This window comes from Triticum aestivum, chromosome 1D, assembly GCF_018294505.1.
Source record: "Triticum aestivum cultivar Chinese Spring chromosome 1D, IWGSC CS RefSeq v2.1, whole genome shotgun sequence".
In the NCBI taxonomy this organism is placed as follows: domain Eukaryota; kingdom Viridiplantae; phylum Streptophyta; class Magnoliopsida; order Poales; family Poaceae; genus Triticum; species Triticum aestivum.
In genome coordinates this window covers 482113188-482185276 of record NC_057796.1, presented here as the reverse complement: position 1 = coordinate 482185276, position 72089 = coordinate 482113188, and the positions used below count along the sequence as shown (strand labels likewise).

At 45.1% G+C, this 72089-nt stretch overlaps 3 protein-coding genes across 3 annotated transcripts; all 3 read right to left on the bottom strand.

Annotated features, from left to right (window-relative positions):
- Window positions 1–36428: 36428 nt before the first annotated feature.
- Window positions 36429–37705, bottom strand: LOC123177626 (zinc-finger homeodomain protein 6). The gene has a single exon (XM_044591264.1). The coding sequence runs from the start codon at window positions 37511–37513 to the stop codon at window positions 36761–36763; it is 753 nt and encodes a 250-aa protein (XP_044447199.1). The 5' UTR covers window positions 37514–37705; the 3' UTR covers window positions 36429–36760.
- A 797-nt stretch (window positions 37706–38502) lies between these two features.
- On the bottom strand, window positions 38503–40440 carry LOC123161220 (long-chain-fatty-acid--AMP ligase FadD26). The gene has a single exon (XM_044579070.1). The coding sequence runs from the start codon at window positions 40438–40440 to the stop codon at window positions 38503–38505; it is 1938 nt and encodes a 645-aa protein (XP_044435005.1).
- Window positions 40441–56404: 15964 nt separating this feature from the next.
- On the bottom strand, window positions 56405–57707 carry LOC123183247 (alkylbase DNA glycosidase-like protein mag2). Its single transcript, XM_044596016.1, has one exon. It carries the CDS (start codon window positions 57658–57660, stop codon window positions 56671–56673), a length of 990 nt encoding a protein of 329 aa, XP_044451951.1. The 5' UTR covers window positions 57661–57707; the 3' UTR covers window positions 56405–56670.
- Window positions 57708–72089: the final 14382 nt, after the last annotated feature.

The window sequence follows — 72089 nt, the reverse complement described above, 5'->3', positions numbered from 1 at the left end:
AGCACTGCTTGTGAAGAAATTTCAGAAACTCTCAAGACGTGGTCGCTTTGGAAGACTCTCAAGGAGCAATGATTCCTCATCCAGTGACTACAAGAAGAGGCTTTGTCACAAATGCAAGAAACCAGGACACTACATTCAAGATTGTCCTCAGTGGGAAAAGGAATCAAAGAAGAAGAAATACAAGGATTACAGTTCTGATGATACGAAGAAAAAGAAGAAATTCTCAAAATCTGCATCATCAAAATCCTCAAAGTCTTCATCTCATAAGAAGAGTAGCTCCAAGAAGGCTCGGGCATTCATTGGCAAGAAAATGGGCTCTGAGGCTGAATCTGAAGAAAATGAGGAAGAGGAGGCATCTGAGGATTCCAAATCCGGTGTGGCGAGCCTAGCCCTCGCTACTGCATTCGTCAGCAAGTCTATCTTCAACTCTGAAGAAAATGACCTCACCAACAAGGCTGATGAAGGCAATGATGACTACGCTCCCACCTATTGCTTCATGGCAAAGGGTGCCAAGGTACTCAAATATGCCTCATCTGAATCAAGTGAAAATGAATCTGATGAAAACCTTAAGCCTAGCTATTCTAAAATTGCTAAGATTGCTGTGAAACAACAAAGGGCTCTTGAAAAGGTTCAAAACATGCTAGACAAGAGTGATGATATGTTGGGTGAAGAAATGGATCGCACTAAAACCTTGACTGAAAATCTTCAGAGACTTCAGACTAGGTATGATAACCTTCAAGGTCACCATAACACTCTCTTATCTGATCATGAGAAGCTTTCTTACGAATTTCTTCAAAGAAAGCAAGATCTTGAGAAGCTAAGAGTGAGTTATGAAGATCTTCAGAAGGAGCGCGATTCATTACTTGCTCAACAAATCAGCGCTACTCAGGAAGAATTTGTTCCTCCATGTTTGAAATGCATTGAACATGAATCTGCTAATTCTTCACCTGAATGTTCAAATGCTTCTAATGCTACAAATTCTTCAACTATCTCTGCTATCACTAATTCCTCATCTGAGGACATTGCTAGTATCACTGACGATGCAGGGCTGAAGGAATTATACATGACAGGCATGTACAAAAGCCTCAAAGGGCATCAGAATCTTTGTGATGTGCTTAAAAAGCAAATCCTCAACAGGAACCCTAGGAAAGAGGGTATTGCCTTTAAGAGGAAACTCAATGCTGATGGTACATATTGGAAGCCTGAGCAGTACCCCAAAACCTCATGGGTTGCTGCAAAGGGACCTCCAGTTGATCCATCTAATTTATCTGGCTTTACATGTGAATCTTCTCATTCTTCTGATGAGTCATTTGACTCCAACTATAAACTGTTCAAAAATCAGAATGGTGAAGTATTTGCTAGATATGTTGGCACTAACTGCAGGAACGGTTCCCCTATGAAGAAAATCTGGGTTCCCAAAAGGTGCCTTGAAAGTCTTCAGGTGAATGTCCTCATGACACCACCTGTGAGGAATAGGAACCCCAGATCAAATTCTTCATATGGACCAAATTCTTCATATGGATCCAAGTCCTCATACGGACCAAATTCCTCACATGGATCAAATTCCTCAAAGGATCAAAGTCCTCATATGAACATCATCGTGCTAACAACTCTGTTTCGCAGGGAGAGCCAAGGGCTATGAATATGAGCATTATTCTTCTAATCATTATGTTCATAAGTCCTCGAAGAATTTCTCTGCTTATTCATATGCTTACCCTAACTCCTCTTATGTGAAACGAAATGGATTGGCTTCTATGCCACCTTTCTCATATGGAGCTCGCAGAGTGATGAACTCTTTGCCACCCCTTCAGATGTGGGTGGTGAAGAAAAAGAACTAATCTCTTATGCAGGGTCAGGTCTCCAGACGTACTTTAACGTCTGAAGAATTTGCTGGAGACCTGACAAATTGCCTGAAAGGACGCAGGCTAATCATGAAGAAATGAACTTTCATTTCTCACGTCCTCATACTGCTTTATCTGTTCTATTGCTTGATGAAATTGATCTGATGAATTGATGTCATATTCTTCACTGATGAAGTATATGAAGTTCGTAAGCTGCACTAATTCATCTGCAGGATGATCAACCCAAAGCCACTGAGTGGGTCCTCGATAGTGGATGTACAAATCACATGACTGGTGACAAGAATCTATTGATTGATGCTCCCTTATCACCATCGCATCTGAAGCATATCATCTTCGCTGACAAAGGCAAAAGTCAGGTATTGGGTCTAGGTAAGGTTGCGATCACAAAGGATCGACACATGGACAAAGTCATGCTTGTCGAGTCCTTAGGATACAACCTCATGTCTGTCTCAATGCTTTGTGATCTTGATATGGTAGTTGTCTTTGGCAAGTATCGTTGTGTTGTGGTTATGGAAGCTGACAATTCCAAAGTCTTCGAAGGCTTTAGGAGAGGAGACTTGTATATTGTTGATTTCTCTACAGGACCGCAACCAGCCGTGTGCCTACTTGCAAAAGCTTCAGAAGGATGGCTATGGCATCGACGACTTGGTCATGCAGGCATGAGGAATTTGCACACGCTTGCGAAGAAGAAGCATGTCATTGGCATTGAGAATGTCAAATTCCTCAAGGATCACCTATGTGGAGCTTGTGAAGCTGGAAAGATGACCAAGGCTAAGCATCCAGCGAAGACTATCATGACCACTACTCGACCATTCGAATTGCTTCACATGGACCTCTTTGGTCCTAACCATTACTCAGCTGTCACAAATGACGCATCTCTCTATGGGCTTGTTATTGTTGATGATTACTCTCGTTACACATGGGTACACATTGTTACTTACAAACATGAAGTGCAGGAAGTCTTCAAACGATTTTCCTCGAGGGCTTCAACCAACTTTGGTGTGAAGATCAAGCACATCAGAAGTGACAATGGAACTGAGTTCAAGAATTCTGGTCTTGATGACTATCTTGATGAACTTGGTATTACTCATGAGTTATCTGCTCCTTACACTCCTCAGCAAAATGGCGTCGTGGAGCGCAAGAACAGAACTCTTGTTGAGATGGCTCGCACTATGCTTGATGAGTACAAGACGCCTCGTCACTTCTGGATTGAGGCAATTTATACTGCGTGCCACATCATCAACAGGGTATATCTTCACAAATTCTTCAAGAAGACTGCCTATGAACTCCTCACTGACAAGAAACCCAATGTGAGTTATTTCAAAGTCTTCGGTGCTAAATGTTGGATTAGAGATCCTCATCACAATGCTAAATTTGCACCGAAAGCACATGAAGGTTTTATGCTTGGTTACGGAAAGGACTCGCACACCTACAGAGTCTTCAACACCGTTCTTCACAAGGTTGTTGAAACTGTAGATGTGCGGTTCGATGAAACTAATGGCTCGCAAAGAGAGCACCTACCCTCTGTGATAGATGAACCAGCACCTGAGGAAACTATCAAGTTCAAGGCTACTGAGGATGTCATTCCTACCGAAGAATCTGCTGAAGAATTCATTCCAGAACGTGAAGAACGTCGAGCTAATGCACCTGAAGAAATTGCTGAAGAAAATGGTGCTGAAGAAAATGCTGATCAAATTCCTCGACGACAACCTACTCATCCTCGCGTTGCAAAAGAAGTGCAAGTTGAGAAGATCATCGATGACATTGAAGCACCAGGTCCTCTCACACGCTCAAAAGCTTCACATTTATCTAACTTTTGTGGGCACTATGCTTTTGTCTCTATCTCAGAGCCCACTAAGGTAGATGAAGCATTTCTGGAGCCTGAGTGGATTCAGGCCATGCAAGAAGAATTACATCAGTTCAAGCTCAACAACGTTTGGGAACTGGTCAATCGTCCAGATCCTCGCAAACACAATATCATTGGCACAAAGTGGATCTACCGCAACAAGCAAGATGAAAATGGCCTTGTGGTGAGGAATAAGGCACGGCTAGTAGCTCAAGGCTACACACAGGTTGAAGGAATTGATTTCGATGAAACTTTTGCACCTGTTGCTAGACTTGAAGCTATTCGCATATTACTTGCTTATGCTAACCATCATGATATCACTTTATATCAAATGGATGTGAAAAGTGCATTCCTCAATGGTAAGCTTGAGGAAGAAGTATATGTTGCTCAACCCCCAGGTTTTGAAGATCCTAAGCATCCTGACAAAGTCTTCAGACTAAATAAGGCCCTCTATGGCCTCAAGCAGGCCCCTCGGGCGTGGTATGATACTTTGAAGGAATTCCTCATGAAGAAAGGCTTCAAACCCGGTTCACTCGACCCTACTCTTTTCACTAAATCATATGATGATGAATTGTTTGTATGCCAAATATATGTTGATGACATCATCTTTGGCTGTACTGACCAACGTTATAGTGATGAATTTGCCTATATGATGAGTGAAGAATATCAAATGTCTATGATGGGAGAGTTGAAATTCTTCTTAGGTCTTCAAATTCGTCAACAGCGCAATGGCATATTCATATCTCAGGAGAAATACCTCAAGGATGTACTGAGGAAATTCGGCATGCAAGATTGCAAAGGCGTCAAAATTCCTATGCCCACAAATGGCCATCTGTGCACTGATGAAAATGGTATTGACTTCGATCAAAAGGTATACCGCTCCATGATTGGTTCTTTATTGTACTTATGTGCATCTAGGCCAGATATTATGCTTAGTGTTTGCATGTGTGCCCGATTTCAAGCTACACCGAAGGAATCACACCATAAGGCTGTGAAGCATATTCTTCGATATCTAGCTCACACACCAACACTAGGATTATGGTACCCCAAGGGCTCGGCTTTTGATCTCGTTGGATATTCTGACTCTGACTATGCTGGTGATCGTGTGGATCGCAAGTCAACATCTGGTACATGTCATTTCCTCGGACGATCTTTGGTCTGTTGGTCCTCGAAGAAACAGAACTGCGTATCACTGTCTACTGCTGAAGCTGAGTACATTGCTGCTGGTTCTTGCTGTGCTCAATTGCTGTGGATGAAGCAAACTCTCAAGGACTACGGCGTCAACGTGAAGAATGTGCCTCTCTTCTGTGACAATGAGAGTGCCATCAAGATTGCTCACAACCCAGTTCAGCACTCGAAGACAAAGCACATTCAGATTCGTCATCATTTTCTTCGCGATCATGTGTTGAAGGGCGACATTTCTATTGAGCATGTGAAGACTGAAGAACAGCTAGCCGATATCTTCACAAAGCCCTTGGATGAGAAGAGATTTAGCAAGTTGCGGTGTGAGCTAAATATCTTAGAATCTTCGAATGTTCTTTGAAAAGGACACTCATCCTAACACTTATGCAAAATTGATGACTTAGATGTGCAACACATGAAGAAACGTTTTTCTTCAATCAATGAAGAATAACACTCTAAGTGTGAAGAAATTAATGAAGAATTTGATTCTCAGAACCCTACGACAATTGTACGCGGTGTCTGAAATCATCATTCTTATACGGTGGGTCACGCCACCACAAAAGTTGAAAATCTTCAATTTGAGTTTTTCCTCAGTTTTGAAATTCCTCAGTTGTTCATATTCTTCAACTTTGCAAAATCTTCACTGTTTCCGTCGTTTCTCTTCATTGGCTATATATATATATATATATATATATATATATATATATATATATATATATATATATATATATATATGAGTTTATGTCCTCTACAGCATTCACTTATGGCTAATTCTTCAAGTTGCTTTTTCTGCTAAGTGAATGTGATCGGACCCTTCCCCCTCTATGCTATACTCAACCCAATCTATTCACAAATTCTTCATGTGCGTTCTATTTGAAACTCGTTCAAAATCTTCACTGTGTCCTTGTCAGCTGAAGAATTTGCGAACGGAACTTTTAACTTATCTTATCCAAATTTTCGGCTTTGCCGCTCAAACCGTTCCGCTTCCCACGATATACTTATCTATTCACCCACGATCTAACACGATCTCCACCTCTCAGTACGTGGGTGACACATGTCATGCGAATGAGAAGGGTCAGGGGCACGTTCGTCCAATTTCTTCGGGCGAACCGTTTTTCACCGTGGCTATAAATACCCCCTCTCCCCTTCCTCACTTCTTTTACTCCGCTCGACCTCTCTCCAGCTCGAGCTTCTCAAACCCTAGCGCCGCCGCTACATCATCGTCGCCGGTGAGGAAGAGCTTCACTGCCTCGACCTCGTCGCCGCCGTACTCACGCCGGCCGCGGAAATCTTCACTCCGCCGCCGCCGTAGCCGTCTTCCTCCGCCAAGTTAGGGCGTGGAAGATCTGCACAGACGAGCTTCACTTCTCCACATCCCAGTTCGTCGTGTTCTTCGTTCAGGGTAATTAAAAGTTACTTTTACTGCCCACTTTGATTCAAATGTTTACTACAAAATCTTCAAAGGTGTTTTTTCTTCAAATCCTCACACACTAAACACCTCACATGTCATCTGCTCTTGATTCGTTTCTCTAAGCATCACTTTTCTTCAAGATTCCTCAATTGTGTGGATCTTCGATCTATACAACTCTGGAACCTAAGACAAAGAACGCTTAGTGAAATTCTTCAAGACTCATCTGGTCAAATTCCTCAAACTTGTTCTTATTGAAAAACCTTCTGAGAACGCATATGACCTCTCCAAATTCCTCGCAACTATACTCTGTTCACAGGTACTCATGTCCGCTGCTGAATCACTAGGTTCTCATCAACTTAACTCATTTGCAGCGTTCCTTGAAGAAAAGTTGCATACTTCTTCAGAGAGTTCAATTGTTCAAATTCCTCAACTGAAGAAAATGGCTAATGAAAAGAGGCCTCAGAAAGGAGGAAAGAAGCCTGAGGTCAATACTGCCTTTGAAATCCCTGAGGACATTTATGCTGGGTACTGCACACCCCCTGAGGAAGATAAAAATCAGCGCAAGGTGCGCATTCAGAGGATAGAAAGGAGATGGGCAAAAGAGTGGAGGGAGTACAGGTATGTGACTCCAAAGTACATGAAGAAATTCGCTGTTACTCCTCCATGCTCAAGACCTCCATTGGCACCTGGCCAAGAGGCAGATCCCACTAGCATCAAGCGCGGTGAGGATTTTCCTGAAGAATGGGCCAAGCGCCAAGCCAAGTTGGCCAAACAGGCAAAAGATGCAGTGAAGAAATTCAACGAAGATTCCACTGCTGCTGCTGCTGAGGCCTCTGTACGGCCGAAGAAATCCATGGCAAAGAAGCCTGCGCACAAGCCAAGTGCCTCTTCGTCAATGCCCTCACGGCCAATTTCCTCAGCTCAGCCCTCACGGCCAATTCCTCAAGCCGCTCCTGCTCCTCCAAAGTCCTCAGCTGCTCCGACAAAATCCTCAGCACCTGTGCATCTTGCCACGTGCCAAAGGACTACAGGCATCTCTATTGCCTCAGGAGCTTCAGCTAGTTCCTCAGCTGCACCAAAGTCTTCAACAGGACCCTCTCTGCTGAAGACAAAGACAACTGCTGGACGAGGCTCTCGCCCAAGTCCTCAGAAGAAGCAGGTCGCCTTCCAAGTACCGTCTGATGAAGACGAAGCTGATGATGAAGAACTTGCTGAAATCATCAGAGACAGGCAAGTCAGGGCCGCTAGAGCCAAGGGCACAGAAGTGCCACTGCTTTTGGATCCAAAGCTGATCCTCGACTATATTGATCTCTGGCACAAGGACCCAAACACTCCTATGCCTGATTTCAAGTTGACACCTGGCCAAAGTCACATGCTGACCCATTTCATCAGTGAAGAAAAATGGAAATATGAGAAGGCCAGGCAACTCAAGAAAGCACAGTACAGGAAGGAGAAGTTCCTGAAGAACAACGTTGTCTCTATGACAACTGATGAACTTGTAAAGCTCCAGTCTGGAATCAAAGTCCTCAGCGATGATTTCAACGCTTACTATGCTGATTGGAAAGGAGCCAAGGTCAGGTTCGTCAATCTGACGAAGACACTCACTTCAAGTTCCGCTCCTCCTGTGCATATTGAAGTCACTCAGGCTGAAGCATCTGCTCAGCAAACTGAAGAACATGCCAGCACCGCTGATGACAATCAGGCAGCTGAAGATAATGTGAGTTCCAGGGCACCCACTAGCGGTGCGCCTGAAGAAAATGAAGAGGTCAGGGCAATTGCATCAGTTGTTCCTGAAGAAACTGAACCAAATTCCTCTGCTCCTCCTGCGCCTACCCCAACTCCGATCCTTCCATCTGCATCAGATGTGAAGAAGACCAAGGCTGCAGAGCATGCAGCAGTGAAGAATAGGAAAGCATCAGCTTCTTCAGATTCTTCTGCTCCAAAGAAAATGAAGCCTATGACCAGCTCTTTTGAAAACCCGATTGATGTTGTTCCAATCTCAACCATGCCATCAAAGGACCTTGTTCCTTTTGGTGAAGAATATGTGATCCCTAGCGGATCTGATGAAGAAACTCCTTCTGCTGCTACGTCAGAGTAGATGGATGAAGAAATTGAAGTGGATGAAATCCCTTCAACCCCAGTGGTTTCCTTGCATGTGCCTCAGTTTACTGCTGAAGAGGCCGGCGTTGATGAAATTGAAGATGAAGATGTGGACATTGGCTGTACCACACCTGTGATGAATGATGACTTTTGGGAAAGTCAGCACCCCAATTCTCCACTCTTCACTCCACTGCAGCAAATTCCTCAGTCCCCAGTCACTACAGTTCAAATGGGATCTGATGAAGCTCATGAAGACATTCCAGCCGCTAGTGCTGAAGAAACTGAAAATGAAGAATTCAAGAACCAGGCTGCCACTGAAGAGGAACCAGAAATTCCTCAGCCTGAAGAACCTGAGATTGCGATTCCTGAGGTTGTGATGCAACTCACTGACACTCCTCTGCCCAAACCAAAGGATCCATTCTCCAGGAAGCAAAAATTCAAGACTGATGCCTTCTTTGGCGAGCATGTATTCTTCACTGATTACAACCCTTATGACTCTGCTCGCATAAGGAAGAGGCGTTTCTGGACTGCCAGCCAGGCAAATTTCTATTCCTCAGTGCTGTTCAACAAAGACAAAGTCTTCGATCATGAGCACATTCCTCACGTGGACATGGAATCTCTGCCGTGCTTCGTGCCAGTCCTCAGTGTTCTTCATGACGCTGGACTGTTAAATTTCTGCACTGACATCTGTGATTGGAATGAAGAACTTATTCTTCAATTCTATGCAACACTGCACATCACCGGCAACTCTGAAGATGTGAATTCATGGGTGCTGGACTGGATGTCTGAAAACACTCACTACAAGGCACCAGCTACTGAATTGCTTCGTGCCTTACCTCTCAGTCCGCCCCTTGAAGGTGCTTGTTGCGTCTACAATGAACCTGAGCTAACCGATCACTACATGCAAGTGCTGATGAAGCCTTTGAAGCCAGGTCAGACCTCAAGAACAAAATTCCTTGTGAAGGAATTGTTGTATGTGCCTCGGACTGTCTATCGCATTCTGACGAAGACATTGAGTCCAATCAAGGGCCACGACTCAAATGAAGAAGAAGTCGTTGGCATCATGAAGAATCTGCTTTTCAATATCATTCATGGCATTCCCATCAACTTCCATGATTTCTTCATGAGGACTCTGGCTAATGTCGCCATGTCACCATTTGAGTTGAAGCCTTATGCACCTTGGATTATGAGATTCATCAGGACAAGGTCTTCACTCAACTATAAAGCTGATACACTGAACCATTGCAGCTACTTGCCCCCAATTGAAGTCCTCAAACGGACATTTTCCTCAGCTGATGAAAAGGGCAAGGCTACTGCTGTAATTGATGAAGGCAGTCGTCCATTGGATGGACAATTTCGCAAGGCTGCATCCTACTCCACCAATGATGACTCTGCCACCCATGACTCTGCCGCCAACGCACCCAAGCAAAATCCTCAAGGCACAGCACCCAGGGTGATGACTGACCGTGAGCTTCTCCTCAGTCTTCACCAGAAGGTTGATCGCAATCATAAATGGGTCAAGCGTCAGTTTGGTTCAATTCTTCACAACATGACTGCTACCCACAATGCAGTGAAGAAAAACCACTACTACCTTCATGAAATCCTCAACCGCACCTGGGCTGTTCTGTCTCAAGTCTATAGTGAAGAAGATCTGAAGACAATGGGTCTCAAGGACGATCTTGACTGGGCTGCACCTCCTCCGAAGAAGTACAAGAAGGTCAAGGTTCCTTCCTTGGTGGCCAGCTCCTATTCTTCATCACGTGACACTGATGAACATGAAGATTTGGACGACACTGCGGCAGGCCCTACTCCAACAACCGACCCCAACAACGCTGACGCTCCTTCATCACCTTGATATTCTTCAGGGGCGTTAGTCCTCATTTTCGACCCTTTTGGTCATTTGATGACAAAGGGGGAGAAATTTGAGTTAGTCTTCAAGCGGGTCTATTATATGGGCGTTTTTTTCTAAGTTGCAACTCTCGTTCTTTTGAAGACTTTGCTGGATCGAGTTGTAAACTTAAACTCTATGGTGACCTGATACTTTTGCTGTTTCTTCTGCATGCTTATTCCTCGTTAATGTTATTGCACGCATGCTGAATTACATCAGTCACCATATTTCATCATGCATTTCAAATTCTTCATATATTATGTCAAATGCGTGTATGAATTACAAGATATAGGGGGAGATCTCCATGATTCAACTCTTCAAGTGTGCATTGCTTCAAAAGCAAATTCCTCACTATGCACATCTTCAGGGGGAGTTCTTCTATATCTTGCAATCAAATTCCTCAATATCAGTATTTACACTTCATATGTTTATCCCCGTTGAAAACTTAACCTATATTGTCATCAATCACCAAAAAGGGGGAGATTGTAAGTGCATCTAGTGCCCCTTAGTGATTTTGGTGTATTGAAGACTTATAGGTTAAGGGACTAATGCGTTTGTGAGTGTACACAGATCTATAAGTCTATGAGGAGTTTGATAATTACAGAGAAAGTCGACCCCTAAAAATGAAGTTCTTCGACTGAAGACTTTGGATTTCTGAAGACTTTCTGAAGACTTTGAAAGTGAAGAAATTGGTGTGACCTTGAAGACTTGGTATTCATTTGAGGAATATGAAGCGTGAAGACTTTTGTTTTCGTAGTTTCATTTTCTCTTTCTTGAGTCATAGGAAACACCGTACTGTTAAAGGGGGTCGAGGAAATACTAAGGAAAAATTTCCATGTGATGCTCAACTCAAAATCCTACACCTACCAATCCCTTCGAGTGAAGCCATTGGAAATCTCATACAGTTCAGTCATATTCTTCAGTGACAGAGACGAAGTTCTTCTGGTCTCTGAGGAATTTGTTCTGACTGAGGAGTTAGGAATTCGCCAGTGCGGATTGCCTACACAGTGAGGAACATGATAGCCCTGAGGAATTTGAACCTCAAATTTCCGACCGTTGCTGTGCTATGCGCCAGCTGTCCCAAAATATCTACCCACCTAACGGTCATATCATTGAAGGGCATTTATGTCTTATCATGCGGGCTGCTCCCTAGGCTATAAATAGCCGCCCCCTACAACCACTAGCTGGTTGGCTACTCCGAGAGAAACTGACACTTGTCATTTGAGAGCGTCCCATCCTCCGAGGACTTTGAGCGAAAATCATCAAGTGAGGAAAAACCCCAAACCCAAACACCTACAAACCCAAAGTGATTGAGCATCACTGAAGAGATTGATCCTGCGTGGATCCGACGCTTGTTACCTTTGAAGACTGTGCTTCTTCCAGACGGTTAGGCGTCATGGTCTAGAGCATCCAAGAGGAAATCGTGGATTGCTGAGTGACCGAGTTTGTGAAGGTTCGGAAGTAACCCGAAGACTTACCACGAGTGATTGGGCGAGGTCTGTGTGACCATAGCTCAAGGAGAATACGGTGAGGACTAGGTGTCCTGGACTGTGTGTTCAGGACTGGGTGTCCGGGACTGTGTGTCCTCAGGTTTAAATACCTAGCCGCTCCAACCAGATGTACAACTGAGACAGCAGTTGGAACTTGTCTACCAAATCATTGTCTTCACCGAGCTTACTGGTTCTATTTCCTCAACTCTTTCATTTCCTCATAACTGTGTTGTGCACTTGTTCATATCTGTGTTTGAAGACTTTGACTGAAGACTTTCTCAATTTCCTCAGTTCAATTTCCTCAGTCTGTTTGTCTTCATCCTGTGTTATCATGTGTTTACGCTTTCTGTACTCTGTGCTTGTTTTCATTTCATCATGATGACTATGCTTGTGCTCTGCTATGCATACTTGTGAGTACTTATTCCGCTGCAAGTAGTTCTTCGCTAAGGAATTTCCTCACCCACAAATTCCTCAGTGAAGAATTTATAAAAATCGCCTATTCACCCCCCCCCTCTAGTCGATATAACGCACTTTCAGGTAGTAAGAGCGATGGGACTCCATCTACTCCTAGCCCGGCATCAGTCCCCGAGTCTGGATAGGCGTCTCCATCGTAGGAGGCACCTAGACCTGCGTCCCCAGCCAATACCTGGTGGACTAGGGGGGACATGACTCTCAAACTGTTGGCTGTTGTCGGCAAGCCAGCCCCAAGCCCTTGGCCAGGCGAGCCCACACGACGCCATGTCCATGGTCACCGGCGTCGATCCGCACACTGACACCGCAGTAACACGACCACCACCCGGACCAAGCCCCGCCTCACCTACCCGAAGCACCAGCTCTGATCTGCCTCGGGCCCAAATCTAGTCCACCCGAGCACAAACCCTAGGACAAAGCCATCTCGACGAGTGAAACCTCGTGTCGCCGTCCCACGCCCAGGAGAAGGGAGGTTGCTACCGCCACTGGACGTCTACCGCCATGCTGCGCCCGCGCCAACCACCTGTGCACCCACCACAAACACCCACCATCACGCCAAACCAAGGCAACAGAGAGCCCATCTAGAGCCAACTGCAACCGGAGGGGAGCTCCAGCTCGAATCCGGCCGTGGAGGAGGGCCCGCGCCACCCGAGGCATCAGCAGCCAGATCTGGCACGGCCAGATTGAGACCCCAAGGTAGCCACGGGTACCCCACATGGCCCACTACGCCACCTCTAGGAACAATGCGGTCGCGAGGTACACGCGAGCCCGCGCCACTGCGCCCCGCCACCAAGACACCGCCACCAGCCGAAGACCGTCTGCCCTCACCAGACACCACCAACCGAGGGGAGATGAGGCCCTGCCGCCGCCGAAGCCAGTCGGGCTTTTTCGGGCGTCGGCGAGGGGAGGAATTGGGAGGAGGGGTGGAGCCCGGTGACGCTAGGGTTGCCCTCCCAGTCGGTGTCGTGCGAACGATTCCGATAGTAGAAGAGTGGTAGGAAAAGGAGCATTGTCGGTCGAGATGTAAACGGGTGACATGGGTCTTTTTTACGAGTTCGGGCCTCTCGCGGTGAAGATAATAACCCTACGTCTCGTGCTCGATCCGGAAAGGCTTTTGTTTCTCTGTGTATGAACATGGTATTACAGGGAGTATGTCGATGAGAGTGTTCGAGAGAAAGAGAGATGGAAGAAAGAGATAATCCCTCCAAGCCTAGTGGTGAGGGGTGGCTTATATAGAGTGCACCACCCCCTCACCTCATATGTTACAAGTGGAGGAATTAATGCAATCCACTACGTAGATAATGCCGCACTCAGCACTATTGACGGTTCAGATGTCATGTGTGACTGTTGACCTTTGCATACCCAAGTAGGTCATATAGCAGAATGGTTGATGGTCATCCGAGTAGACGAGTAATGTTGAACAGGATGTTGTCCGAGTAGCGTTGGCGTCTAGACCCATTGATATGTGGACCCCATGCCTTCTCATACTTTGACCCTTCATGGACCTATATATTATGGGTATCCCATTAGTCGCCTGCGGGAGCGACGTCGGAGGGAAGGGGCCATACATCATAACTCATGCTCGCAGAAAATGAATCTTGAACACTCAAAACACACTAACCAGCTAAACTATGCAGCTTATCGGGTGCTCTATTGGGTATGTCATCGCACTGTGGTGCCACTTAAACAAAACTTGGCGTTTTTGGCTAGGGTTCAACCACATGGTTTGGCACTGTGGCACGACGGCCTTCTCCATTTCTAACATGCTTAGCTTAGGTAAGCAAATGGCCACAGTGACCGAAGGTCGGATAAATGATTAACCAAGTTGTTGCTATCCATGTTCTAGAATCCTAGAGTCCTAGTACCTAGTGGCAAATACTTTGTATTATGATACTGTATTTGATAAGCAGTTGAACACTTTTGTTTAGTGGTTCATGCTTACGTAGCTCAACCCTGCATGATCTGCGTGTGTGTTCTTTAATCCCACTATCCTTCCATAAACTGCCAAAATCAAATTACATGTAGAATAGTTTACTCATATTGATGGAGATTTGTTGAGCAAAAATGTGCGGTCTAGTTTGCAAGGTTTGCAAAGATTAGTTCACGATGGCGAGGATTGGAGCTGCTATAAATATTCCACGGTATATTTCAGCCAGTACTCCGCGGTATAAATCATGTACTCTAGCTAGGATTGTAGGTATGATCTTCAAAACGATTTCCTCAAAATGAAGTAGCAAAAAATAACATCGACAGTGCACTGCTTTCTCACGGGGATGTTTAACCGGCCTGTTATTAAACGTGTACTTCCTTAATCTGTACACCACACTGTTGCTGTTGATGAGAAGCATTAGCAGGCTTGTCTGTCAGTTGACAATTTTGGCCCTGCAGACAAACTTCAACCCCCTAAAAAAAGGTCAGCAACACACAGACACATGGCTACGGCATCCGTCGGTCCTGGTCCTAGAATGGTTCGGTCTCCCGAATCATCATTCACTAAAACTAATAGCAGGTGTCAGAAAGGCATATGGTTGAAACGGGGCTAACTAAATCTCTGATAAGATGAGATAAGATTGATCATTCAGTAGCACCATACCATGATGGGGCTAACTAAATCTCTGCAACTGTTGCACCAGGTGCACTGCACTGCACACTCATCCTCACTTGAAACGGGCTTGGAGCATCTACAGCCGGACTTAGACAAATCCGATCCATCAAACGGGTGACTGGTCACGTCTCAAATAATCCATTCTACAACCGGATATCTCAAATTAGAAACCTCAAATCCATACTATTACATGCAACATAAACCGATCTTTAAGCAGAGCTCGTCCGGCTCCGCCCTGCCCATGTTCGGCGGCCGGCTGCGCTCTTCAGAGTGTTGGTCCGGTCGCCGGCGAGGTAGAGTAGGATATCAGACACGAGCCGGCTCACGGGACTCAAGGCGCCGCGGTCTCCCATGCCCTACTTTGGAGGTGTAGAACTCAGATCTATTGCCCACCATGTCGGAGATCGCCGGACGGGAGTTTGGGTGGCAGAAGGGAGTGGAGTAAAATGGTTAGGGTTTGATCGGGGAGCGGATAGGGACGAATATATGTGGGATCAGGTGGGCCAGCATGGCCCGTGTCCGACGTGATGGACGCGCCCGGTCACACCCGAGTCTCCTCATATCCGCTACATATTTGGGCTGGATATAAGAGGTGCAGGTCAGCCCGGGCGTTTGAGGGGGGTTTGAGGTGCCCGGCATGAGTTGATTTTTTCAGACCAGTCACATACTGGGTCGTCCGTCCGGACATTTGAGACGGGTTTGAGGCACCCGGCTGAAGATGCTCTTATGTAACCAAGGGAAAGAACTGACTAGCCTCTAATTTTTCCGAGGATTACTTTTTTTAGACTCTTTCTTTACACATTTTTTAGTAGGGAAATACAGTTGTAACCAAGAGCCCAAGACACGATGAAAAATACCGAGGATTTTGTTGTACAACAATTTGTAAGTTGAGATACATGTTGCAGTCAAGTTAACATCATGTCATAACCTGACGCTCAATGGCACAATGAAAATCATCGACCAATTTTCTTGTATGAACAATTTGGAAGTTGAGGATGCACGTTGGATTCAAAGTAAGTATCATGTCAAAACCTGACGCCTAATCATAAAGCTGTACCCATATATCGTCGCATGCTTTTCTTTTCCTTGACCACGTCTTTCAGGCAGCGAGGGTGGTGGCTTGACAGGAAGCCGAAGCATCAATGGGCATGGGCAGGGAGGCTCTAAAACTTGTTACCTCTGTAAGACATTTTTGCAGTTCAAGTTCAACTCAAACTAAAAAGCGTCTTACATTAGTTTATAGAGGAAGCACGTATAAACAGCAGCGTCCGGAGAAATGGTTTAGTTTTTCCATTTGCTGCAAAATCTCGCTCCGGAAGAGGATTTAACAGAAGATCTCGCCCCTTTAAATTACTTTTCCACTTTTACCCAGTACCTCTTTTGATTTTTTTTTACTTTTTATTAGACTACTGTTTCTAATTACTATGTAAAATAATAATGACCTTCTGTATTTTCACGTACATGTAACTAACAAAAATGCTACACCTACAGGGACTATTTTATGAATCGCCCGCTACGGACGGACGTGGCCTAATCACATTAACCTCCCCCCCTAATTTCATATGGTGGGGACCACTCCTAATTCAATCAGATAAGCCCACCTTGGATCCGTAGCTGCATTCGGTAAGTTGCTCCCGTAAGTGTAGCAAAACTGTGTAACTAAACATGTCTGTAGAGCATGCGTACATCTGTTAGTTACTGGTTACTTACTGATTGGCCGTTGTCGGTTGCTACCGAGCTCTGGCAATTCTACACAGGATGATTCTTGAATAGAAATGTACACAAATTAAAGCCAAGTAATGGTGGTGTAGTGTTGTATCGGTACTGTTCTCCATATAACTTCCAAATTCCTTTGACGGAAAATAGTACAACTCGCCAAGTACCACGGTAGAAACTAAAGCAGGCACAGAGTGTATTTCTCCCGTTGCTTTATCTCCAAACCAGCCAAATTCAACGTCATACAAAAACCATCCAAAATATTATTATTATTGCAAAAAGGACCAGAGTCTATTGTAAAAGTAAATTGAATGTGCAAAGCATCCCAAACATAATATAAATTGCACCAAATTTCTTGAAACACCGGACGACAACCACCACCATCAAAACGAGCCATTGACATGCCGCTCTCGCTGCTACCTTAGTTATCAGATCAAGCCGGCCTAACCTTGTCTATAAAAGCCGGGAAGTCTTCTGCACGTGCCCCTAAGGACCGGGCCCGTCGACAAGGGGGGCCAAAGTGGCCGACCGCACAGGGGCCCCAAAATCGAGGGGCCCCCGATCGAAGAGAAAATCAGAGTTACAGCGCTTCAGTTTGTCCCGCACGTATCCGAGTATCGATGGTTCCACGCTGTTCTGCACAATATGCGCACCGAGCCCTAGGGTTGCGACCCTCCCCAGCCCAGCCCCCGTCCCCAGTCCTGCCCACGAACGCGCACGCCGCCTCTCTCGCATCTTCTCCCATGCTCCGGTGCAACGAATCGATGACTGCTGGTCTGCTGCAGACCGCCGCCAGCGGCCGCTCTCCTTTACACCAGCCCCACCCGCTAGCTGCTGCAAGCTGGCGCCACTGCACCGTTCCCGGCAGTGCTCCCCGGCCGCCCCAGCCTTCGTGCTGCTGCCTTCGGGCGTCCAGGACTTGGCAGCACCTACAAAGCCGAGAAACAACCACAGTGTGCTCGCTGCCTTGGCCACTAATCTTGGGTAGTTTATTAGACCGAGACAAGATTTGAACTTGCATGCTGTATAAGTTGATTTCTACATTGATACCTGTGAAATTGAATTTATATTGAATTGAAAAATTACCGTGTATATGTATGTATTAAACTCAAATTGATGAATTTATCTTACAGAAAAATAAGATGAAGATGGTGTCTACACATGCGGGGAGGCACAGATGAAGCAAGCTATTAATTTGGTATTCTTTTGTATCCATTAATATTATTTGTATCTTTTGTCATGTTTTATCTAGTTTGTTAGATAGTTCCAGTTCTACATATATTGTGCAACCAGTAAATTTTTTTATGCTTTCTTGTGAGGTATTTCTTATAAAGCTGTGATGTATTTTTGGGGATAGTTCTTAAGTTCTATAATTTTTTAAAAATTTAGGGCCTCATTTGTGATTCGTCCCGGGGCCTCAAATTCGTGGAGACGGCCCTGCTAAGGACCAGCGCCACAGGGCAGCAATCGTCGCCAACTCTTGATTGAACCCTTGAATTAATTCGAGGTGTTTGACACCAGCTCTCGCGGTCTTGCATGTACGGTGAGAAACTCTAACCTCGCCACATCAAGGATACGGCAGGATCTATGCCAGATCTCCATCGACTCTGCCCAACGGACAAACTAATTAGGGAGGGTCGGAGCCCACAAGACTAGCTCAAAAATGAAGGGCTGCCATCCTCCACAACGTTGACCGTGTGGGCAATGAATAAAAACCGAACCTAAACTACTAGCAAGTAGCGAGGGACCAAGACTCGCCACTCCGCTGACGGCCACTGAAGTGGTAAAGAGAGGGGAGCGGAGTCCACGGGCTCGACAGCAAAGCCTGGAGGGGCGAGGCGTCGTCCTAGGCGCCACCGCGGGAAGGGGCAGGAATAGATCGATGACGTTGTTATTCTGGTCAACCGTCCAATTAATACTCCCTCCGTTTTTTTTGTCTACGTATAATATTTTGGTCGAAGTCAAACTTTGTAAAGTTTGACTAACTTTATCAAAAAATATCAACATCTACAATACTAAAGCTACATGGTATGAAAATTAATTTCATGGTGCATCTAACAATATTGATTTCATATTGTGAATCTTGATTTTTTTTCTATAGACTTAGTCAAAGTTAACAAAGTTTGACTTTGACCAAAGCTTATATGCAGACTAAAAAAAACGGAGGGAGTACCTAGAACAAACACAAAAATCTAGTATGGGTTCACCTAGTCGAGCGAGAAGTGATGGCTAACAAGAACACAAAATCTTAGTGACGCTAACGAAGGCATCCTCATCTCTAACCCCTCTCTCGGATGGACACTCATTACTGCACCCTTATCTGCTGTCTCCCCCCATCCTTTGCAGTTCGTTGCAGTCAGCATGGGGCCTCGGAGTTGTGTTCCATGAAGCGAAATCCTTGTAGGATCCTCTTCAGTTCTGCAAGATATGTACACAAAGATAATACATCGGCCATGTGATTGACTGACCGGCCGGCATCCATGCCCAATTAAGGGATCAGGTTTGGATAAGCACTCACTCTTACAACTAAATCTCAGGCACCGCAAGTCCGCACCAAAATGCACCTGCAACTGAATGGAGGAAAAACACGCAAGGACGAACAGTACTCCTGCATGTGTTCTTGATGCAGCTAAGTTTGGTTGGTGCTGGTAATTGATTCGCATTTAAGCATATGTCCTGCTTCCCAGTACGACTACATTCTGGCCCGTACCCCGTTGTTCTCTTGTTGTCAGCAAGAAAGCTCCATAATTGTCATATCATTGTCTGCATTGTGTGGTAGTTAATGTTTGGGAAAGATTGGATCAAAGAGTAACTTAGACTACTAGTCTATGTTACTACTATCTTCATAAGGCACTATGACCAGCCTACTTTAGCCTCTATATTGCATTGGAGACTTGGAGCCATGGTGGTCAGCGCTTTAACAATCATGTCCAGTGCCAACTAACATGACATGAGTTGATCATAGCCGATCTTTGGTGTTTGCTCTTTATTTACTTATGGGTAATTTTTCTTACATCCCCTATCTTGTTTTGGTCAATAAACTCTTCATCTCCCACCTAAGCTATGGCCTAGTAGAGTGTAAATTTTGTGCATATGATCCTCAAGGTTAGCTCTTTTCCTGACAAGACGAGCAACAAATAGCATCTCTGCACAAGTTTCTTACATGTCGAACTTTAACCTCTTATTGGGATTACTATTATTAGTGCAATAAAACTTTGTTGTTCATAAGATGCATTAGTCTAATCTAGACTGAAAATACACAAATTACCGTTGTCATTTCCTTGGCTCTCGCTGTTGAGCAGAAAGCCTAATCAGTTGTAGGGGTAGTATATCTTAGTACTCTATTTAGTCTGTATGTCACTGCACTGTGCTGCCAATTAAACAAAACCTGCCATTTTTGGCTAGGGTTCAACCACATGGTCTGGCACTGTGGCACGATGGCCTTTCCACTCCTGACATGCTTAGCTTAAGGAAGCAAATGGCCCACGGTGACCCAAGGTCAGCAAAATGATTAACCAAGTTGTTGTTATCTGGATTCTCGAATCCTAGAGTCCTAGTACCTAGAGGCAACCACTTTGCATTAGGATATTTGATTAGAACATGGAAACCTTTGTTTAGTGGTTCATGCTTACGTTGCTCAAGCCTACATGATCTAGGTGGTTGTTCTTTAATCTCATTCGTCCTTCCATAAACGGCTAAAACTTGGAATAGCTTACTCATAATGATGGTGATCTGTTAAGAAAAAATGTGGTGTCTGGTTTGCAAAATTTTCTAAGATTAGTCTATGATCGCGACGATTGGAGCTGATATAAATACTTGAAGCCAATTAATAGTTGGAGCAGGACTGCATTTGGTTAGCCTTCATGGGGACTTGGAGCCACGGGGTTGGCGGTTAGGGTTTAATGGGTCTTGTGATAAATTCCAGCTATAGCTAGTTTTAGAATAATCCGACGCGAATAGTCGATCCATCGAGGAACAAGTCATCACACCAGACATGAAACCGAGATTTGCTAACGAGGTTCATTAAACATGGCTACATCCCGAGGCAAGACTACGGCCGCTCCTCCTCGTGACACTATCACAATACCGCACACCAGCAACCCAGACACCGGCACAAGTTGTCGGCACCGCATGCATGCCTGTGCTATCATGTTGGCATGGGTTAATCATGTATCTACCCTCACATTATATAGTAGGCCTAGGACGATGCGAGTGTCCTATTGAAACACGACTCCTAACATGTTAATACAAGAGGCCAATGATACAAATATAAAAGATATGGTTTTTATAATTAAATAAAGTCGCTAACGTTCAAAAAAAAGTGTCCTATTAGTAGACACATAGCTACCACTCCTGATCTTTGAATGGTTCGATAACCCGAATCAGCACTCATAAATATTTTGTTAGAAAAGTATATGGAGACTAGATCAATTGAACGACCAGATGAGCTGCTGATAAGATTGATCATTGAGTGACACCGTGATGGGGCTGACTAAATCTCAGCAACTGTTGCTCCAAGTGCACTGCACTGCACACTCACACTACTCATCCTATCCTCCGTGAAAGTCGTTCAAAAGGTGCACGTCAGCTTCTTTGCGATGACATCTTTTTTTAGAACACAGTACGGACGCGGGCGTTTATATATACGCGTATACATTCATCCCTAGAATACACATACTCAGATCCTACCCTTAGAGCAACTCCAACGGGCCGACCCAAACGGACGGTGATTTCGTCCGCTTTTTGTCCGTTTGGGTCGGCCGCCCGCCCGGCGTCCGCCCTGTTTTTGATATGGGTCAGCATCACGCCCAATGCGCCGGCCCATATGTGCCGACGTGACCGGCTGGCCGCCCAATTTTACATTGATTTGCATTCAACATATTGTCAAGTGAAAATGTTTCAAATAGTCTGGCCGCCCAAATAAATAGTATAGTTTACAAGCCAAATACAAATAAAAATGTTTCACATAGTTTTGCAAACAAATAAAAGAAGATACATCTATTGGTTGCCAACATGAGCCCACATATGCTCAACCAAATCATTTTGCAGTTGCACGTGAGTTTCCCAATCACGCATGTCTTCATGAAATTGAGTGAACTGCTCAAATGTTGCCGCTACTCCATGCTCAGGCACAACATTCTCACCCTGAAACTGAAAGCCTTGATCGTACAGACGTTCCGGGCGCTCGTCTTCTACGATCATATTGTGCATGATCACACAAGCAGTCATCACCTCTCACAGTTTCTGCGTGCTCCAAGTATTAGCAGGATACCGAAGGATGCCCCATCGAGATTGCAAAACACCAAAGGCACGCTCGACATCCTTTCTAGCACTCTCTTGCTCTTGGGCAAATCTTTTCCTTTTCTCTCCGACAGGGTTGGGTATTGACAATAGTGGTCCATTGAGGATAGATACCGTCACCCAGATAGTACCCTTTGTCGTAGTTGTGGCCGTTGACAGTAAAGTTCACCGGTGGGATGTTGCCTTCTGCAAGCCTAGCAAATACCGGCGAGCGCTGAAGCACGTTGATATCATTGTGTGATCCAGCCATGCCAAAGAAAGAGTGCCAGATCCAGAGATCTTGAGACGCCACAGCCTCTAGTATGACAGTGCAAGCCCTGACATGTCCCTTATACTGCCCTTGCCAAGCAGAAGGGCAGTTCTTCCACTCCCAGTGCATGCAGTCTATGCTGCCAAGCATCCCCGGGAAGCCCCTGCTGGCATTCATCGCCAACAAACGGGTTGTATCTTCAGTTGTCGGCTCTCTCAAGTACTCAGGGTCAAACACAGCAATAACAGCCTTGCAGAACTTATACAGGGACTCTAGGCATGTAGACTCGCTCATACGGACGTACTCGTCAATGAGATCACCGGGCACTCCGTATGCAAGCATTCAGATGGCGGCGGTGCATTTCTGATAAGAGGAGAAACCAATCTTGCCGGCGGCATCCTCTTTGCACTCGAAGTAGTCATCATAGCCGACCACTCCCTCTCTAATACGGTTGAAAACATGCCTACTCATACGGAACCGGCGGCGGAATTTGTGATGTTTGAACAACAGGTTTGTTGTATCAAAGTAGTCCTTCCAGAGAAGGAAATGCCCGCTCTCTCGGTTGCGATTCAACGCCGGAAGGTGGCCCGGAATGGAGCCACGGAACAACGGCCACTGGCTGTTGAGGTGGTGATGGACCAACACAGCAGCCAATATCTCCTCCTCGTCGTCGGACGACGAATCGTCGGAGTCGCAAAGGAAATTATGGAAAAAGAACTCGTCGGCGGAGTCCATTTCGTACCTTGGCAAACTGTCGAACAGCTTGCGGGCGTCGACGTTGGAGACGGCCGGCGAGGGGAGTCGCGGCGCCCACAGACAAGCTAGCTGAAGGAAATGTGCCCTAGAGGCAATAATAAAGTTATTATTTATTTCCTTATATCATGATAAATGTTTATTATTCATGCTAGAATTGTATTAACCGGAAACATAATACATGTGTGAATACATAGACAAACAGAGTGTCACTAGTATGCCTCTACTTGACTAGCTCGTTGATCAAAGATGGTTAAGTTTCCTAGCCATTGACATGGGTTGTCATTTGATTAACGGGATCACATCATTAGGACAATGATGTGATTGACTTGACCCATTCCGTTAGCTTAGCACTCGGTCGTTTAGTATGTTGCTATTGCTTTCTTCATGACTTATACATGTTCCTATGACTATGAGATTATGCAACTCCCGTTTACCGGAGGAACACTTTGTGTGCTACCAAACGTCACAACGTAACTGGGTGATTATAAAGGTGCTCTACAGGTGTCTCCAAAGGTACTTGTTGGGTTGGCGTATTTCGAGATTAGGATTTGTCACTCCGATTGTCGGAGAGGTATCTCTGGGCCCTCTCGGTAATGCACATCACTTAAGCCTTGCAAGCATTGCAACTAATGAGTTTGTTGTGGGATGATGTATTACAGAACGAATAAAGAGACTTGCCGGTAACGAGATTGAACTAGGTATTGAGATACCGACGATCGAATCTCGGGCAAGTAACATACCGATGACAAAGGGAACAACGTATGTTGTTATGCGGTCTGACCGATAAAGATCTTCGTAGAATATGTAGGAGCCAATATGGGCATCCAGGTCCCGCTATTGGTTATTGACCAGAGAGGTGTCTCGGTCATGTCTACATAGTTCTCGAACCCGTAGGGTCCGCACGCTTAACGTTCGTTGACGATATAGTACTATGAGTTATGTATGTTGGTGACCGAATGTTGTTCGGAGTTTTGGATGAGATCACGGATATGACGAGGAACTCCGGAATGGTCCGGAAGTAAAGATTGATATGTGGATAGTAGTGTTTGATCTCCGGAAAGGTTCCGGAATCCATCGGAAGGGGTTCCGGATGTTTCCCGAAATGTTTGGGCACGAGAAAACTTTATCTGGGCCAAAGGGAAAGCCCACGAGGTTTTTGGAAAGCGCAGAAGGAAGTTTTGCGGAGTCCAGGGGCCAGACGCCAGGGTCCCTGGCGTCTGGGTTGAGACGCCGGGAACCCTGGCGTCTGGCCCTGGAGTCCGAGAAGGACTCTTGCCTTTCGGGTGAAACCGACTTTGTGGAGGCTTTTACTCCAAGTTTCGACCCCAAGGCTCAACATATAAATAGAGGGGTAGGGCTAGCATCCAAGACACATCAAGAAACACCAAGCCGTGTGCCGGCAACCCCGTCCCCTCTAGTTTATCCTCCGTCATAGTTTTCGTAGTGCTTAGGCGAAGCCCTGCGGATATTGTTCTTCACCAACACCGTCACCACGCCGTCGTGCTGCCGGAACTCGTCTACTACTTCGCCCTCTTGCTGGATCGAGAAGGCGAGGACATCATCGAGCTGAACGTGTGCAGAACTCGGAGGTGCCGTGCGTTCGGTACTTGGATCGGTCGGATCGTGAAGACGTACGACTACATCAACCGCGTTGATAAAACGCTTCCGCTTACGGTCTACGAAGGTACGTAGACAACACTCTCCCCTCTCGTTGCTATGCATCACCATGATCTTGCATGTGCGTAGGAAATTTTTTGAAATTACTACGTTCCCCAACAGTGGCATCAGAGCCAGGTTTTATGCGTTGATGTTATATGCACGAGTAGAACACAAGTGAGTTGTGGGCGATATAAGTCATACTGCTTACCAGCATGTCACACTTTGGTTCGGCGGTATTGTTGGATGAAGCGGCCCGGACCGACATTACGCGTACGCTTACGCGAGACTGGTTTTACCGACGTGCTTTGCACACAGGTGGCTGGCGGGTGTCAGTTTCTCCAACTTTAGTTGAACCGAGTGTGGCTACGCCCGGTCCTTGCGAAGGTTAAAACAGCACCAACTTGACAAACTATCGTTGTGGTTTTGATGCGTAGGTAAGAACGGTTCTTGCTAAGCCCGTAGCAGCCACGTAAAACTTGCAACAACAAAGTAGAGGACGTCTAACTTGTTTTTGCAGGGCATGTTGTGATGTGATATGGTCAAGACATGATGCTAAATTTTATTGTATGAGATGATCATGTTTTGTAACCGAGTTATCGGCAACTGGCAGGAGCCATATGGTTGTGGCTTTATTGTATGCAATGCAATTGCCCTGTAATGCTTTACTTTATCACTAAGCGGTAGCGATAGTCGTAGAAGCATAAGATTGGCGAGACGACAACGATGCTACGATGGAGATCAAGGTGTCGCGCCGGTGACGATGGTGATCATGACGGTGCTTCGGAGATGGAGATCACAAGCACAAGATGATGATGGCCATATCATATCACTTATATTGATTGCATGTGATGTTTATCTTTTATGCATCTTATCTTGCTTTGATTGACGGTAGCATTATAAGATGATCCCTCACTAAATTATCAAAGTATAAGTGTTCTCCCTGAGTATGCACCGTTGCGAAAGTTCTTCGTGCTGAGACACCACGTGATGATCGGGTGTGATAGGCTCTACGTTCAAATACAACGGGTGCAAAACAGTTGCACACGCGGAATACTCAGGTTAAGCTTGACGAGCCTAGCATATAACAGATATGGCCTCGGAACACGGAGACCGAAAGGTCGAGCGTGAATCATATAGTAGATATGATCAACATAGTGATGTTCACCGTTGAAACTACTCCATCTCACGTGATGATTGGACATGGTTTAGTTGATATGGATCACGTGATCACTTAGAGGATTAGAGGGATGTCTATCTAAGTGGGAGTTCTTAAGTAATATGATTAATTGAACTTAAATTTATCATGAACTTAGTCCTGATAGTATTTTGCAAATTATGTTGTAGATCAATAGCTCGCGATGTTGCTTCCCTATGTTTATTTTGATATGTTCCTAGAGAAAAATTATGTTGAAAGATGTTAGTAGCAATGATGCGGATTGGATCCGTGATCTGAGGATTATCCTCATTGCTGCACGAAAGAATTATGTCCTTGATGCACCGCTAGGTGACAGACCTATTGCAGGAGCAGATGCAGACGTTATGAACGTTTTGCTAGCTCAATATGATGACTACTTGATAGTTTAGTGCACCATGCTTAATGGCTTAGAATCGGGACTTCAAAAATGTTTTGAACGTCATGGACCATATGAGATGTTCCAGGAGTTGAAGTTAATATTTCAAGCAAATACCCGAGTTGAGAGATATGAAGTCTCCAACAAGTTCTATAGCTAAAAGATGGAGGAGAATAGCTCAAGCAGTGAGCATGTCCTCAGATTGTCTGGGTACTACAATCACTTGAATCAAGTGGGAGTTAATCTTCCAGATAAAATAGTGATTGACAGAATTCTCTAGTCACCATCACCAAGTTAGTAGAACTTCGTGATGAACTATAGTATGCAAGGGATGACGAAAGTAATTCCCGAGCTCTTCGTGATGCTGAAATCGACGAAGGTAGAAATCAAGAAAAACATCAAGTGTTGATGGTTGACGAGACCACTAGTTTCAAGAAAGGGGCAAAGGGAAGAAGGGGAACTTCAAGAAGAACGGCAAGCAAGTTGCTGCTCAAGTGAAGAAGCCCAAGTCTGGTCCTAAGCCTGAGACTAAGTGCTTCTACTACAAAGGGACTGGTCACTGGAAGCGGAACTACCCCAAGTATTTGGTGGATAAGAAGGATGGCAAAGTGAACAAAGGTATATTGGATATACATGTTATTGATGTGTACTTTACTAGTGTTTATAGCAACCCCTCGGCATTTGATACTGGTTCAGTTGCTAAGAGTAGTAACTCGAAACGGGAGTTGCAGAATAAACAAAGACTAGTTAAGGGTGAAGTGACGATGTGTGTTGGAAGTGGTTCCAAGATTGACATGATCATCATCGCAGACTCCCTATACTTTCGGGATTAGTGTTGAACCTAAATAAGTGTTATTTGGTGTTTGCGTTGAGCATGAATATGATTTGATCATGTTTATTGCAATACGGTTATTCATTTAAGTTAGAGAACAATTGTTGTTCTGTTTACATGAATAAAACCTTCTATGGTCATACACACCAACGAAAATGATTTGTTGGATCTCGATCGTAGTGATACACATATTCATAATATTGAAACCAAAAAGATGCAGAGTTAATAATGATAGTGCAACTTATTTGTGGCACTGCCGTTTAGGTCATATTGGTGTAAAACGCATGAAGAAACTCCATGCTGATGGGATTTTGGAATCACTTGATTATGAATCACTTGATGCTTGCGAACCATGCCTCTTGGGCAAGATGACTAAAACGCCGTTCTCCGGAACAATGAAGCAAGCAACAGATTTGTTGGAAATCATACATACTGATGTATGTGGTCCGATGAGTGTTGAGGCTCGCGGCGGGTATCGTTATTTTCTGACCTTCACAGATGATTTGAGAAGATATGGGTATATCTACTTTATGAAACATAAGTCTGAAACATTTGAAAAGTTCAAAGAATTTCAGAGTGAAGTGGAAAATCATCGTGACAAGAAAATAAGGTTTCTACGATCTGATCGCGGAGACGAATATTTTAGTTACGAGTTTGGTCTTCAATTAAAAAATGTGGAATAGTTTCACAAATTCATGTCACCTGAAACACCACAGCATAATGGTGTGTCCGAACATCATAACCGTACTTTATTGGATACAGTGCAATCTATGATGTCTCTTACCGATTTACCACTATCGTTTTGGGGTGATGCATTAGAGACAGCTGCATTCACGTTAAATAGGGAATCATCTAAATACGGTTAGACGACACCATATGAACTGTGGTTTGGCAAGAAACCAAAGTTGTCGTTTCTTAAAGTTTGGGATTGCAATACTTATAAGAAAAAGTTTCATCCTGATAAGCTCAAACCCAAATCGGAGAAATGTGTCTTCATAGGATACCCAAAGGAGACTGTTGGGTACACCTTCTATCACGGATCCGAAGGCAAAACATTCGTTGCCAAGAATGGATCCTTTCTAGAGAAGGAGTTTCTCGTGAAAGAAGTGGGTGGGAGGAAAGTAGAACTTGATGAGGTAACTGTACCTGCTCCCTTATTGGAAAGTAGTTCATCACAGAAATCTGTTCCTGTGACTCCTACACCAATTAGTGAGGAAGCTAATGATGATGATCATGTAACTTCAGATCAAGTTACTACCGAACCTCGTAGGTCAACCAGAGTGAGATCCGCACCAGAGTGGTACGTAATCCTGTTCTGGAGGTTATGTTACTAGACCATGACGAACCTACGAACTATGAAGAAGCGATGGTGAGCCCAGATTCCGCAAAATGGCTTGAGGCCATGAAATCTGAGATGGGATCCATGTATGAGAACAAAGTGTGGACTTTGGTTGACTTGCCCGATGATCGGCAAGCCATTGAGAATAAATGGATCTTCAAGAGGAAGACGGACGCTGATAGTAGTGTTACTATCTACAAAGCTAGAATTGTTGCAAAAGGTTTTCGACAAGTTCAAGGTGTTGACTACGATGAGAGTTTCTCACTCGTATCTATGCTTAAGTCTGTCCGAATCATGTTAGCAATTGCCGCATTTTATGAAATCTGGCAAATGGATAAACAAAACTGCATTCCTTAATGGATTTATTAAAGAAGAGTTGTATATGATGCAACCAGAAGGTTTTGTCGATCCTAAAGGTGCTAACAAAATGTGCAAGCTCCAGCGATCCATCTATGGACTGGTGCAAGCATCTCGGAGTTGGAATATACGCTTTGATGAGTTGATCAAAGCATATAGTTTTATACAGACTTGCGGTGAAGCCTGTATTTACAAGAAAGTGAGTGGGAGCACTACAACATTTCTGATAAGTATATGTGAATGACATATTGTTGATCGGAAATAATGTAGAATTATTCTGCAAAGCATAAAGGAGTGTTTGAAAGGAGTTTTTCAAAGAAAGACCTCGGTGAAGCTGCTTACATATTGAGCATCAAGATCTATAGAGATAGATCAAGACGCTTGATAAGTTTTTTCAATGAGTACATACCTTGACAAAATTTTGAAGTAGTTCAAAATGGAACAGACAAAGAAAGAGTTCTTGCCTGTGTTACAAGGTGTGAAATTGAGTAAGACTCAAAGCACGACCACGGCAGAAGATAGAAAGAGAATGAAAGTCATTCCCTATGCCTCGGCCATAGGTTCTATAAAGTATGCCATGCTGTGTACCAGATCTATTGTATACCCTACACTGATTTTGGCAAGGGAGTACAATAGTGATCTAGGAGTAGATCACTGGACAGCGGTCAAAATTATCCTTAGTGGAATAAGGATATGTTTCTCGATTATGGAGGTGACAAAAAGGTTCGTCGTAAAGGGTTACGTCGATGCAAGTTTTTGACACTGATCCAGATAACTCTAAGTCTCAATCTGGATACATATTAAAAGTGGGAGCTATTAGCTAGAGTAGCTCCGTGCAGAGCATTGTAGACATGGAATTTGCAAGATACTTACGGATCTGAATGTGACAGACCCGTTGACTAAAATTATCTCACAAGCAAAACATGATCACACCTTAGTACTCTTTGGGTGTTAATCACATAGCGATGTGAACTAGATTACTGACTCTAGTCAACCCTTTGGATGTTGGTCACATATCGATGTGAACTATGGGTGTTAACCACATAAAGATGTGAACTATTGATGTTAAATCACATGGCGATGTGAACTAGATTATTGACTCTAGTGCAAGTGGGAGACTGAAGGAAATATGCCCTAGAGGCAATAATAAAGTTATTATTTATTTCCTTATATCATGATAAATGTTTATTATTCATGCTAGAATTGTATTAACCGGAAACATAATACATGTGTGAATACATAGACAAACAGAGTGTCACTAGTATGCCTCTACTTGACTAGCTCGTTGATCAAAGATGGTTAAGTTTCCTAGCCATTGACATGGGTTGTCATTTGATTAACGGGATCACATCATTAGGAGAATGATGTGATTGACTTGACCCATTCCGTTAGCTTAGCACTCGATCGTTTAGTATGTTGCTATTGCTTTCTTCATGACTTATACATGTTCCTATGACTATGAGATTATGCAACTCCCGTTTACCGGAGGAACACTTTGTGTGCTACCAAACGTCACAACATAACTGGGTGATTATAAAGGTGCTCTACAGGTGTCTCCAAAGGTACTTGTTGGGTTGGCGTATTTCGAGATTAGGATTTGTCACTCCGATTGTCGAGAGGTATCTCTGGGCCCTCTCGGTAATGCACATCACTTAAGCCTTGCAAGCATTGCAACTAATGAGTTTGTTGCGGGATGATGTATTACGGAACGAGTAAAGAGACTTGCTGGTAACGAGATTGAACTAGGTATTGAGATACCGACGATCGAATCTCGGGCATGTAACATACCAATGACAAAGGGAACAACGTATGTTGTTATGCGGTCTGACCGATAAAGATCTTCGTAGAATATGTAGGAGCCAATATGGGCATCCAGGTCCCGCTATTGGTTATTGACAAGAGAGGTGTCTCGGTCATGTCTACATAGTTCTCGAACCCGTAGGGTCCGCACGCTTAACGTTCGTTGACGATATACTACTATGAGTTATGTATGTTGGTGACCGAATGTTGTTCGGAGTTTTGGATGAGATCACGGATATGACGAGGAACTCCGGAATGGTCCGGAAGTAAAGATTGATATGTGGATAGTAGTGTTTGATCTCCGGAAAGGTTCCGAAATCCATCGGAAGGGGTTCCGGATGTTTCCCGAAATGTTTGGGCACGAGAACACTTTATCTGGGCCAAAGGGGAAAGCCCACGAGGTTTTTGGAAAGCGCAAAAGGAAGTTTTGCGGAGTCCAGGGGCCAGACGCCAGGGTCCAGACGCCGGGAACCCTGGCGTCTGGCCCTGGAGTCCGAGGACTCTTGCCTTTCGGATGAAACCGACTTTGTGGAGACTTTTACTCCAAGTTTCGACCCCAAGGCTCAACATATAAATAGAGGGGTAGGGCTAGCACCCAAGACACATCAAGAAACACCAAGCCGTGTGCCGGCAACCCCGTCCCCTCTAGTTTATCCTCCGTCATAGTTTTCGTAGTGCTTAGGCGAAGCCCTGCGGAGATTGCTCTTCACCAACACCGTCACCACGCCGTCGTGCTGCCGGAACTCATCTACTACTTCGCCCCTCTTGCTGGATCGAGAAGGCGAGGACGTCATCGAGCTGAACGTGTGCAAAACTCGGAGGTGCCGTGCGTTCGGTACTTGGATCGGTCGGATCGTGAAGACGTACGACTACATCAACCGCGTTGATAAAACGCTTCCGCTTACGGTTTACGAGGGTACGTAGACAACACTCTCCCCTCTCGTTGCTATGCATCACCATGATCTTGCGTGTGCGTAGGAAATTTTTTGAAATTACTACGTTCCCCAACACTAGCTGCCCTGCCGGCATCCGACGTGTGTGACGGCGTCCGACGAGCGTGCCGGTCGGATGTGGCAGGGGCGGCGATGCGGCTTCTTGGTCGCGGGCGGCTGTGCGGTGGGGGAAGCGGCGGTGGGAAGCAGTTTGCTCCCCGACGGCAAAACGGCGGCGGAAGGCGACGGGGGGGAGGGGCGGCGTTGCTGGGCGGATGTGGAGGCGGCGGCAGCCGGAAGAGTCGCCGGAAAAAAATGGGCGGCGACGGAGGAGGCGGGAGGGTTGCTTGTTGGCCGCAGGGTGAGACGGGAGGCCAATGTGCCACAGACCAGCGGGCCCGGGGAGAGGAGTAGGCGAGCGCGCGCGTCCGTTGCGTGTCCGCGTCGACGCAAATCCGGCTCAAAAATGGGCCGGGAATGGGTCGCCCGCAGACGAAAAACGGACGCGCATCCGTTTGGGTCGGCGCGTTGGGCCGCCTTTTGTGTCTGCGCCGACCCAAACGGACGGCCACGGACGAAATGGGTCGCCCCATTGAAGTCGCTTTTATGAGCACCTTCGAGAGACCGAGCCGGCATATCATCTTAAGATTGATGAAGTCAGGCGCCTCGTAGTCAACGAGAAGGTCTACTTTCACTTAACATGCATCGCCGAAAATCCTGACATAAAACCTGGAATAATACAAGCACCTGGACTTGAACCTTGGTGGGCTGAGGATACCGCTGTCCTCCTAAAAATCCTATCACAGGTTGGTTCGCTACGACATCCTTTCTTAAAGGCATTGTTGTGAAAGAAGTTAATCTAATGGTTGGTGATGTTTTTCACATCTTATAATGTTTTGACCCTAGTTGTATTTGTTCTTCACTCTGTTAAATACTTCCTCCGTAATAAAATATAAAATCATGTGGATCACTAAAGTAGTGATCTAAACGCTCTTATATCTTTTAACGGAGGGAGTAATTATAAAAATATCTGTGTGCATCACAATGATGCAGAGCCCAGAGTTTTAACCTCCTTCCAAGAAAAGGAAAAATCATCTCAGCTGAAATGACCTTTCGTAACGAAGAGAAAAAAAACCTGACTAGCCTCTAAACTTAAGGAGCATTACATAAACTCTGTCTTTATACATTTTTTGGCAGAGAAATATTCCAGCCTATAAAACGTGGCCAAACCTGTTGAAATCAAAGTACGCGTACATATAAACAGCACGTATGGATAAAAGAGTTGTACTTTGTTTTTTTAAGCTAAAAGAGGTTTAGTTCTACCACGTGCCATAGAATCGTATTCCTGAAGAGGATTTGAGAGTACGTTAAATTCCTTTTTCTTTGCTGCCACTACCTATTTTAATCTTTTTAGCTTTTCATCAGAAATCTTTTTCTCTTTTTACGTTACTATGTTTAATTATTATGTAGAATAAATAATATGATGAGGTAGGTATTTTGGTGTACAAGTAAGGGCAAATCCAAAGCGGACCCTCAAATCGACAGACCGACCTGTCCAGACACAATTTGATATCCAATGTAGTACCCGTCGGTCCGCTGATGCGTCCGGACATCCTTTTTTCACAAACCGGAACCAAAACAGGGGGACTTTGCGAGAGTCCGAACACCCACATACGAATCAAAAGCCATCACGTGCCCCTCTCCTCTCTGTCAGTGCAGGATTTGGCGGAAGACTAGAATGATAGCACATGCATTTGGCGGATAGCTTTGAGTGGCTAGCTCTCGTATCAATGTATGGACACCGATCCAGACCGGTATGCGGACATATGCAGTATCCGTTTTAGGGGTATGTGTTGAAGATGCCCTAACCTATCTGTTGTTGTACATCTAGGTAGTTAATGGTAACTCGTTAATGCAGTGTTGTATTGGTGATGTTCTCCTTATAATCTCCTTCGACGAGAGAATAGTACTTGTCGCCAGGTACCACGGTGCAAACTACAAAGCAGGCGCAAGGTGTAGGACGACGCTACAGTATTATAGGTTGTCAATTAATCGCAACATGGATGATGTTGCCAACATCCATCGCAACATGGATCATATTGCGGTCACCTTCGACTTGCGTAACAATTGTAAGTGCGGGCATTTGGTCACCCATTGCAACATGGACCATGTTGCGATCACCCATAACAACATGGATCAAGTTGCAGTCACGTCGTGTTGCAATACAAGGACGATCTCGGCAAGGATATTGCAACATGGTGGTTTTCTTTTTCTTTTCTTTTTGCAGAAAAACTTCCAATCTACTCCTTCCGTCTAGGTGTGTAAGCCATCTTACGAAAACCAAATAATCCCAAAACACTTAAGCGCGGTACATTAACTCTCATCTCGTTTCTTGTTTCGTGGCATATCAACCAATAAGAGATGTGAGCCATGCATGCTTTAAATGACTTGAGACTACCAAACAAGACATGCAGTGGTTAGTCCATTGCATGCAATGTTATTAATTAGCAAAAATACATTAAGTTCTCTCGTTTTCCCATTCACCTTGGTCGCGGTGCGCAACCTAAGATGACTTACACACCTAGACGGAGGGAGTATTCATCTTCAATCATGGCAGTACAACGAACACCAGAAATAAAAATTACATCCAGATCCGTAGACCACCTAGCGATGACTACAAGCACTGAAGCGAGCCGAAGGCACGCCACAGTCATCGACAATGCAGTTCTTGAAACACGGCGGCTGTGCATGGCAGCGGCGACAAAGGGTATTGCAATGTGGTGGTCTCCACGGTTGCCTTGCAACACGGTGGTTGTTCCAGCAACAATGTGCGGCGACAAGGTAACCTTGCAATTGGATGGTTTCTGCGGTTGCTTTGTAACACGGCGACTATTGCAACAATGGGCGGCGGCGTGCACAGTTCTTCTCATCTGCATCAGTGCATGAGCGTGCGGCTCAATGGCGACGGAGGCATCAGCCATGGCGGTTGCTCGGTGGTGAAGAAAATAAGAACGAGAGGTTGAGGAAAAGTCGTGTGGAGGAGGAAGGGGATAATTAAGGTAGAGGAGGAGAAAGGTCATGTGGGCCTAGGGCAACGTGACGTGTGATGGAGGTGGTTGATTTCTTTCCATAAATCGGCCAATTGAGGCTGAGTATTTCCCTGTGTTCCCCGTTCCTTTATCTACAAACCGGCCAAGTTCGGTGTCATACGAAAATAGCCTCTCATTTTTGCGAACATGACCCACGTCTATTGAGAAAATTTACTAGAAGTACAAAGCAAAAATTACATCAAAATCACTGGACCACTAGAGTTGTCAGAATGAGACATCGGCGTGCCACTGTCTCTGCTCCCTTACCGGAGTCAGGCCAACCTTGTCGATGACATCCGAAAAGTCTTCGTGCATGTACCCTAAGAACCAACGCCACAGAGTTGTAGTCGTGGTGAGAGACTCTAACCTCATCGACTCAAGGCGACGACGGGAATCTAAGTCAAAGTTGTGTCGACTCCGCCCCGACGGGCAAACTCGAGGAGGATCGGAGCCAATAAGACCAGTAGAAAGATGAAGCGTCCCCCCTACGAAGACTGAATAAAATCTAACCTAAACTACTAACCGAGGCATCGGAACTCTCCTCCCCATTGTTGGCGCCGGAGCGGTAGATAGAGGGAAGTCCATAGGCTCGAAAGCAGGGCCTCGAGGGCCCATGGTAGGGGGAGGAATAGGTCCATGACGATAGAAGAACTCCAACGCGCCGACCCATTTCGTCTGCGCGTGTCCGTTTGGGTCAAAATGGACACAAAAGTCCGTCCATAGCGCGGGCCCAAAAGGACGTGCGTCCGATTTTCGTCCGCATGGCGACCCATTCGAGGCCCAAATTTGGGCCCCATTTGCGTCGGCGCGGACACAAGGCGGATGCGCGCACCGCCCGCCTACTCCTCCCCTGGCCCGACAGTCGGTGGCACAGAGAGATAGTGGCTTGCACCTTTCCAATGCATTTTTTACTCCACTCCATAATTTCTCCTAAAATTTATATATGTACATTTTTCACTAGACGGAGGGAGTATATTTGTTTGATTGTGAAACTACGTAAGATGTTTGTATTTTGTTTGAGAAAAACACGGTTGGCCGGCCGCGAGGGTGAAAATGGGTCCGTGTTGGTGGCACAGCCGACCCAAACGCTAAAGGGAGCGGACGACGAGCGAGCGGGCGATCAAACGGACAAAAAAACAAACAAAGCGCGCGTCCATTTGGGTCGGCGCGTTCGAGTTGCTCTTATTGCTCTGCCCAACCATCCAAATGACTACCTAGAACACTCAAAATCTAGTTGGAGGTTCATGTAGTCCAGCCAGAAGCCCAGAAGTGTGACGGCTAACAAGAACACAAAATCTGAGTGACGCTGACAGGTTCATCATCCTTCCTTGGATGGGTACTCATTACTGCGTCCTTATCCGCTGTATCCCCCCATCCCTTGCAGTTAGTTGCAGGCAGCATGGGCCGGCCTCGCAGTTGTGTTCCATGAAGCGAAATCCTTGTATCCTCTTCTTCGGCAAATATAGGCCATGTGAGTGACTGACCGGCATGCATGCCCAATTAAGGGATCTGGTTTGGATAAGGGCTCACTCTCAACTTTCCTGGTAATAATCTGTATTTTTTTTTTCTCTTCTTCGGCAAAGTCTTGCAACAATGCACAGCAACCGAATGGAGGATAGATAGACGCACACGGATGAACAGTACTCCTGCATGTGTTCTTGATGCAGCTAAGTTTAATTGGTGCTGATAATTAAGTCACGTTCAAGCATATGTTCCCAGTAAGTACATTATGGCTGATGTTAAATCAATTCATGCTCGTACCAGTTGTTCACTTGTCAGCAAGAAAGGTCCATGATTTGTCTTATCACTGTCTCGTTGAATCTCTGATAAATAATTCGGTGCTGGTTTTTTAAGCTCCAACCACATGATCGATGATTCTGCATTTGAAAGAACAGCGAGAAATAACAGCACCACCGATCGATCAAGTGAAGATGAAAGATCTAGTCTTGAGCAAGATGGCATGAAGGAAATTGCCGTGGTCAATTGATCTTCTTGTTCAGAGGCCAAATCAAATACGTACAGTAGAAAATAAGGACAAATGTACGTATGCGCGTTGAGTGCCCTCATCATCCCAATTAACTGACGCATCAACTAGAAACAAAAGGATTAAACCAAGCAAGGATCATGAACCATGATCAAGAACAAGAAGTAAAACTAGGAGACAATGATGAAGATTAGAGAGAGCCCCTCGCTTCACTTCACTTCAGTCCCCCTGTTTAATTAATCCCTCTTCCCCTGTCGGAAGTACAAAAATAATGATGTGGGGATTCGTGAGCTTGTCCCCTCCCATGGCTACGGGCACCCTACCGTTGTTGTTGCTGCTGTTGGGACTGTGGCGGCTGCGGCTGCCTCCTGTGGTGCTTGTTGTTGTGCATCCAGACCTTGAAGACCTGCCGCCGGACGCCAGCCTGCGCGCAGAGCTGCTCCACCAGGGCCTCGTCTTGTTTCAGCATCCGCCACCCCACCCGCTCCGCCAGCGCCAGCATCTGCCCCCTCTGCTCTGCCGTGAACCTCGTCCGGAACCGCTTCGGCCGCCGCGCCTGCCCGTGCCCCTGCCCTGGAGCCGACGTCGAGGGCGGGCCCGGGCCGGGCTCCTCGCTGGACGACTCGGTCGTCGTGCCACCGCCGCTGGGTGTGCGTTGGTATTGGTGGTGGTGGGGGTTGTACGCGAACGGCGGCGCGAGCGGGTGGCCGGCCGCGTAGGGGTGGTGGTGCTGCGGAGGCGGCATGAGCAGCGGCACGCGCGGAGCCGTCGTCGGCGTGGCGGCGGGCGCGGGGAGGAAGAGGCGGGGGTGCTGCTGCCCGTCGTCCCTGCGGTGGAAGCTGCGGTGGCACCCGCAGGCGGCGCACCTGAGGAGGTCGTGGGCGCCGGAGGGCATGAACTCCCCGCACCCATCCACGGCGTGCCCGCCCTGCGCGGCCGCGTGGTTGCGCAGGCACTCGCGGTACCTCGCCTCCCAGCTCCCGGCCGCCCCGCTGTTCCCCGAGGAGGCGTCGGAGGGCGCGCGCGTGCCGGGCGGCGTCCCGGCGGCGTGCTCCGGCCCCGTGAACTCCATCACCGCATGCCTCTGGCTCTGGGCTCTGGATGGATGCAGCTAGCGCGCAGGCGCTTGGCCTCTTGTGGTTTTGTAGCCACCAAGGAGCGAGAGCGAGAGATGGGCTTCAGCAGGGGAGACACTGGTTCTGAAATGGCACTTTTGTCTCCTACAGGGCCGGCGATGCGTGGTGGTGGTGGAGCGACGAGCGACCGACAGCGGCACGGCAGGGGAAGGCGTCACCCCCTCCCTGCAGCCCTTTAATTGTCCCACGTGCAGAGATGGGGGTTACTACGAGCATGTGCAACATCTGGTAAAAAAAAAAGTCTAACAATTCCTCCGGTCTGTGTGTTTTTTCATTTATTAACCGGCTATATTGTCCCGCCTTTTATTGAACTAAAATTATACTTTTCTTTGGAAAAAAAGGCCAAAGGTGTTTATCAAATCAAATTAAGTTTTCGATAAATCATAAATTAACATAGTAGAATATTTATGTCCCGCTGCAACGCACAGATGATTATCTAGTGCTAATAAAAAATATTTTTATAATGACTTCTAGTTCAAGCACTAGATCTCTCTTTAGTTTGTTCCCGGATACCAGGATTAGTAATGACATTACCTATATTAAACACTTCGGGTTCATGAACACAAACTTGATATAATTAAAATTGGAATGAGAACCGTTCAAACCTGAATTAAAATTAGCCACATAGGAAGAGCGCTAACTTGATTCGCAAAAAAAAAATGCTAACTCATGTTAACATTTTATTTTATTTTTGCGAGGGAAACTCGTGTTAACATTGTGGCATGCGTAAAGGTTTTTAAGGCATATCACTAACACAACACTAAAAACACTAGATCTTCAACTTCCCTAAATGGACATCAAGAAATAATACTACATGGCAAAAAGGGAGAGAGGTGCTTCATCATCAAACGTGATCACCAAGACAAACCAAACCAAACAATTCCATCCATCCTACTACACACTTTAATCTTCGAAAACTTCTTTCTCAAAGAAACGATTGGACGCGAACACGGCGGCTTGCACCACCTAAGGCCGTGGCCATGGCGGGCACCCCACCCTCTCCTGCCATCCAGCTTGCCGCGCACCTCTCCTCCATTTCTCCATCTTCGTTACGCACCGCACGCGTCGAGCCCTCGCCGTCACAGTTGTCGTACAGGGCCTCAAAAACCACCGGATACCGCCTGGCGACCAACTTCTCCCTCGCCGCCCCACGGCGCACCTTCCCCGACGTCGTCTTCGGCACCGCACCGCTCTGGACAAGCATCACCCGACCAACCCTCACCCTTTCCGCCTCCCACACTGACCGCCTTATGCCGTCGCAGAGACTCGTGTGATCATCGCTGCGGCTTCCCTTCTGCAGCTCCGCGACGACGCACATTTGCTCCTTCGAAGACGTTGTCGCCGGCGCGGTGAAAGCGGCGATGCAGCCACCCCTCAGGCGGTCCGGCGCGCTGCCGAAAGCGGCCGTCTCGACGTAGTGTGCGTGCACGTGGCCGTCAAGCGCGGAGACGACCACGTCGACGCTACGGCCGACGACATACAGGTACCGCTCCGGTCCGGTGACCACGCCGCGGTCGCCCGTGCGCACGAAGCGCGACCCCGCCCTCCCCGGCATCCTCCCGCAGAATGCCTCGTGGCTCGCCGACGGGTGGCCTAGGTACCCCGACGCGTTGCTCGGCGAGGACACCCAGACCTCCCCCTCCGTGCCGTCCCTCACCGGCTCGCCGGTCTTCTCATCCACCACGACGATCTCGATCTCCGACGCCTCGTGCGCCCTGGACGATGGCAGCCTCGCCGACGGCAGAAGCTTCTTGTACGACGGGAGGCCGTCCACGCGGCCGCTGGTGCTCCGCCACGCCGTGGACACGAACGTGCAGTTCTCGGCGAGGCCGTACGACGGAGAGACCGACTCGGAGCGCAGCCCGTGGCGGCCGAACTCTGCGACGAACTCGTCGACGCACGCCTTGTAGATCGGCTCGTTTATCAGGATCAGGTTGCGGAGGCTGCCGAGCTGCAGTCCGTGCGCCGACGCCGAGCGCCCGCCGCCGCGGCGGAGGACGAGCGGCAACGTGAATGACGGTACGGGCGTGCACGTCGCCTTGAACTCGGAGATGAGCTCTAGCCAAAGGCGCGGGCGCCGGAGGAAGGCGTCGGGCGAGGCCAGCACGCAGGTGGCGCCGGAGACTACCGTGAGGAGCAGGAACATGAGGCCGCAGTCGTGGTACTGCGGCAGCCACGAGACGATCGTGCTGCCGGGGCCCAGGTCGTAGGCCCGCCTCGCCGCCCGCACGTTGTGCGCCGCCGAGCCGGCGGTAACAACCACGGGCTTCGGGACGCCCGTCGCGCCGGACGTGTACTGGACCAGGTACGCGTCTCCCGCGCCGCAGCCCGCGTGGCCCGCCATGGCGCCCGGCAAACCAGCTTCACCTTCGTCCAGCCCGTCCACGGACAGCCAGCGCAGGCCGCTCAGCGCGGCGGCTAGCCGGCTCGACGAAGCGACGGCGGTGACGTAGCGCGCGTCGGCGACGGCAGCGCTGGGCCTCGTCTGAGACACGGCGCGCAGGAGTTGCGCGTGCGCGGGGCCGGGCCTGGACGGGTCGGGCGGGATGACGGGCACCGCGGTGAGACCGGCGCGCTGGCACGCGAAGAGGAGCTTGACGAGGCGGAGGCCCGGGGAGGCGAGCACGAGCACGGTGTCGCCGCGCCGTAGCGTGCCGAGGAGCCCGGACGCCAGGCGCTCCACCGCAGCATTGAGCTCGGAGTAGGTGATCGCGGTGGATGACATGGCGCCGGTGGCCGCGTCGTCGTCGGCCCAGACGAAGGCCGGCTTGGCGGCGAACGCCGGCATCCTGGCCCACAGGGGCAGGTACCGGTGCACCACCGGCTGGTCCGGGTAGCAGGGGTCGTAGTTCTCGGTCGCCATGGCCGTGCGTACTACTGCCAGCTATGTCTCCAGTGTCAGTAACTTGTCTGTAACAACGCATGCAACGCAGCGGTATTTATAGTGGCACCCGATCCGCCATGGCGATGGCGACGGTCGCCAGCGAGCGAGATCGCGACGATCGATGTAGCGCAGGCGATGTGTCAGCCGACGGCGACGTGGACGAAAACAAAGAGGGCGGTGGGTTGGTGTCGCCTCCTTGGGTGCATCCCGGCGGCGGCGGATATGTGAGGGCATATGCCGTGCAAGCTGTTTATTTTTGCCGCGCTCAACAGTCTCGTGATCGGGACCTGCACCGCAGCATGCACCAGTATATCCTCCCACTCATCAGTGATCCCAATCTCTGTCGCCCGCAACAATGTCCGAATCCGTTGATGCCGAGGAGTGTGTGAGAACGACCCCCGGAATGTGGGATCTGCACGGGCATATTCACGCTATCGCACTCACGGAAATGTATTTTTGGGAGGATGTAGCGATTGGGCGATATCGCTCGTGTTGATGCGATGACGCCGACGAGTCTATCCACCTCTCTTTTTTTATGGTAATACGTGCCTCATTTATATCTAAAAAACATTGTACAAGTCACGTACATACCGACCTGACAAAACTGAACAAATAGCAGAATGCTAGCCTTTACACAAAGGCACGCCAGGCAAGAGTAAAACTACAAACAAGACTTAAGAAACCTCTGAGCTTGACACCAACGTCCGTCACCTGCCTCTGGCACCACAGCAGTCATCAAAGGAAAAAAATGACGGATCACCTCCACACCCGAGCTCGACGCGGCTCCATCGCTGATATGCAGCTTTACGGAACTCCAAGGTGGCTCGCCAAAGACGAAATCATTACCATTGAACGAATCAGACCGCGGCAACACCCCGGACACGCCATCGAACTCCAGATCTGGCACCCCCACACGACTAAGACGTCGGAGGAGGAAACCATACCTGCCATCCACGTACTACGAACCCAGCACACGACCCACCATCTTCCAGATGCCGCCGATGTAGACCACAATCTGCATCCGCTCCTGGACTACCTCCCAAGCTCCGTGCGGCGCTTGAGCAAATCCCGTCGCAACGACGAGGCCCAAGGACACAGGTCCACCACGAGGATAACGCCGTCACTGCACCATCCTTGCTTGAACAGGCTGGATTCCAAATCCATCCCTAACTATAGGACCGATCGCCTTGTCAGAGTAGGATCTAAAGAAACTTTATTGAGCGCCGCCATCGCCATCGCCGAAGCCAAGACGATGAACAGCCTAAAAACTAAACAAATTTGACGTAAAACTATCCACACGCGTGTATCCGATGACCCCCCCCCCCCCCCACCCACCACCGACAACCGAGGTCGTCGGCGGAGGAGAGCCGCCGGAGGACGGCGACGGAAGAAGCACTCCGCGAGGACAGGCGAGATCGCCTTTCTTTCCTCTCCTCGAAGAAAGAAAGGAAATGAGTCTATCCACCTCTACCCGGCGCAACCAGGCTGTTTCCTATTCAATTCTACGCTCGCTTGTCCGTATAATAACACGCACCTCAAGGTTCCCGACCCATTATTCTCAACAACAACAAAAGTTCCCGACCCATTTAGCTTCTTCTTTTTTGCGGGAGATTTAGCTTGTTATTTTTCTCTATATCTACTCCTTTTCTTGTCATTTTCCCTCCATTTTCTTCTCCAGTGTTTTTTCATTTTCTGTTTGACCAACTTTTCCCCTTTTGTGCTTGTTCTTCTTTTTATTATTTGTCCTTTTCACTTTGTTTTGTTGGGAGGGGGTGGGGTTAAATACGCGATTTAAGAAAAATGAACATAAATCCTAGTCGTGCATGAGTTTATTATAGTTACCCCTTTTAAACATTAATACTTTTTTTCTGAACACCAATTTTTTAACATAATATGAACATTTTCGTCTGTTCTAGAATCATTTATAATTTTCGCTATTCTTATTTTTACTGATTTGGAATAGAAAAATAAGAATAGCGAAAATAAATGATTACTAAGATATTGGCCTTTCCCGTGGCGGGACCATGTAGGAGCTTTGTAGGCATTAAAATGGTAATTTGACGCACAAAACGTTACAAGAACTCCACAACCACTAGGTTCCCACAAAATGAGTTATATCTCGCTTACTACGCTTGCCTTAGTGGGCCAGCACAATAAAGTGGTTTTGGGAAGCTTGTGTGGACCCGTACGAATCAGTTTTAGAACCTTCCACGTGGTTTTATATTTTTCTTAATTTTGCATCGATTTTTTTTTTATTTTCTACGCGTTTTCTGCATTGGTTTCATGGTTTCTTTTGGTTTCTATTTTCCCTTTTTATTTTTAGTTTTAAAATTGTCAAGAAAAATACAGATTGAACATTTTCATATACAGGTTAAAGATTTTGAGATTCGCGTTAAACTTTTTCCAAACACATATTGAACATTTTGTAAAATGGACATTGCACATTTTTTAATACACAATGAAAAATTTTAAACACACTTTTGAATAATTTTTAAAAAAATGCAAACATGTTATTATGTGTTGCAACATTTTTTAAAAATTCCATTAACAGTTTTTTGTATGTTATGACATTTTTTTATATAACTGTAACGAACTTTTACATTTGTGATCATTTTTAAAAATGCCATGAAACATATTTTAAAATGGGTGAATCTTTTTGAAACTTTCATGAGAATGGTATGGAATATTATTTACAAATTATGCGAACACATTCCTAAATTCTCATGAGGATTTAAAGAATGTAATTATCATAGTTTTTAAATGCGTGAACACTTTTTAAAATGTGTATATCTTCTCAATTAATTCAGTTTTGTTTCTGTCACTATTGGACCCAAGCACATGTATCAAAATGTGTGTATCTTCTACAATTTGAAAATAAACAATATCTCTAGTTTTCATCAAGAAAATCATTAGTAAAAAATCTTCTACAATTTGAAAATAAAAAGTATCTCCCTTAGACTCTTACACATGTATCAAACTAATTATGCATCCACCATCAGTATAACATACAAGGTCACATATTTGCCTTCTTGGTGGACCAAAGATACACTTGCACATACGCATGGTCTTAACATTGACAAAAACAATTCGTTCAAGTCTGCAGTTTCTTGAAAATGCAAAAGTTGGCCTCCATCCAAGCCAAATTGCCTATGTCATGTGAACTCAAAAGACCCAGGTCACTCACTCACAAAAAAATGACCCAGGTCACCAAGTCAGCAATACGCATGGTTGACCCCAAGCTAGGATAATAAGAATGATAACTTAGGGATTCTCTTTTGTGATGCCCAATTTGCACACACTGAAGGCATTCAAATTTATCATAGTATAGGCAATGCGAAGGTAATTTTGAAAACTAGTTGCCCAAGCATCCATATTCCTCTCTTCTTTTCCCATACATGTGTTTGCAAAAAAAATATGAATAATTCATGGATGCAAGTCAGTTGTATATTTTTCATCTATAAAAAATATTAAGAAAACAATGACTTGTTGTCATATGTATAAAAAGACAAATTTCGGTAAGGTGGTGCCTATTTGGCTCAAGCACTATTACTTTATATCTTTCCTTTTTGTCTAGGTGCCATATGGTCATACTTTTTTTATTAAATTTGTAAGTCCACATGATGTAGCATGACTTTCATCCATGAATCATATTCTTTCACAATTTTTTAAGGCTCGAAAAAGGGGGAAAGGAAGGAAGGAAAAGATGTGCATGGGAAACTAGTTGCACATCTATATATTATTTCCCAAATAATTAGTTAATGCTTAAATATTGATGAGTTAAGTTGATTTTGAGTGAGTTGAGGGGATGAGCGAATGATAATGTTACTTTTGGGGTGGAATTGCACACTCGTATGCACATTGCATACCAAAGTAAGAAAAAATATAGTGCGGAAATTTCTCCTGTGGATATATTTAAAACTTTAATATTCCACTAAGTACAAGAAAATCATTTTATTAGAAAACACATCAGACTTATAAAAAATCGAGGCGCAGTTCCAGAATGCATGGGATGTTGAATGATTGTTGAACCAAAAACATGAAAGAAATATTTGGCCACAAAGAAACCAATAAACAAGCAATGCCAACAATTCGACAACATATCTCTCGTAGATATTCTTTACTCCATCATTATCCCTTCAACTTAATTACACCAAATCATGCACTCTATAAATATTTATCAACTTTAGCACTCTTTGTCATGGTATTGAAGGTTCTATAACATAGAAACAAACAAATACATATGCATTGAATTCATCTAAGTTCCATAATTTACATTCTAAAGACATGTAATTTGTTCTTTTCCAATTGTTCACCGATATAGAATAATTTGGTTTGAAAAAAATTAAGTACAATGTCTCAAAATAAAAAAAATAAAGCTAACACCACTTTCTTTGCAATATATGTTTAAATTTATTGAAACGGTGTCTTCCAAAATTGATAACATAATAAAATATGGCTAATTGTATTTGAATATTTAGCTATATTGTTATGTGGTTAATTTTGTTAGTATAATAGAAAAAGATGTAGTTAAGATTGTATGTCGAGAGAGTAAATTATAAAATGTATAATAGTCTAGTTTAAATAAGTGATAAAAGTCTTCTTCAAGTCTAGGATCGCCAGTGGCTAATGTCAATCACCGCAGCATCGTCGAGGAGAAGTCTATGATCGGCATTTACACTAGAACAATATTGATGGATTTGGTGTACAACACTCAATGAAAATGAAATCTTTGACAAAGTGATGATTTTCTCTCCAATAGTGAATATATTAATGAGGAATTTGCACTACTAGGGAAAAGCCTATACACAGAATCTTACCAGTAGCGCGCTTTAAAATAAGGCGCTGCTGCTAAGTAGCAGTAGCGCGCGCACGCAAAACTCGCTGCTGAAACAAGTTTATCAGTAGCGCGCCCACTCTAAGATGTGCTACTGCTATAATTCCCACGACGCCGCCGCGAGGCCAGTTATAGCAGCAGTGCGTTAACACAAAGAGCGCTACTGCTACGGATCATAGCAGTAGCGCATTTACACAATAACCGCTACTGCTAAGTTTACTACAAAAATTTAGTCCCACCTCGCTCCGTGAAGAGAGTTTGTACCACCTTAAATATGTTACTTTCTACAACTTTCACAAGCACTTAGTCTTCATTGAACTCTATGTGTAGGATATGTGGCTGCAATAGGAATCCTCACCGGTTCTTAAAGCAACCGGTGAGGATTCCTATTGACAAATCAAATTGTACACAAAAAGACCATTGGTGATCAATGTATTTTTATGTCCATGTCTATTTTTACATGCTGACACATAGCAGTAGCGCGTTCTCGGCGAAAGGCGCGTTCTCGGCGAAAGCCATTCCATCTCCCACCCCCCACTCACCTATCCGATCCAGATCACACTCACACACTCACTCGATCTTCCCCTCAACCCCCCGCGCCGCCGGTCCTCCCTCGTCGCCCCTCCTCTGATCTGCGCCGCCGTCACCTCCTCCTCCTCGCTGGACTCGGTACCGGCCTCCTCCTCCGTCCTCCCTCCACTCGCCGCTGGCCGGCCCCTCCTCGCTCCGCCTTCCTCCTCCGTCCTCCCTCCACGAGGAGGGGCCGGCCGACGGCGAGTGGAGGGAGGACGGAGGAGGAAGGCGGAGCGAGGAGGGTCCTCTTCCTCCTCGAGTCGCCCCTCCTTCTCCCTCCTCCCTGCTACATTTTGATTTAGTAGGCTAGTTCATATGCAACATTTTGATTTAGTTGATATGATTCAGTTGATTTAGTAGGCTAGTTGATTCAGAACATTTTGATTTAGTTGATTTAGTAGGCTAGTTGATTTAGTTAATTTAGAACATTTTGATTTAGTTGATTTAGTAGGCTAGTTGATTTAGTTCATTTAGTAGCCTAGTTGATTTAGTTGATAGGTAGATGCTTTTGTTTTTTTGTAATAAGTTATTTTTTGGCAAAATGTAGGTGCCAATTTAGTTAAATTTGCCACTTGTTTTTTAATCAATTATCTTAGGCAATAGGGGCCAAATTATTTGGTAGATATTTGTGAAAAGTTTTTTCGGCAATAGGTGCCACCGAAATGCTTTGGTAGGTGGTACCTTGTCATCTAATATGTTACTAGATCTTAGGATTATAATTGTCCATAAAATTGCTTCTCGCGGAAGAACCAAAAATATCACATGCTACTATTTTCCTTTCCTATGAAGTGAATCGTTAATCCTTTGCTCATATTGCTTTAGGAAAATGGCGCCACCACCACCACCACTATGTCGACTGTGCAAGTCAAGGTGCGCCAGCAGCCTTGTAACTGGCAAGCTGTTCGGCATCTACTCCAGCCGAGTTTTCGTCATGCGGCGGTAAGAAATTAGATGAAATGTAACAACTATTTTATTTTTAGTGTTGGCATTACTGCATTGTGTCATTTTGCTTTTCTTACACAGATCGTCCCATGCAATGTGAGGTTGAAATTCAACAAGCTGACAGGAGACATTGTGACATTTGAGGCTCCTGGGGGGCCGTACACTATGGAGGTCGAGAAAGGACGCAATATGTCGCAGATTGGAGGAGATGGATGGGCCCGTTTCCTCGCCCGCATGCGTCTTACTGGTGGTGAGTTGATCAGCTTCTCCTTCAGAGCAGAAAGACCCAAGCTGGCTGTCATTTATCTCAACCTGGTGGAAGATGATGAAGATGACGAAGATGATGAAGATGACGAAGATGATGCAGATGGCGAAGATGATGCAGATGGCGAAGATGATGAAGATAATGAGGACCCACTCGATGAAGATGATGAGAACCCACTTCATGAAGCCATCGTAGCTCAAAGAATGAGGCTGGGCGAGGAGGAGGTGTGCAACCTATGGGACATAATTCCGCCACGTGATGACTTTGTCGGGGTGCCATTCGTGACCCGCCTGACAAGTACCATGGTCGATCGGCATGAAATGGTATGTTATATGTACTGACTGTAGTAATTTGATGATATATATATGCTTTATTGTTATACTTACAAATGCAAATTATCCAATGATATGCTTAGTGAATCCGATGATATGCTTAGTGTAGAGTCCAATGTGTTGGAAATATGCCCTAGAGGCAATAATAAAATGGTTATTATTATATTTCCTTGTTCATGATGATTGTCTATTGTTCATGCTATAATTGTGTTATCCGGAAATCGTAATACATGTGTGAACACATAGACCATAACATGTCCCTAGTGAGCCTCTAGTTGACTAGCTCGTTGATCAATAGATGGTTACGGTTTCCTGACCATGGACATTGGATGTCATTGATAACGGGATCACATCATTAGGAGAATGATGTGATGGACAAGACCCAATCCTAAGCATAGCACTAGATCGTGTAGTTCGTTTGCTAAAGCTTTTCTAATGTCAAGTATCATTTCCTTAGACCATGAGATCGTGCAACTCCCGGACACCGTAGGAATGCTTTGGGTGTACCAAACGTCACAACGTAACTGGGTGGCTATAAAGGTGCACTACAGGTATCTCCGAAAGTGTCTTTTGGGTTGGCACGGATCGAGACTGGGATTTGTCACTTCATATGACGGAGAGGTATCTCTGGGCCCACTCGGTAATGCATCATCATAATGAGCTCAATGTGACTAAGTAGTTAGTCACGGGATCATGTGTTACGGGAACGAGTAAAGAGACTTGCCGTAACGAGATTGAACAAGGTATCGGTATACCGACGATCGAATCTCGGGCAAGTATCGTACCGATAGACAAAGGGAATTGTATACGGGATTGATTCAATCCTCGACATCGTGGTTCATCCGATGAGATTATCGTGGAGCATGTGGGAGCCAACATGGGTATCCAGATCCCGATGTTGGTTATTGATCGGAGAGTTGTCTCGGTCATGTCTACGTGTCTCCCGAACCCGTAGGGTCTGCACACTTAAGGTTCGGTGACGCTAGAGTTGTAGAGATATTACTATGCGGTTAACCGAAAGTTGTTCGGAGTCCCGGATGAGATCTCGGACGTCACGAGGAGTTCCGGAATGGTCCGGAGGTAAAGATTTATATATAGGAAGTCCAGTTTCGGCCACCAGGAGAGTTTCGAGGGTCACCGGTATTGTACCGGGACCACCGGAAGGGTCCCGGGGGTCCACCGGGTGGGGCCACCTATCCTGGAGGGCCCCATGGGCTGAAGTGGCGTGGGAACCAGCCCCTGGTGGGCTGGTGCGCCCCACCCAAGGGCCCAAGGCGCCTAGGGTTGGAAACCCTAGGGGGGGCGTTGCCCCCCGAGGGGGCATGCGCCCCCCTGGTTGGAAACCCTAAGGGGGCCGTTACCCCCCGAGGGGCCGCCCCCCCCCCCCTCTAGATGGGATCTCCAAGGGGGGCATGCGCCCCCCTAGCCCCTATATATAGTGGAGGGGAGGGAGGGCAGACGCACCCTAAGCCCTGGCGCCTCCCTCTCCCTCCCGTGACACCTCTTCCTCCTCCAGTAGCGCTTGGCGAAGCCCTGCTGGAATCCCGCTGCTTCCACCACCACGCCGTCGTGCTGCTGGATCTCCATCAACTTCTCCTTCCCCCTTGCTGGATCAAGAAGGAGGAGACGTCTCCGCTCCGTACGTGTGTTGAACGCAGAGGTGCCGTCCGTTCGGCGCTAGGATCATCGGTGATTTGGATCACGACGAGTACGACTCCATCAACCCCGTTCTCTTGAACGCTTCCGCTCGCGATCTACAAGGGTATGTAGATGCACTCCTCCACTCTCGTTGCTAGTAAACTCCATAGATTGATCTTGGTGATGCGTAGAAATTTTTTAATTTCTGCAACGAACCCCAACACAATGATATGATTTGTGGAATCTAGTCGATGATATGCTTTAGTGTAGAGTCTGATCACATGCTTATTAGTGTAGAATCCAAGAAACTATTAATAGTGTAGATAATCCATATATACTTATTAGTAGAATTCATGATTAATTAGTACAAATGCGTAGTCCTGTGTCTTTTGATAGTGTAGAAATCTAGACTTAATAGAAATATATTTGCAAGAGTATGTGTGAGGCTATTTATTAATTGATATATTTTTCTTATTCAGAAATTGCCAAAGAACCTATCTGTGAGTTGTGGTATCGAGCCTGATGAAGAAGGCTCAGCTGGACTACGCCTTACCGCAAGGGGCTCCGTCACCACCTGTACTTACCGCATGGACACAGATGGTCGCACACACTTAAAGTCGGTTGGGTGGAAGAGATTCCTCGTTGGCAAGAATCTTTGTGTTGGACAGGCCATCCTAATTACTATCAGGAACACCCACCGCCCAGGCCTGAGGATGATGATCGTCGTCGATATCATCTAGAACTACATATGTGTGTGTGGCTATATCATCTAGAACTACATATGATGATCGTCTTCGATGTCATGTAGAACTACATATGATGATCGTCGTCGATATCATCTAGAACTACATATGATGATCGTCGTCGATGTCACCTTGTACTGCTTGAGGATGCATGTTGAGTATATATGAAATTTTTATCTAGTACTCCCTCGGTTCCAAATTACTCGTCGTGGTTTTAGTTCAAATTTGAACTAAAACCACGACGAGTAATAATTTGAACTAAAACCACGACGAGCAATTTGGAATCGAGGGAGTACTACCTAGTACCTATAATGCTTTATGAAATTGATATCTAGTAGTACCTAGTATCTAGAAATTGCAGTTTATTGAAGCTGAAATGGGAAATGGTGAAAGATATAACAGTAGCACGGGACCAGGAAATCGCTACAGCTAATTAATAGTAGCGCGTTCCGAAAACGCGCTGCTGATATAGTCAATAGTAGTAGCGCGGGTACACACCGCGCTACTACTAACAGTTAGCTATAGCGCCTTATTGGTAGCGCGGGTGCCCGCGCTGCTGATAGCTCGAAACCCGCGCTACTACTAGGGTTTTCCCTAGTAGTGTTGACTCATAAAACTCTACGACTTCTTGTACAAAGTTTTGGGTCTCATAATTCATACACGATGGGTAACTCCATAAGCTCATTCGTATTTTTATTCGTTCATTTTAATTGTCCTTCCATAGATCTGGCATTAATGAGGAATTCAATGTTTTTCTCTCTGAGTGAAAATGTTTAAGACCCTACCTTTCTATTATTTCTCATCCATTATATGTTGTTCTCTCCTGAGTACGTAATTGGAAACTTTATGCATCACTCTAGCATCCTTGGCTACGATGAAAATGTGTACCGAAGAAACATCTAATTTGGTGAAAGACCCCAAAAATTTGAGCCCCCCCCCCCTCAAATAGAGAGACCTAGCTATTTCTTGGATAACACATGTCGACGTTTATCTGCCAATAGATCTCGTCCATTGAATCTAAAAAGTTTTTGGTTTTGGTTTCGAACCATTAATTTTCTCTCATGATGATTGAGTTATTCCCTCCACTATATAAAGAGCTCATTGTCCTCCTCGAGACGGTTCCGACTCTTCGCGAAATCCCTTGCCTCCTAAACCCTCGAGCGCCACCGCTCTGCATCCAACTTCGATGAACGTCATTGCCAACCAACTGCCGGTGCAACCTCGTCGTCGTAGTGCGAAATCATCACCACGTTAGGTTATGATCTCGGCGAAACTCGTTCTTCCGTTCCGTCATATTTCGAGTTCATCCCGGTTAATTTCTCTTGATTCTAAATGTTCTGGTAGATCCGTAGGAATTAGTTGTGCACGGTTTGTAGCATGCTCCATGTGCACAGGGAGTAGATCTGTTTTTATGATTTCTCTTGTATGAAGAAAAATGCGTAGATTCTATATTAGTGCAAATCCTTTGATCCACACTAGTATAGAACCACTTGACATTTTTTAGCCTTTGAGCATTCTATATTTTAGTGCAAATCCTTTGATCTATAGGTGTCTGTGGTGACTTTCTCAATCTCAAGACGTTGTGTGATGCATTTTGAGCTTTCTTTTTGATAAAAATGTGAGAAATAAATTCCCGAAAAGAATGTCCATGTACTGTCAAAGCTATCTATGGCAAACAGCGTGGTGCTTCGTCAGATTCCTTGTGACAAGTAATTTCCATGTGTATAGTTACACGTGTGAAGTTATAGCATGCTCCCAAGCAGTATCTTTGCCTCACCTAGTGCGGATCACAAAATAACCCTTTCTATTACTCCGACAAGCCTACACTTGAAAGTAGTAGAAAAAACTGCCCTTTTGTGTGTTTGGTCTAGCAAGGCCTATCAGCAAGCATTCTGCATGACAGAGTCCACAACAAAACCTGAAAAGAAACATTTTGATTCCCACAGTTCTTTCCCTTTTGGAACAGATACATTATATATTCTGGGTGATCATTTCAGCAAACTTCTTTTCTTTTCAAAATGGCAGGATTCCTACATTCATTAAGAAGAAAACAGGTATTTGGTTAATTAGGAAAAGCTGAGCGAAAACCAGACAGCCCAGTAAATTATAAAAAATGGGCAAAAAAGAAACCATCACAACCGCTGAGCAGCACCCATAAGATATCTCACACACACCACTCCAAAGAGGGCCTCACCGAGACAACACGCAGGCGTCATCGTCGTCAATCCTCCCCTTGAGGCGTCATCGCCCTCCCTAAACCCTGAGCAAACGACCCCAGCTTTGCCGTAGGCGATTGTCGATGACTGTAGAGGTCGTGTGGTGTTGAATGAAGATCTGCGGCAGAACTCAGCCACCTGCGACCAGACAGCGTAGCTCCGACTCTGATGGAGAACTGCGAAGGGGGACTAGTGTTAGGACCGAGAGTATATCGACCAGAGGGGGGTGAATGGGAGATTCAAATTTTCTTTCAAAAGTTTTGAAACACAACCCAATCACAGCAGCGGAATATAAATACGAAGGAAATTGACAGAGTCAATCTTCTTCATCAGAAGCATGTTCATCAATGAAAGCATTGACAACACTACGAGCTTGATAGATCATAGGTTTAACCACAAAGAGAGTAATACAACATGCAAACAAATGTAGCAGAATGAGGCACAACATGGATGGAACTGAGTGAAATGCTACAGAACTATTTCACAAGTAAATCTAAAGTACAGGAAAGAGATGAAGAATACAGACGAAGATCAACACCGATACACAGTAAGAAGACACAGAACAAAGTGATCAAGAATACTATCGGTACAGAGCACAAATGATAACTGCTGAAGGAAATGCAGTAGAGTAGAATTAACCAGAGGTGCTCGATGGCGACAGAGAGATTTGGTAGACCAGTTCACCCTTCTACCAAAGGGCTACGCCTGGTTGGAGGGGATGTGACTTGACACGGAAGATAAACTCTCTTCACCCTATTCTCCTTCAACGCAGAGCTGATCAGACTCAGGTTGATTTCACTCGTGGCAGATTCTTATCGGCGATCTCCAAACCTTTGGTCGACCTTCGCGAACCACAATCACTCTTGGTTGCTGAAGATCAGGCTCGGTGATGCTAAACCACTGTCTAAGTTTGGGCTCTTGATTTTTCTCTCGATGGATCTTAACTCAAATCACTCGGAGAGGGGTTGCTCAAATCAATCTTCTCAGAAATCTCAAGCGGAGCAGCCAACGGACAACGTTGAAGCAAGGTGACTATTTATAGTCGCAGCCTTCCCTGATGGGAAATGACCAAATTGGACATCTGGCTCAGCCAATGGCCGAATGACATGATTCCAATGATCAGATTTGAGCACAACGGTGACATTTCTTGCGGAGCAAGCAATGCTAACTGCTTGGTCTGAGACAAATCTCTAGCAGCGAAGAAGAACTCAGTCTCTTGCTCACGAGTATTTGCTCGGAGCACAAAGAGATTTCTCTCGCAACTTTCATAGGTTTTGGCTAAGCATCACAGCGGATCTAAGCATCGAGAACCTATACCCCTCTTAATAGTACGGAGGTCCTATGACTCAAATGAAATGAAAGAAGAACAACTAAAAGAATGCTGCGTCTTCACTTAGTCTTCGACTTCCATCACTGCAGTCAATTTCTTCGGACAACAATACCGAGTGAAAAGCTTCGCTTCAGCAGTAAACTTTCGAGAGGTCGATTTCTTCTCATCAATCTTCTCGACTCTATTGCTTCAACAAATATATCTCGTTCTTCTTTGCAACGTAGATATACTTCGGTGAAGTTCCTCAAACTCATCATGTGATTCAACAGTTCCAGTGCAACATATATTGTAAGCTCGGCAGAACTTCTAAAATGCATCAATGATGTACCACATCGATCATTTGCATTGAGTGTCTTGTAAAATGCATCGATGTTCAGTATTAAATATCTAGTGGAGGAAAAAAACTCTTTTACAGACTATTGTGCCACTGCCATTTGCGTCATTTAAGTATTTACAACCTCAAGATGTGATTAAGGTTTTATTCAGTTAACCAGGGTTTGTTAACACCAGTTGTAGCTAACAAAAATTCAGATGATAGCACCTACTTTCCCAACAAGAATACCAACTTCTAAACAAATCCCCATGTATGCTTGGAACTTGATTACATCCAAACTACTCCCTCTGCCCCATAGTAGTTGTCGCTCAAAGGGATAGATCTAGCACTGAAATACGTCTAGATACATTCATTTCAGCGACAACTAATATGGGACGGAGGGAGTACAAGATTACCAGCTTCTATCTATTTATTTATGATAAGCAGGGTGCAAGGAAGCTTGGGATATATCAGATTTCCACAGGAGATTGTAATGAGAAAGAATAGTTACCAGGAACAATAAAATTGCTACGTAGTGACAAACAACAGCATGAAGAAGGGATAACTGCAGACTATGAAATTGCAACAAAGATTTATTCAAATTGATACCAACCTGTGCTGGAGGGCAGAGGCAACAGTTGAGCACAATGTGCACCGAACCAAATATTACTAGAGATAAATTGTTAGCTCAATTTAACTTAAAAATTCATCGATCAGCGATATTAAAATCATGCAAACAAATGATAACATCTTTATGACCAAGTAATCAACACGGCATGCATGTAAAATGCCCCAAGAAAGGTGCTTCTTATGTTATCACGACTCCAAAGGGGAGGGAGACTCTTACATACTAGGAACTTATTTTTACACGATCTAGACAGGTGAATCCCAATCTCTTGCCAAGAACTCACAACACAAATGAACGACACAACACCAACAAACTGAATAACAAATTGCCTTGAAATACTCCTTTCCAATGCTACACTTCTCGGCCCATACAGATAAATGATACACAAATGAAGCAACGGATTCAGATTTCAGCCATCCATCCAAAATCAATAATCAACGAGCAGGAGTGAGTGATACCGAATTCACCCCAATCCTGAAAGCATATTAACCAAATCGATCATTTGGATGGTACTTTACTTGGTTGATACTGTCGTTGGCTGCCTGACAATCAGATACCTGGAAAAAATTCCAAACATGCTGGGCAAAGGAGCAACGGATGAGCAAATGAGCAACAGTCTCATGATTGAGGTCGCACACGTTGCAGACAGCAGAGTGAGGCTAACCAAACGCAGATAAGCGATCAACAGTTCACTTCTTTTTCAACAGTTCAGTTCTGATTTTGGAACGGTAGACACATATAAAAGCTCACTATGGGCTCAGCCTTGACCTTCCAGATAGCATTCAGCATAGGATCAGGGGTCCAAGTCAGAAACTGGAAGTCACACGCAGAAGCGGCGGAATACTGACCGTCCGCCATGAGCTTCCAAGAAATCCAGCGGCCCTCAAACAAGGCATCTTTCACAATTAGGTTCTTCCGACGACTGAGAGCAAACAAACCAGGAGCAATTCATTTGGGCGCCTGACAATAAGCCATCGGTCAGCCAGAATTTCAGTGCATGCTGAGAAGAGAGCCTTGTCAAAGTGATCACCAGGGAGGCCAGGACCTGATCAGGGTCTCTGCTCGTCGGTCCATGCATACCCAGGCCAGCGATGTAACAGGTGATGTCCTTTGGTGCTGCTGGCCTTCCCAACATGAGGATCCTCGTCAACATTCCATAAGAAGTTCCTACTGAGCTTCTCAATCTTTTGACCCCATTTATCAGGGGCGAAGCTTGTTAAAAAGTATGTTGCGGCAGAAGTCGACGCAAAATTAATCAAGACCAATCTTACAAATCTATAAAGAAGCTTCCCTTTCCATGCTTTGAATTTACTTATACTAGCCATCTTGTCAATGGTGGGTTGCACTTCAGCACGTCTTGGTTTCCTGAAGTTGAGCGGGAGCCCAAGGTAGCAGCAAGGGGGAGAGCCAGCACCACCACCAAAATCATGGATGATCTCCTCAGAATTATGGATGAGCAACACACTTGTTTAGATTGGCTATGAAACCCAAGGCATCACCGAAGCATTGCAGAATTGCCTCGACTCCGAGGATGTCTTGCGTGCAGGGGTTGACGAAGAGGGCGGCATCGTCAGCATATTGGTGCGGAATTGCCTCGACTCTCAGGCAACATACCAGCCCTGGACGCCAGAGTGGACGAAATACCACTTTCAGTAGCCATGTCCAGGAGTTTCTGAAGCGGCTCCATTGCCAATTTGACTACATTTCAGGTGTAGCCTTGTGGGGTGAAGAACATATTGTGCAGTTTTACATGAGTATCTGTGAGCTATGTGATGATCTTTGTGAGAATACTCTAACAGACTTAACTGCTTCAGATACCATCACGGCCTATGATGCAGACTGTATGATGCAGCACCCTGACAGATAACATGGATGAATGCATGATACCTCTGAAAAGGATCATATATATCACGCGCATGTCTACACGAGGACAGGCAAAGAATCTGCTAATAGCTTCCCACCCGTATTACTGAACACATGTAAATTACTTGTCACTTGAGGTAGATGTATTAACGAAAATATGTAATGTATCTTCGATCAAAAGCAATTTGGCAGATATCTTTGACAATGCATGGACAATCTTTTGGGGAATATGTTTCTCACATTTAATCCAAAACAGAAGCTCAAAATGCATCCAGAACATAACAGCTTGGTCTAAATTTATTTGTCGGATACAAATATGTCTAGGGCAACAATGTCTAAAATAGCAGAAATTTACAAATGAACAACACAACACCAACTATAACTGATAATGAAGTTGCATCGAGATCCTCCTGTCCAATGCTACACTTCTCGACCGATACAGAACAATGATACACAAATGAAGTGACAAATTCAGGTTTAAGACATCCATTTCACATCAAGAACAAATGAGCAGAGCGAGTATATACCGAATTCACCCCAATCCTGGAAGCATCTGAACCGGATCGAGCATTTGGATGGCAGCTTGTTGCTGCTGCTGCTGATGCTGATGGTGGTGGTGCTGCTGCTGGTGTTGCTGGAGCATGAACTCCTCACTGGGCGCAGGCATTGCAGGTGGCACGACAGGCATGGCCGCTGCCGTCTGCGCCGCCTTGGACTCGATGAGCCGCCACATGTACCAGGCGGCGACGGAGCGGTAAGGGCGCCAGCGCTCGCAGAGCTTCTCCATCTGCGACGGCCGGGGCACATCCTCCAGCCCATACAGCATCTGCACGCCCTTGCGGATCCCGAGATCCGCGGAGGGGAGCACATCCGGGCGCGCGAGGGAGAAGATCATGAACATGTGGACGCTCCAGGCGCCGATGCCGTTGACCATGGTGAGCATGGCGGCGAGGGAGCGGTCGTCCATGGCGACGATGTTGTCGTCGGAGAGGATCCCCGACGCGTACTTGCGGGCGAGGTCATGGAGGTAGGAGGCCTTGCGCGCGGACACCCCGATTTGGCGGAGCTGCTCGGCGGAGAGCGCGAGGACGGCGTCGGGGAGCACGCCGGCCTCGCCGCCGACGAGCGCGATGAACCGGGAGTAGACGGAGGCGGCGGCCTTGAAGGCGAGCTGCTGGTAGAGGACGGATCGGACGAGGGAGTGGAAGGGGGGATGCGGGCAGTGGAACGACGGGGGATCGTGCGCGTCGATGACTGGGGCCAGGGCCGGGTCGGCCGCGCGCAGGTGGCGGATGGCCGCGTCCACCTCGCCGTCCGCCGAGAGGGGCCGGCCCCGGACGGACGGCACCAGGCGGGGCTTCTTGGGCGCCGGGTTGGAGCCGGACGACCGGGGCTTCTTCTTGGGGCGGGAAGCGGAGGCGGAGACGGCGAGGGCGGTGGCTGGCGGCGTCGCGGCGGCGGATGCGGGGGGCGACGGGGAGAGGGGATGGGGAAAGGGCTGGGAGAGGGATTGCTCGCCCATGGATGAGGAGGAAAAACGTGGGTTCTTGACCTTGGGTGGATCTGGGGCTGGGGGCGTTTGTGGTATTTCCGAGCTGCGACTTATTAAGGTGGGTTGGCCTGGATCTGAAGCCGATCGACGACCATTATCACTTTCCAAAATCAATTTCCAAAAGGAGATAAATCTATTTTTCTAATAGTTTTGAATTAAAAAATGAATTTGGACAAAAAATTGTACTACGACGTATGTTTTGGTTATGGGGCAAGCTACGCGTCGGCCGGCGGTCTTTCTAAAAGATCCGCCGTCTCGCGAGCCATCTGATCTAGGTTGCTCAGCATGCCATACCTCTTTGCAACAAGAATATTGTTTCAGAAATAATTATGATTATTGTAACAAAAGATTTGTTTCAGAAACACATCGACGATCATTCAACAATTATGACTGTTAAGGTGGGGTTGGCCCTCGCCGGCCTGGCGATCGATGACCATTATCACTTTCCAAAATCAATTTCAAAAAAGAAAGAAATCTTTTTTTAATGGTTTTGAATTTTTTTCCAACAAAAATTGGACATAAAATTGTACTAGTAGGTATGTTTTGATTATGGAATTTTGGAGACGGTGAGGTCTGAAACTGTTGGGGCGAGCTGCATCACAGGGATCTAAAAAAACAACTCTTACATTAAGCAACCCGATCTGGATCAGGACGGGCCGGTTAGGGCTGCGACGAGTTGTCTCCAGCTGGTCTGCCGAGGCACCTCGCGATAGGGACGGCGCGGCATCCGTTGTAGCGTGGCGGCTGGAGCTTCACGGGCCCGATCTGGGCCCGGCCAGGCACTTGCCCTAGTCTGCTCCTGCTGCTGCGCCCAGTCTGCTACTGCCTAAGCCGGTGGAGGATGTTCCCTCCCACGTGGCTGCGGTACTGCCGGCCCCTGTCTACAGTTGTTTCGTTTTGCTCCGGGCGGCCTCGCGGTGTTTGCCATGGTAAGACGGCGATGATGAGCTCAAGACTATGCAGGCGGCAAGTGTGGTGGCGCTGACAGTTGGTCCTGGGTTGTGGATGTGTGGGTGTCGGGATAAATCTATGTTGGTCCGTGCCGACACCGAAGTGGTGACGCTTGTGGGCGCCGCCTCCCTTCTTGAAGGGCGTCGGGTGTACCCATTCCCCACTCCCCTTCATGCACAAGGAGAAATCCCAGAGACCGTCCAGGCTGCAGCGTCGTCATCATCAACATCGCAATCCTTCTTGAAGGTGTTGCTTGGTACACGGCAATTCGGAGGCATAGGAGCGTGGTGGAATTCTCCGGAGGGCGTCGTGGTTGCCGGAAATCGTCGCCTTCGTCGATCCGGCACTGTTGGCATTTTTTATCTTGTTTTTCTTTTTGGTCTTGTTTGTGTTGTTTGCCAAGCAGTGGTTCTCTCGATTGTATCAGAGGGTTGCTATATTAATATAGCGGGGTGAAAGCCTATTTCGAGAGAGGAATATCTTAAAGCCCTGAAATATTGTCTACTTGTCTGTATGTAGTTAATTGTTTATTTCTATGCTTATGATTATGGTTACAGGTTTCACATATCCACATGGTTTGGTGATAGTTAAGCGAATATGACCAACGATACAAATGCAATCATATCCATATAATTTTGGAACATAATGATGACAAAAAACAAATATAGTGGTTGTTCTTATTTCCATACTTCTTATTTTAGACACATTAGCTAGGGGACACCTCACCCTGTAGTCTTATGACTTGAGTCCTGTTCCTCGTGTCTTCTTCCCTGCAATGTCACATCCTTCCATTCCTAACGCCCCACAGATTGCCTTCTTAAGATTAGGTCACCCACCGCCCCTATCCCCTCTATCACATATGCTTTTCATATCCAATATGGTCTTCCTTCCTTTAATAAATTTTTGTGTATGTAATTGGGCGACAAGCCGGTGACGACGTCCTAAAGTCGGAATAAGGTTCTTCCCGCTACGTCTCTGCCTCGGCGATGCATCCTATGTCGGTGAAGGGGGCGTAGTTTTATTCCAATAGATCTAGTTAGATCCAACATTTTGGGTTGGTGTTATCGGTCCCTGAAGTTGTGTCAGTGAGAGGTGGTTGTTTATTCCTCTTCGTCAAGTTTTTTCATGCTCCTCATCATGCTTCTCTTTCTGCAATGGCGGTGGCAGGGTGACTCATTGTGCATGGGCGATCCTCGATCGATGATCTTTGTCTTGGGTACAGATCACGTATTCTAGGATGGATGAATCTTGTGCTCTTCCAAGCACATGGTGGCGACAACTTGGGCATGCTTCGGAAGTTCCTGAGTGTTGACTTCCTTCTACGTTTGCCTCAATGGAGGTGGAAGGAAGGAGTGTGGCGGGAAAGATGACGAGCGTGAAGACGGTGTTATGTATGGGTTTCTTTGTATTCACCTTTTGCAAAGCCTCTTTGTAATGCACGGGACATTGATCCTAATAGAATGCCCTTTGGGGTGTTAAAAAGAAGGAATTAGATATAAAAAATGTTTCTTCATATCATGTGAGACCCAATCCATATGATGTCACATGTTAGCACCAAACCTAATCATACGTCGGGTCGGGCTTGGAAAAGTACGATCTTGAAACTACAAGCCCGAGCCTGGCCCAAACATTCTATTTCAACCTACACACATGGAAGCCCAACCAAAAATAAGGAAATGGAATCCCAAGCACAGCCCGAATACTCCTCCGGGTCATGAAAATGACGACCGAGCCCAATTCAAAAAGGCAAACTCGATCTGGCTTGACCAGGTCGTTGCCTGGCTATCTATGACCAGATTTAGTTAGCCCCTATCTCAAAGACTCACACCATCTTCATCTTCAGGCGCGCCTATGTCTCACTTATAGCGAGACAAATGGTTGACTCTCCCGCAAACACACTACACGGACTTGGTGGTGGCCCGTCTCAGTAGGGACGTGGCGACATCGTGCTGACGTCACGCTAAATTCTTTTATTCACATTATTATTTTTCAATGGATATCATTAAAGATAATAATTTACTTAAAAATAAAAAACGTGAATTTGAGAATGTTACCATAGTAACAAAAATGCTGATAACTTAAAAAATATGTTTGTGACAATGAGAAAGTGTTTCCGTGTTTCAGAAAAATTACTATGAAATTTTTGAAAATATGTATACATTATAAAAAATGTTTTGCTTAGTATAAAAAATGTCGTGTAGCATTTAAAAATGTAGGTGACATTTTATAAAAATGTTGCCGTGTTTAAAAAAATGTTTCTGCCACTTGAAAAACATGTTAATCACTACTTAAAAATGATAAATGTGTATAGCACGATTTTCATGTATACCGAAAATGTACAATCTGTATAAAAAAAGATACTCCCTCCATGTCTACACTAGTTGTTAAAAACATGTATTAAAAATTGTTAATTATGTTAGTCATGCACTTAAAAATCTTTAAAACATGTACAAAAAGTATTTTATGTATATGTAAAATGTACAATATGTATGAAGAAAAGATACTCCCTCCGTTCCATATTATTAATATGTATCGGACGGAGTAGACTCTAAAACATACTCCCTCAATTTGGAATTACTTGTTGTAATTCCGGACTGAGGTACTATATCTGAAAAAATGTTAATCATGTATTTGAAAAATGTTAAATGTCTATAAGGAAATGTTATTTATGTATACGAAAAGTGTACAATCCATATGAAAAATGTAGACATCAAAACATATATCTAAAAAAAAATTAATCATGTATTTGAAAAATGTTTAACGAGTATTAAAAATGTTCTTACAATCCTACAACATGCGGAAGATCTACAATCTGTCTGAAAAAAGTAGACCTCAAAACATATATTTTTTTAAAATGTTATCATGTATTTTAAAAATGATAAACATGTATAAAATATGTTTTTGTTGTATATGAAAAATGTACAATGTTCACTAAATAAAAGTAGATATAAAAAAATTGTTAATCCTATAGTTAAAAAAACTAAGCGTGTATATATAAATGTTCCTAATGTATACGAAAAATGTACATTGTGTGTGAAAAGATGTCTACTGCCATTAAAAAAATGTTCATGGTGTATTTTATTTTTTTACTATAAATTCAGAAAATTGTTCAAAACATGTATTTAAGAAGAAAATATGTACATTGTGTATTTAAAGATTGTTCAACGTGTATCAACAAAATGATTCACGTGTACACTAAAAATGTACATTATGTACGGAAAGAAGTAGACATGTGTTCTACAAAAAAGTAACCTATGAAAACCAATAAAGAAACAAAGAGAAATGAAGAAAAACGATGAGAACAGAAAAGGAAACAAAGAAACCAAAAACAAAACCAATGAATTAAAACGTAGAAACCGAGAAAGAAACAAGAAAAGGAAAGAAAAAATCGAACGAAAACAAAACATTAAAAAACAGTGAAAAAAGGATAGAAAATGGAAGAAGACCATGAAGAAACAAAGAAAGAAAAAGAAAAAAAAAAGAAATTAAAGAACCAGACCAAACTAATGAACATCATAGCAACGAGAAGCCAGCGAACAAAAAGGAACATCGAAGTGGATCGGCCCATAAATGACGAAAGAGTAAAACCCTTCAGGAGAGACGAGCTTCCATCTCGCTTTAATCAAGATATAACTTTAGCGTTCATCTTCCCCCCAAAGCTTATTCCTGACAGGAGGAAGCCGATCGAGCAATTTGTTTATTTTTGTATTCTGACTATTTGGATCTAAATAGTTAAATCTCATGCCCTCTTGAATCCCAATCAGCACCCAACTTTAACGTGCCTCGTCTGTCGCTGGATCTAGGAGAAGGGGGTTCGTGGGGAGGAAGAAAGGGAAGCAAGGTAGGCGAAGGAGGAGGAAGGATTCAGAGGAGATCAGCTCCTGTTCATTGTTTGCATTAACAATTTGTACCCCTCCACACTACACACACCACACAATATAAGGTTCACCACTGCCAGTTGTCTATGCCGGCTCATCTACGTTGTCTCGATCATTGCCCTTGTCGCCAAACGCTAGACAAGTGGCATTTTGCATGATGGTCGTTTTAAACAAAGAGTAATTGGTTTGATAATCCGTCGAGTCAGGCCTCGATGTTTGGATCATGTAGTTCGCAACCATGGTTTTGTATCATGTGTTGTGCAATAATGTATCAATTTATTTATTTAGATTGTAGTGTGTCACTTTGCATGTGTATGTGTAATAGAATGTGGGGTGGAATCTTGCAAAGAGATGGACACTCACACTCCCAGCTCCTTGCAGTCACGGGAGTGCACATGAGAACAGAAGTTTGTTGGTACTTGGTTTTGTTCATGAGAAGTTGTGCCAAATAGAATAGAATGATGTAAATGTAAGTCCCGGTAATAAATAACATGCTACATGTTTTGTTTCTTTTGTGAGCTCCATCATTTCCAGTGGCCGGTCTTTAGTAACAGCCAGTGTCTACAATATGGTCATGCATGTAAGTTTCCATAATCTCTTGCATGAGAGTCTTGATGACAAAAGGTTTGTTTTAGTTTGTTGGACATTTGGGCCTTCTCTTCGGTCTTAAGAGCGTCTCTAGACGACCCCTTATATCTTAACTCCTCGTATGCCTCCTTATACTTAACCCCTTATAGTTTGAGGAGTCAAATGGTGTCCGGATCTAGCCGAGTCCCTATATTTAACTCTCTAATTTTTGTTGACCAATTCTTCTAGCTTTTGTCACATACATTTCAAACAATTGCACGATATTTCATCAATCATTCAAATGATTCAAATTGACCCCTATTCAAGAATTTGTCCGATTAAGCAGTTAACTTGCCGATTGACCCCTACTCGTAGGGTCACTGAGTAGCCGATAAACCGATTAATTGTTTGATTAATTGATTAAATGGCCGATTAACTTGCCAATTAGACCATTAATCCCATACTCGCCAGCCAACCGAGCAGTTACCAGTTAACGATTTCCTCAACAATTGAACATACACAACAAATCAACCATAAACATGCATATAGTTCATCTAATTGAGAATATCAAATTAAAACATGCATAGAGTTGATCGAAAAGGAACCACAACGATGAAGTTTCATCCAAAATCACCACAACATAGGACATCTTATGTCATGAATTGAGCACTACCAAAGGCATGTAACACGAAATCAAGCACTTTCATGCTCATCACCACCACCATTCTCCGAATTCACTACTCATTGGCAACTAGCTCATTGCAGCAATGGTGCAACATGAAGGCCTTGGAATTATTCTTCTTGTTGTGTTACTTGTATGTGTCTTGGATGACAGGCCCATACTCCATGATTTTCACCCCACTCGGTCGTGCATGGTTGACTTGATCAATACAACCAGACCATCAGTTATATTGCACTTGGATGGTGCCCCAACGGTGTCCAAGAGAGCCTTGAGTGCGGTTCTATGAGACGGTCACGGTGTTGCAATAGTAGTCTTCAATCCTACTCAAAAATCTCTCCTTGGTTTGATTCATGCCAACTGATGCATCAAGCGACACGTTGATCCAAGCATGGCACAAAGCAATGTCTTCATCTAGGGAGTAGTTTTGTGTCCTTGATCCCTTGGTGCTTGTTTGAGTATCCGCGGGATCTTTTACATCCTCCACTTCGGGATCATCATTCTCCTTACGTGGAACTACCATAATGTGGATCTTCGAGGCCTTAGATGTGCGACGAATGCAATTGAGACATGAAGCTTCCCTCCTGCACACTACAATCAACAACAAAAAGCTCAAACCCATAGCCGCAAACCATCACCAATGTGTCGGCCAAAAAAGAAAAGGCATTTTTTACCTCTCCAACATATCATTGAGCACGTGGCGGCCATGGTCCTCAACCACGGATGTGGACTGCGGTGGCCGAACGCGCCAGAAGAGGAGGTGTAAGGGTGGCCGGAGTGAGGCTACGAGCCACCAGACAAGAATAAGGAGGTGTAGACGTCTGCATCCACCTTCTTCTTCATCACTGTCACTGCCTCGGTGAGCACCTTCATCGCCTCCGTCAGTTTCCTCGCTCGCTTGCCGCCAGTCGGAGCAATGGGAGGGCGACCTGGCATCATCACGACCGTTGGGGCCTTGCCCGCTCCTTCATAGAGAGTGCGACGGTCCGCAACACGTTCTTCATCCCCAACCTCTTCCTTAGCACGGGAGGTGGCAGGAGGGGGGATTCTGACGGAGTGTCCGGCGAGGTGGTGGAGTCACCTTCTGGTTCCATTGGGTTGGGCGACAGTGGCGGGAAAAGGTGGCGCCTCCAGCGGGAGTGGGGAGCGCTCGAAATTATCCTGAGAAGTGGCGTCGACCGAGTGAAAATGAGAGACTTGGTTACCAAGTCCATCTTTCTTGCACCTTCTTCTTTTGATGATGACATATCTTTCATACCTTTGCACATGTTGCCTTGTGATGCATAAGTCATGTCTGACCAGTGACCACGATCAATGGTGCCATAAAGAGGGATGTTGACACCTCCACCAGGCTTTCATCTAAACTCAAGGAGCATTGGTATAGCTCATCATGTTGTTAGTTAACTTTTGTTTTTTCCTCCCTCCACCCATGTCCTTCGCTACTTTCTCCTCATTTCATCCCTTGATACTCCTCTCTTCATTCATTTATCCAGATCAGATGGTCACCCAACGATCTGCTAACGGGTTTTTTATGACAACTTTAGTTGTAAAAAACGTCAGGGTCTGATTGCTTCGTGTCACATGTGTGACACTTACCACTTTGAAAAAATTATCAATACTAGTGCTAATCATATAATTAATGCGCAGATAATATCTCTACTCCTAATGTCTCAGTTGGTAGTTCGGGTTTTCCCACCTCACGCTCAGCCGCAATGAACCAAGAAAAACCCTCCAACCGAATCCCCCACCCGCCCCCACGCGCCTAACCTCCCGAAGAACCCATCTGTCACGAACGAAAACAAACCGGCGAAGATTAACCAACGAAAAAAAATTGCTGACCAAACTCCCGCACGTCCTCGAGCGAGAAACAGTCGCCCGACTCTCTGCCCTTGTTTGCCCGCCGCCGCCCTCCAGATCCCTTCGCCACCGGGAGTAGGACTCCTCCTTTCCTTGTGGGAGTAGGAGAAGGGAAGGGGGAAGGAGAAAGAAGGAAGGGTGCGCCCCCCTTCCCTAGTCCAATTCGGACCAGACCATGGGGAGGGGTGCGGCCACCTTTTGAGGCCTTTCTCTCCTTTCCCGTATGGCCCATTAAGGCCCAATACGAATTCCCGTAACTCTCCGGTACTCCGAAAAATACCCGAATCACTCGGAACCTTTCCGAAGTCCGAATATAGTCGTCCAATATATCGATCTTTACGTCTTGACCATTTCGAGACTCCTCGTCATATCCCCGATCTCATCCGGGACTCCGAACTCCTTCGGTACATCAAAACTCAATAAAACTGTCATCGTAACGTTAAGCGTGCGGACCCTACGGGTTCGAGAACTATGTAGACATGACCGAGACATGTCTCCGGTCAATAACCAATAGCGGGACCTGGATGCCCATATTGGCTCCCACATATTCTACGAAGATCTTTATCGGTCAGACCGCATAACAACATACGTTGTTCCCTTTGTCACCGGTATGTTACTTGCCCGAGATTTGATCGTCGGTATCTCGATACCTAGTTCAATCTCATTACCGGCAAGTCTCTTTACTCGTTCCGTAACACATCATCCCGCAACTAACTCATTAGTCACAATGCTTGCAAGGCTTATAGTGATGTGCATTACCGAGTGGGCCCAGAGATACCTCTCCGACAATTGGAGTGACAAATCCTAATCTCGAAATACGCCAACCCAACAAGTACCTTTGGAGACACCTGTAGAGCACCTTTATAATCACCCATTTATGTTGTGACGTTTGGTAGCACACAAAGCGTTCCTCCGGTAAACGGGAGTTGCATAATCTCATAGTCATAGGAACATGTATAAGTCATGAAGAAAGCAATAGCAACATACTAAACGATCGAGTGCTAAGCTAACGTAATGGGTCAAGTCAATCACGTCATTCTCCTAATGAGGTGATCCCGTTAATCAAATGACAACTCATGTCTATGGCTAAGAAACATAACCATCTTTGATTAACGAGCTAGTCAAGTAGAGGCATACTAGTGACACTCTGTTTGTCTATGTATTCACACATGTATTATGTTTCCGGTTAATACAATTCTAGCATGAATAACAAACATTTATCATGATATAAGGAAATATATAATACTTTATTATTGCCTCTAGGGCATATTTCCTTCAGTCTCCCACTTGCACTAGAGTCAATAATCTAGTTCACATCGCCATGTGATTTAACATCAATAATTCACATCACCATGTGATTAACACCCATAGTTCACATCTCTATGTGACCAACACTCAAAGGGTTTACTGGAGTCAATAATCTAGTTCACATCGCTATGTAATTAACACCCAAAGAGTACTAAGGTGTGATCATGTTTTGATTGTGAGATAATTTTAGTCAACGGGTCTGTCACATTCAGATCCGTAAGTATTTTGTAAATTTCTATGTCTACAATGCTCTGCACGGAGCTACTCTAGCTAATTGCTCCCACTTTCAATATGTATCTAGACCGAGACTTAGAGTCATCTAGATTTAGTGTCAAAACTTGCATCGACGTAACCCTTTACGACGAACCTTTTGTCACTTCCATAATCGAGAAACATATCCTTATTCCACTAAGGATAATTTTGACTGCTGTCCAGTGATCTACTCCTAGATCACTATTGTACTCCCTTGCCAAAATTAGTGTAGGGTATACAATAGATCTGGTACACAGCATGGCATACTTTATAGAACCTATGGCCAATGCATAGGGAATGACTTTCATTCTCTTTCTATCTTCTGCCGTGGTCGGGCTTTGAGTCTTACTCAATTTCACACCTTGTAACACAGGCAAGAACTCTTTCTTTGACTGTTCTATTTTGAACTACTTCAAAATCTTGTTTAAGGTATGTACTCATTGAAAAAACTTATCAAGCGTTTTGATCTATCTCTATAATCTTGATGCTCAATATGTAAGCAGCTTCACCGAGGTCTTTCTTTTGAAAAACTCATTTCAAACACTCCTTTATGCTTTGCAGAATAATTCTACATTATTTCCGATCAACAATATGTCATTCACATATACTTATCAGAAATGTTGTAGTGCTCCCACTCACTTTCTTGTAAATACAGGCTTCACCGCAAGTCTATATAACACTATATCCTTTGATCAACTTATCAAAGTGTATATTCGAACTCCGAGATGCTTGCACCAGTCCATAGATGGATCGCTGGAGCTTGCGTATTTTGTTAGCACCTTTAGGATTGACAAAACCTTCTGGTTGCATCATATACAACTCTTCTTTAATAAATCCATTTAGGAATGCAGTTTTGTTTATCCATTTGCCATATTTCATAAAATGCGGCAATTGCTAACATGATTCAGACAGACTTAAGCATAGATACGAGTGAGAAACTCTCATCGTAGTCAACATCTTGAACTTGTCGAAAACCTTTTTGCGACAATTCTAGCTTTGTAGATAGTGACTACTATCAGCATCCGTCTTCCTCTTGACGATCCATTTATTCTCAATTGCTTGCCGATCATCGGGCAAGTCAACCAAAGTCCACACTTTGTTCTCATACATGGATCTCATCTCAGATTTCATGGCCTCAAGCCATTTTGCGGAATCTGGGCTCACCATCGCTTCTTCATAGTTCGTAGGTTCGTCATGGTCTAGTAACATAACTTCCAGAACAGGATTACCGTACCACTCTGGTGCGGATCTTACTCTGGTTTACCTACGAGGTTTGTTAGTAACTTGATCTGAAGTTACATGATCATCATCATTAACTTCCTCACTAATTGGTGTAGGAGTCACATGAACAGATTTATGTGATGAACTACTTTCCAATAAGGGAGCAGGTACAGTTACCTCATCAAGTTCTTTGGTAGTAACTTGATCTGAAGTTACATGATCATCATCATTAACTTCCTCACTAATTGGTGTAGGAGTCACGGGAACAGATTTATGTGATGAACTACTTTCCAATAAGGGAGCAGGTACAGTTACCTCATCAAGTTCTTTGGTAGTAACTTGATCTGAAGTTACATGATCATCATCATTAACTTCCTCACTAATTGGTGTAGGAGTCACAGGAACAGATTTCTGTGATGAACTACTTTCCAATAAGGGAGCAGGTACAGTTACCTCATCAAGTTCTACTTTCCTCCCACTCACTTCTTTCGAGAGAAACTCCTTCTCTAGAAAGGATCCATACTAAGCAACGAATGTCTTGCCTTTCGGATCTGTGATAGAAGGTGTACCCAACTATCTCCTTTGGGTATCCTATGAAGACACATTTCTCCGATTTGGGTTTGAGCTTATCAGGATGAAACTTTTTCACATAAGCATCGCAACCCCAAACTTTAAGAAACGACAACTTTGGTTTCTTGCCAAACCACAGTTCATAAGGCATCGTCTCATCGGATTTTGATGGTGCCCTATTTAACGTGAATGCAGCCGTCTCTAAAGCATAACTCCAAAACGATAGCGGTAAATCAGTAAGAGACATCATAGATCGCACCATATCTAGTAAAGTGCGATTAAGACGTTCGGACACACCATTACGCTGTGGTGTTCCGGGTGGCGTGAGTTGCGAAACTATTCCGCATTGTTTCAAATGTAGACCAAACTCGTAACTCAAATATTCTCCTCCACGATCTGATCGTAGAAACTTTATTTTCTTGTTACGATGATTTTCAACTTCCCTCTGAAATTCTTTGAACTTTTCAAATGTTTCAGACTTATGTTTCATAAAGTAGATATACCCATATCTGCTCAAATCATCTGTGAAGGTCAGAAAATAATGATACCTGCTACGAACCTCAATATTCATCGGACCACATACATCTGTATGTATGATTTCCAACAAATCAGTTGCTCTCTCTATAGTTCCGGAGAACGGCGTTTTAGTCATCTTGCCCATGAGGCACGGTTCGCAAGCATCAAGTGATTCATAATCAAGTGATTCCAAAATCCCATCAGTATGAAGTTTCTTCATGCGCTTTACACCAATATGACCTAAACGGCAGTGCCACAAATAAGTTGCACTATCATTATTAACTTTGCATCTTTTGGCTTCATTATTATGAATATGTGTATCATTACGATCGAGATCCAACAAACCATTTTCATTGGTGTGTATGACCATAGAAGGTTTTATTCATGTAAACAGAACAACAATTGTTCTCTAACTTAAATGAATAACCGTATTGCAATAAACATGATCAAATCATATTCATGCTCAACGCAAACACCAAATAACACTTATTTAGTTTCAACACTAATCCCGAAAGTATAGGGAGTGTGCGATGATGATCATATCAATCTTGGAACTACTTCCAACACACATCGTCACCTCGCCTTTTTACTAGTCTCTGTTTATTCTGCAACTCCCGTTTCGAGTTACTACTCTTTAGCAACTGAATCAGTATCAAATACTGAGGGATTGCTATAAACACTAGTAAGTACACATCAATAACATGTATATCCAATATACCTTTGTTCACTTTGCCATCTTTCTTATCCACCAAATACTTGGGGTAGTTCCGCTTCCAGTGACCAGTCCCTTTGCAGTAGAAGCACTTAGTCTCAGGCTTAGGTACAGACTTGGGATTCTTCACTTGAGTAGCAACTTGCTTGCCGTTCTTTTTGAAGTTCCCCTTCTATCCCTTAGCCCTTTTCTTGAAACTAGTGGTCTCGTCAACCATCAACACTTGAAGTGGTCTCGTCAACCATCAACACTTGATGTTTTTCTTGATTTCTACCTTCGTCGATTTCAGCATCACGAAGAGCTCGGGAATTACTTTCGTCATCCCTTGCATACTATAGTTCATCACGAAGTTCTACTAACTTGGTGATGGTGACTAGAGAATTCTGTCAATCACTATTTTATCTGGAAGATTAACTCCCACTTGATTCAAGCGATTGTAGTACCCAGACAATCTGAGCACATGCTCACTAGTTGAGCGATTCTCCTCCATCTTTTAGCTATAGAACTTGTTGGAGACTTCATATCTCTCAACTCGGGTATTTGCTTGAAATATTAACTTCAACTCCTGGAACATCTCATATGGTCCATGACGTTCAAAACGTCTTTGAAGTCCCGATTCTAAGCCGTTTAAGCATGGTGCACTAAACTATCAAGTAGTCATCATATTGAGCTAGCCAAACGTTCATAACGTCTGCATCTGCTCCTGCAATAGGTCTGTCACCTAGCGGTGCATTAAGGACATAATTCTTCTGTGCAGCAATGAGGATAATCCTCAGATCACGGATCCAATCCGCATCTTTGCTGCTATCATCTTTCAACATAATTTTCTCTAGGAACATATCAAAAATAAATACAGGGAAGCAACAACGCGAGCTATTGATCTACACCATAATTTGCAAAAATACTAACAGGACTAAGTTCATGATAAATTTAAGTTCAATTAATCATTTTACTTAAGAACTCCCACTTAGATAGACATCCCTCTAATCCTCTAAGTGATCACGTGATCCATATCAACTAAACCATGTCCGATCATCACGTGAGATGGAGTAGTTTCAATGGTGAACATCACTATGTTGATCATATCTACTATATGATTCACGCTCGACCTTTCGGTCTCCGTGTTCCGAGGCCATATCTGTTATATGCTAGGCTCGTCAAGTTTAACCTGAGTATTTCGCGTGTGCAACTGTTTTGCACCCGTTGTATTTGAACGTAGAGCCTATCACACCCGATCATCACGTGGTGTCTCAGCACGAAGAACTTTCGCAACGGTGCATACTCAGGGAGAACACTTATACTTTGATAATTTAGTGAAGGATCATCTTATAATGCTACCGTCAAACAAATCAAGATAAGATGCATAAAGGATTAACATCACATGCAATCAATATAAGTGATATGATATGGCCATCATCATCTTGTGCTTGTGATCTCCATCTCCGAAGCACCGTGCTTGTGATCTCCATCTCCGAAGCACCGTCATGATCACCATCGTCACCGGCGCGACACCTTGATCTCCATCGTAGCATCGTTGTCGTCTCGCCAACTTATTGCTTTTACGACTATCGCTACCGCTTAGTGATAAAGTAAAACTATTACATGGCGATTGCATCTCATACAATAAAGCGACAACCATATGGCTCCTGCCAGTTGCCGATAACTCGGTTACAAAACATGATCATCTCATACAACACATTATATCACATCATGTCTTGACCATATCACATCACAACATGCCCTGCAAAAACAAGTTAGACGTCCTCTACTTTGTTGTTGCATATTTTATGTGGCTGCTACGGGCTTAGCAAGAACCGTTCTTACCTACGCATCAAAACCACAACGATAGTTTGTCAAGTTGGTGCTGTTTTAACCTTCGCAAGGACCG

Excerpts from the sequence above, each read along its gene's own strand:
- LOC123177626 (XM_044591264.1), bottom strand. The coding sequence starts at position 37,513 with ATGGAGTTCACGGGGCCGGAGCACGCCGCCGGGACGCCGCCCGGCACG.
- LOC123161220 (XM_044579070.1), bottom strand. The coding sequence starts at position 40,440 with ATGGCGACCGAGAACTACGACCCCTGCTACCCGGACCAGCCGGTGGTG.
- LOC123183247 (XM_044596016.1), bottom strand. The coding sequence starts at position 57,660 with ATGGGCGAGCAATCCCTCTCCCAGCCCTTTCCCCATCCCCTCTCCCCG.